The sequence below is a fragment of the Orcinus orca genome, chromosome 8 (genome assembly GCF_937001465.1).
Source record: "Orcinus orca chromosome 8, mOrcOrc1.1, whole genome shotgun sequence".
NCBI lineage: Eukaryota > Metazoa > Chordata > Mammalia > Artiodactyla > Delphinidae > Orcinus > Orcinus orca.
In genome coordinates this window covers 11,428,654-11,493,636 of record NC_064566.1, presented here as the reverse complement: position 1 = coordinate 11,493,636, position 64,983 = coordinate 11,428,654, and the positions used below count along the sequence as shown (strand labels likewise).

Here is a 64,983-nt window from a genome sequence, read left to right as displayed (position 1 = left end):
GCAAAACCAGACTTTCAGAAAAAATGTGGTGGTGTCATCTGAGTCAATGAAGGGAGCAATAGGGACTTCTCCAACCCAGGAAGAGAAACGGACATGCCTTGGTATGTGCTGGCAAAGCAACTGGTGGGTTATCACCTGTTATCACCTGGGACTCAGACCATGTGCCCACAGAAATGGAGGAGTCTTGTTGGCTACACATCAGGATATTAGAGTATTGGTAGCTCCTTGCAGCTTTTGGTGGAGAACAATAAAAATAGAAGAAAATACTGGTCCAGACAGCCCACATGAGAAAATACAGACTCTGCATAGCTGATATTACAGAAGTTCAGATCAAAAACTTCATCGTTAGACGAAGCCTGGAGGAATTGAGAAACCTTCAACAGATCTCATTCTCCCCACCTAAACCTGTAATAAATTCTCTTATTGTAGGCAGCCAGCTGGGAGTCAATTCATAAAGATCCTCACGGACTTTGAATTCCTACATGGAACTTTCAATTCCTACATGGAACCCCTTGATTTATATCCTGGAGAAACAAGAAAAAAAGAGTCCTTGAGGAAAGCTCCTAACAGCTATTTTAACCCTCTCTGTAACCGTGTAACATGCTAACATGCCATTATGGTCATCAACTACCAGTAGTAAGAAGTAAAGATAAAAATGTAAGAAGTAAAAATGTCCTAAGAAGTAAGGACAAGAAGTAAGAAGTAAAAATGTCCTAACCTCTCTGAAAAAATCACCTTTCATCTTTTAGAAATATGATATTTTGTTTGAATGTGTTTTATGTAATGAATGACAGACAAAGAGTGTCATTCTAATATTGGGTTGTCAGGGTGGTAAAAAGGCTAACTTGCAACTGTAGTAAGGATGTGGTTAGTGAAGACACGCTTTTAAAGTTGTTTCAGGTGTAAGGAACAAGCGGAAACCTCGCATTAGGGAAGCTCTCTATGCCAGCCTCTGGTCGTTGGAAAAAGACCGTCCTGGGACTTTGTGAAAGCTACGGCACTAAAATGAAGGGTGGTTGTACTTTCTGGCCCTGTAAGGGAGGCAGGAAAGGCAAAGGAGTCACAAAAGTATCCACAGTGCCAGCTGGTAGTACTAAGAAGGTAATTTAATACCTTTTATTTTTTCTGAAGCATATAATACAAGAAAAATTAAATAATAATTTCTGTTCTTTGAGTGCTTCCTACACACCAGGAGAGATTTAGTGACATCTGTATAAGGTGGGTGGGCTTTAGGCAAATGACTGTGTGTAACTTTGCATCCTCCCCACCCCACCTTCTGCTTGTGTTATTGCTTCAGCAGAATGGGGACAGTCACATAATCTCTGTGCTTTATGGAGCCCTTCTGAGCATAAAATGGATGGGACATTGCTCTGAAAGGTGCTCAGCAAATACTAAAGCCTCTACCAATTTTTCTTTCTTTGCTTTTTTCTCTACTAGGAGGGATGTGAAAGAAAGTGAAGGAGCAGCTTTGGGCAGAGTGTAGTGGGGTGAGGGGATCGATAATAAATAGAATAAGTAAATTCCATGTTATCGGGCTTCCCTGGTGGCGCAGTGCTTGAGAGTCCGCCTGCCGATGCAGGGGACGCGGGTTCGTGCCCCGGTCCGGGAAGATCCCACATGCCGCGGAGCGGCTGGGCCCGTGAGCCGTGGCCGCTGAACCTGCGCGTCCGGAGCCTGTGCTCCGCAACGGGAGAGGCCGCAACGGTGAGAGGCCCGCGTACCGCAAAAAAAAAAAAAAAAAAATTTCATGTTATTTTAGAAGGTCATAATTCCTCTGGAGAAAAATAAGGCAGGGCAAGGAGAATGAAGAGTTTGCAATCTGAAGTGTCAAAGTTCAGTTCAAATGTCACTTCCTTGAAAATTATCTCCCCAGAATTTCTATCCTGGTGTGGAGATGATTGATTACAGATATGACCTACCTCTCACGGTAACCTATACAATTCTTGAAGGCAGGAAATATGTGTGTGTATGTATGTATATGTGGATATGTGTATGCATCTATGTGTGTATGTGTGTGTGTGTATGTGTGATTGTGCTGGCACGTGGGTGTGTAAGTTTCAGCCCTGGTCTCTGGAGCGCCTTCCACAGTGAAAAATGACAAAAAGCCTAAATGCGCAGGAGGTCGCTACCTGTCCCCTTCCTGGTCCCACCTTTATCAAAGGAGTTTCTTGCTGACATTGCTCCTTTCTTTTCTTGCCTGGACATTTGGAGACTCATAAAAAATGCTTGTGCATCAGATGCTAAGAATAATTGCCACAATTCCTCAGCTGCAGAGAACTGGCAAAAGTCATGCCAACCTGCAGACTGTGCCAATCAATGGCTTCTTCGGGCAACGCTACTGTCCTAGTTCTTTTTCCCCTGAGGTTTCTCTTGTGTTAAAGATTAAAGGAAGAAACTTGACGAAGCACCTGACCCCTGGAGGGCAAACTGTGGCCACAATGGGCCTTGTCTTTCCCTAGGTGAATAGGTTCCCTTACACCATCTCTGGGTTAAGTGTATGGGGGGAGCCCTGTATCTACAAAACTTCTTTCTCCCAGGTCACGGCCAGGGAGGGTGGCAGAGCCTATGATTCATGACATTATCCCCACTGAGGAAACCGGATCCTGGAAGACTGGTGACTCCTCAAGGCACAAGTCAGAACTAGAATTTAGGCTCCTTCAGCCATTGTTAGTGATGACCCAACAGGGCAAATGCTTTTAGAAATGAGGATAGAAGAGAGACCTGTTCTATTCTTACATTAAAGGTGCCATTATCATGTAAGGAGCCTCAGTATGAGCAATAACCTCTCCTTGGGGACCCAGGTCAGCCGTTGATTGGATACAACTGTGTTGGAGCAGAACTTACTAGCAGAGTCTTGTGCTAGAGCGAGAAGCCCACAGACAGAAAACATTCCCCCACCCTGCCTGGGCTTGTGTGTGGGACGGACATACAGTAACCACATGCAGGAATTTGTGGAAAGGGAAGGAGGAAGAAAAGATAATCGTGAAATTAGAGTCTCTCCAGCTTCTTGTCTTCAGGTGGCTAAGTCATGATTATCTGCATCTATTGATCGATCTATCAGTCTATCTATAGATCTATCTATATATATTTTTTGGTGGGAGGGGTATAGAAAAACAGCTGAGGAAGTGGAAACTCAGAGAGGTTAAGAGAATTACCCAGGATCACACAGCTAGTCAAGGATGATGGTGGGGATGGGACAGGGGACGGGGGAATAGGACCCAGGCGTCTGGTTGCCCTGGGTAGTGCTGTTTTTCTACACCCTCAGCCTGAGATTGCAATCAGTGAAAGAGCAGAAGGTCATGAGCAAACAAAGAACAATGAACAAGGAGGAAAAGAGACTGTTCATGGAAAGGTGAAGTGGGTTTCAGGTGATGAAACGGATTAGGTTGGTCTGGTCCACACCCAGTGCCGCTGAATCAAATTTTTTTCCCTTGTCATGTGCATAATGGTTCCATTTAACATTAATCTTGCTGCCCAGCTGCTTCCAGCAATATCAAACTTTCCCTCTGTGGCCCAGCACCAGAAGTCTGCCACGGCTCTCCTTAATTAATTAGCAAAATTACCCAGCCTCATCCCTTGTCACTCTGAATTATAAAATAGTTCCTTTTTTGTAAGCCTGTTTCTTCTGCTAAACTCTGAACTTATTGCTGACCCCAGAACACACCAGGGATGATTTTACCTCAGGACCTTTGCACTTTCTGTTCCCTCTGCTAGAATGCTATTCCTCCGGATATCTGTATAACTTGCCCCCATGATTCCTTCAAATCTTTGCTCACATATCACCTTCTGATGAGCCCTTCCCTGCTCACAGTATTTAAAATTACAAACAGCCTCCGTAACATCCTTTTCTGCTGTATTTTTCTGCATCACACTCATCACCATCTGACGTAATATGTTTTCCCTCACTCCACAGTTGTGTCAGTTCACGAGGGCAGGGTTCTCTCCTGTGTCCTCAGTGCCTAAAACAGTCCCTGGCATATTGTAAGTACCCAGTAAATATTTGTGGACTAAATGACCAGTGGATTTGTCACAGTTCCGGGCATCTAACAGAAGCTCAATGTCTATGGAATGAAAGACAACAAACTTTGTTTCTGCCAAGGGTTCTATTTAAAACTTTCCTGATCATTTCCTACTACCTCCTGTGGTTTCATGACTCCACGATCCCTTTTGTGAAAGGTCTGCTTGGGCTGGTTATTTGCTCCTGTGACGCCCTCTCAGCTCTCTTTTGAAATATGCTAACTGCTTATTAATGTCTGTTTTTTTTTCCCAACGGACCTTAACTGTTTCAATAGGGCAGAACCCGTGTGAGCCTTGCTCATACTGCTGTTTCCTGCGCTTCCCATGCACTGCTAACTCTTGGTAGACAGTAAATGAGTATTTGTTGACTGAAGGGGCCAGGTATTGTTAGCAGTGCCAAGGAGAGATTAAAATATGTTCCTTGACCTCAGGCAGCTGAGTGAGTCATGTTTTAGGGAAATTCCCTCCCCTCAAGTGCCTCAGTACATAGATCTTTAAGGAAATTCCTTCATCTGAAGATTCAACATTTACAAAATTAGACCCCTCCTCGGGTTCCAGGATTGAGCATGGAGATTCTGCAGTTTATTCAGCACAGGAAAATTACGAAACGTTACCCAGATTTCTCTATACTTAAGAATCCTTCTCTTCAAGTCTCTCAACTTGCAGGAAAGAGGCAGTGATGGTGAGTTACCAAAAGGCCTGCTTGGGTTAACCAAATAACAATAAAAATAATAGTAATAATAATAATAGTTAATACTAAAATATGAAATTCATTAATATTCATTAGTTAATAATAAAAATACTAAATTTATTTATCCAAATAGATGAGATCTGATTCAACGTATTAGGTACAGAGTCTAAGATTCTCAAATATTTTTGTTAGCATTTTATTGATTCCCATGATTTTTGTTTTAAGTTACTCTCTCTTCTTTTTTTAACATCTTTATTGGAGTATAATTGCTTTACAATGGTGTGTTAGTTTCTGCTGTATAACAAAGTGAATCAGCTATACATACACATATATCCCCATATCTCTTCCCTCTTGCGTCTCCTTCCCTCCCACCCTCCCTATCCCACACCTCTAGGTGGTCACAAAGCACCCAGCTGATCTCCCTGTGCTATGCAGCTGCTTCCCACTAGCTTTCTATTTTACATTTCGTAATGTATATATGTCAATGTCATTCTCTCACTTTGTCTCAGCTTACCCTTCCCCCTCCCGGTGTCCTCAGGTCCATTCTCTATGCCTGCATCTTTATTCCCATCTTGCCCCTAGGTTCTTCAGAACCATTTTTTTTTAATTCCATATATATGTGTTAGCATATGGTATTTGTTTTTCTCTTTTTGACTTACTACACTCTGTATGACAAACTCTAAGTCCAGCCACCTCACTACAAATAACTCAATTTGGTTTCTTTTTATGGCTGTGTAATATTCCATTGTATATATGTGCCACATCTTCTTTATCCATTCATCTGTCGATGGACACTTAGGTTGCTTCCATGTCCTGGCTATTATTAATAGAGCTGCAGTGAACATTACGGTATATGAATCTTTTTGAATTATGGTTTTCTCAGGGTATATGCCCAGTAGTGGGATTGCTGGGTCGTGTGGTAGATCTATTTTTAGATTTTTAAGGAACCTCCATACTGTTCTCCATAGTGGCTGTATCAATTTACATTCCCACCAACAGTGTAGGAGGGTTCCCTTTTCTCCACACTCTCTCCAGCATATATTGTTTGTAGATTTTTTAATGATGGACATTCTGACTGGTGTGAGGTGATATAAGGTACTCTCTTTCTTTTAAGGACTTTACTGGGTTGCTTATTACAAAAAATATATTTTGTTGTAATAAAATGAAAAGATACATAAATATATGAAGTAAAAAGGGGAGAGTGGTTTCCTCTTTTCCCTCTGCCTCCCAAACTCAACACCCAGAGGTAACTTGTTACTTTTGTATGAATCTTTATGCTCATTAAAAATTTACTTACTTATTTTAAATGATATTTCATGTCATTTTCTGAAACTTACTAGTTGGCTTTATGTTATGAAAATCCTTGTAACTTGTTAATTGCAGTGTGCTTTCTTCTCATTCAAAAGCTGTATAGGGAGACAAGCAAAAGCTAAGAGAATTCAGCACCACCAGATCAACTTTACAACAAATGCTGAAGGAAATTCTCTAGGCACGAAAACAAAAGAGAAGGAAAAGACCTACCATAACAAACCCAAAACAGTTAAGAAAATAGTGATAGGAACATACATATCGATAACTACTTTAAATGTAAATGATTTAAATGCTCCCACCAAAAGACATAGACTGGCTGAAAGGATACAAAAACAAGACCTGTATATATGCTGCCTACAAGAGACCCACGTCAGACCTAGGGACACATACAGACTGAAAGTGAGGGGATGGAAAAAGATATTCCATGTAAATGGAAACCAAAAGAAAGATGGAGTAGCAGTTCTCATATCAGACAAAATAGACTTTAAAATAAAGAGTATTAGAAGAGACAAAGAAGGACACTACATAATGATCAAAAGATCAATCCAAGAATAAGATAGAACAATTGTAAATATTTCTATACCCAACATAGGAGCACCTCAATACATAAGGCAAATGCTAACAGCCATAAAAGGGGAAACTGACAGTAGCACAGTCATAGTAGGGGACTTTAACACTTCACTTTCACCAATGGACAAATAATCCAAAATGAAAATAAATAAGGAAACACAAGCTTTAAATGATACATTAAACAAGATGGACTTAGTTGAAATTTATAGGCCATTCCATCCAAAAACAACAGAATACACTTTCTTCTCAAGTGCTCATGGAACATTCTCCAGGATAGATCATATCTTGGGTCAAAAACCAAGCCTTGGTAAATTTAAGAAAATTGAAATCATATCAAGTATCTTTTCTGACCACAACGCTATGAGACTAGATATCAATTACAGGAAAAAATCTGTAAAAAATACAAACAGATGGAGGCTAAACAATACACTACTAAATAACCAAGAGATCACTGAAGAAATCAAAGAGGAAATAAAAAATACCTAGAAACAAATGACAACGAAAACACAACCACCCAAAACCTATAGGATACAGCAAAAGCAGTTCTAAGAGGGAAGTCTATAGCAATGCAATCCTACCTCAAGAAAAAAGAAACATCTCAAACCTAACCTTACACCTAAAGCAACTAGAGAAAGAAGAACAAAAAAACCCCAAAATTAGCAGAAGGAAAGAAATCATAAAGATCAGATCAGAAATAAATGAAAAGGAAATGAAGGAAACAATAGCAAAGATCAATAAAACTGAAAGCTGGTTCTTTGAGAAGATAAACAAAATTGATAAACCACTAGCTAGACTCATCAAGAAAAAAAGGGAGAAGATGCAAATCAATAGAATTAGAAGTGAAAAAGAAGTAACAACTGACACTGCAGAAATGTAAAGGATCATGAGAGACTACTACAAGCAACTGTATGCCAATAAAATGGAAAACCTGGAAGAAATGGACAATTTCTTAGAAAAGCACAACCTTCCATGACTGATCCAGGAAGAACAGAAAATATAAACAGACTAATCACAAGCACTGAAATTGAAACTGTGATTAAAAATCTTCCAACAAACAAAAGCCAAACAAAACTTGTGATGGCTTCACAAGCAAATTCTATCAAACATTTAGAGAAGAGCTAACACCTATCCTTCTCAAGCTCTTCCAAATATAGCACAGGGAGGAATACTCCCAAACTCATTTACGAGACCACCATCACTCTGATACCAAAACCAGATAAAGATGTCACAAAAAGAAGAAAACTACAGACCAATATCACTGATGAACATAGATGCAAAAATCCTCAACAAAATTCTAGCAAACAGAATCCAATAACACATTAAAAGGATCATACACCCTGATCAAGTGGGGTTTATCCTAGGAATAGAAGGGTTCTACAATATACACAAATCATCAATGTGATACACCATATTAACAAATTGAAGGAAAAAAAACCATATGATCATCTCAATACATGCAGAAAAAGCTTTCAACAAAATTCAACACTGATTTATGATAAAAACTGTCCAGAAAGTACACGTAGAGGGAACTTACTTCAACATAATAAAGGCCATATATGACAAATTCACAGCCAACATCATCCTCAATGGTGAAAAACTGAAACCATTTCCACTAAGATCAAGAACAAGACAAATTCTCCCACTCTCACCACTCTTATTCAACATAGTTTTGGAAGTTTTAGCCACAGCAATCAGAGAAGAAAAAGAAATAAAAGGAATCCAAACTGGAAAAGAAGTAAAACTGTCACTGTTTGCAGATGACATGATACTATACATAGAGAATCCTAAAGATGCTATCAGAAAACTACTAAAGCTAATCAATGAACTTGGTAAAGTAGCAAGATACAAAATTAATGCACAGAAATCTCTTACATTCCTGTACACTAATGATGAAAAATCTGAAAGAGAAATTAAGGAAACACTCCCATTTGCCTTTGCAACCAAAAGAATAAAATACCTTGGAATAAACCAACCAAAGAAGACAAAAGACCTGTATGCAGAAAACTATAAGACACTGATGAAAGAAATTAAAGATGATACAAATAGATGGAGAGATATACCATGTTCTTGGATTGGAAGAATCAACATTGTGAAAGTGACTATACTCCCCAAAGCAATCTACAGATTCAATGCAATCCATAGCAAACTACCAATGGCATTTTTCACAGAAGTAGAATAAAAAATTTCACAATTTGTATGGAAACACAAAAGACCCCAAACAGCCAAAGCAATCTTGAGAAAGAAAACTGGATCTGGAGGAGTCAGGCTCCCTCACTTCAGACTATATTACAAAGCTACAGTAATCAAGACAGTATGGTACTGGCACAAAAACAGAAATATAGATCAGTGGAACAGGATAGAAAGCCCAGAGATAAACCCACGCACAATGGTCACCTTATCTTTTTTTAAAATTAATTTATTTTATATTATTATTTGTTTTTGGCTGCACTGGGTCTTTGTTGCTTTCTCTAGTTGCGGTGAGCAGGGGCTACTCTTCATTGTGGTGTGCAGGCTTCTCATTGCAGTGGCTTCTCTTGTTGCGGAGCATGGGCTCTAGGCACGTGGGCTTCAGTAGTCGTGGCACATGGGCTCAGTAGTTGTGGTGCATGGGCTTAGTTGCTCCATGACAGGCGGGATCATCCTGGGCCATGGCTCAAACCTGTTTCCCCTGCATTTGCAGGCAGATTCTTAACTCTGCGCCACCAGGGAAGCTCTGGTCACCTTATCTTTGATAAAGGAGGCAAGAATATACAATGGAGAAAAGACAGTCTCTTCAATAAGTGTTGCTGGGAAAACTGCACAGCTACAGGTAAAAGAATGAAATTAGAACACTCCCTAACACCATACACAAAAAAACCCTCAAAATGGATTAAAGACCTAAATGTAAGGACAGACACTATAAAACTCTTAGAGGAAAACATAGGCAGAACACTCTATGACATAAATCACAGCAAGATCCTTTTTGACCCACTTCCTAGAGAAATAGAAATAAAAACAAAAATAAACAAATGGGACTTAATGAAACATAAAATCTTTTACACAGTAAAGGAAATCATAAACAAGAAGAAAAGACAACCCTCAGAATGGGAGAAAATATTTGCAAATGAAGCAATTGACAAAGGATTAATCTCCAAAATATACCAGCAGCTCATGCAGCTCATTATCAAAAAAACAAACAACCTAATCCAAAAATGGGCAGAAGACCTAAATAGACATTTCTCCAAGGAAGACATACAGATTGCCAAGAAACACATGAAAGGATGCTCAACATCACTAATCATTAGAGAAATGCAAATCAAAACTACAATGAGGTATCACCTCACACATTAGTCAGATTGGCCATCATCAAAAAATCTAGAAACAATAAATGCTGGAGAGGGTGTGGAGAAAAGGGAACCCTCTTGCATTGTTGGTGGGAATGTAAATTGGTACAGCTACTATGGAGAACAGTATGGAGGTTCCTTAAAAATCTAAAAATAGAACTACCATATGACCCTGCAATCCCACTACTGGACGTATACCGAGAAAACCATAATTCAAAAAGAGTCATGTACCACAATGTTCATTGCAGCTCTATTTACAATAGCCAGGACATTGAAGCAACCTAAGTGTCCATCGACAGATGAATGGATAAAGAAGATGTGGTACATATATACAATGGAATATTACTCAGTCATAAAAGGAAACCAAATTGAGTTATTTGTAGTGAGGTGGATGGACCTAGAAACTGTCATACAGAGTGAAGCAAGAAAGAGGAAAACAAATACCATATGCTAACATATATATGGAAGTTACCAGGGGTAACTACTATCTTGCATTTGTTGTTAACATTCCCATACCTGCTTTTCTATTTTTACTACATATTTATATCTTTATAATAACCCACAGTTTCTTTGTATTTATTTTAAAACTTCACATCTAAGCTGCCCTAATGTTCACATCTCTAACAATTTGTTCAATATAATGGTTTTGAGATTTAGCCATATTGATATACATAACTCCTGGCCATATTTATTTTTTGTCCGTGTGATACGTACGAACTGTTCTTTCTCATAATTTAAAATTACCTCTACAAACTGTGTTTTTCTCATTTCTCAGTCCTAATGGCATTTATTTGTTTTGTTTTCTGTCTGTTTTTTATTCGAAAGCCTGGCAGTGTTTTCTGTTGTACTGATCATTTGAAAGAGCCAGCTCCTGGTTTTATTTATCGGGTCCATTAAAAAATTTGTCTTACATATTAATACTCTCTACTTTTGCTGTATTTATTTATTTATTTATTTATTTTTAACTTTCTTCTAGATTCTTTTGGCTGTGTGTGCATATGTATGTGTGTGTGTGTGTGTGTGTGTGTGTGTGTGTGTGTGTTAGTATTTGCTTGCAACATGCTTCATTTATTTTAATTGCCCACATAGTCTAATAAATGTATTTACAAATAGAGTTTTTCCCTTTTACCATTGTTGGTACAATTCACAGGTTTTAGTATATACTTATCAGTGTCAGTTATTTCTAAATAGTTTGAAGATGAGTCCCACTTTATCTTGAGTGTAAATAAACAGGCTATTTCAATGTGTCAGAATGGTTGATATTCTTTTTGGCTGGACTTTTGTTAATTTCTGTGGTCCTTACCTTGTGGTCAGAGAATGTGTCTTGTATGATTAATTCATATTTGAATGACAGTTTGGTTGGGAATTGAGTTCTAGACTCAAAATGATTTTATGTGAAATTTGTAGACATTTTTCTTTTCTTTGACGTCTGGTATTCATTAGAGTAGATGCAAAATTTGATGACGGTCTACTTCTTGGTCCCATATAGATCACTTGTCTTTTTTTTTTTTTTATCCTCCATTAGTGTGTAATGTATTCATTTTATCCTTGCATCTAGAAGCATATCTAATTTTCAATGTTGGTGTCAAGATCTTGGTGAGCTCTTCGGATCTGAAAGCTTAAGATACTTTTTCAAGCAAAAGGAAATTTCCTTCTGTTATTCTTTAAATTTTATCATTCTCTTTGTTTATTTGTCTTGAGCTTTTATTAAACAGATATTTATTTTTTGTGTGTGTCTCTTAACTTGGGTTTATGATTCTTGTCCCTGCTGCTGGCATTTCTAATAGTTTTATAATTTACAGTTTCAATACCAGGGTGCAACAAAAATAACTTCTTAATATTTCATTATAAATGAACTCATTTTTTCCACCAAAGGCAAAAGAAAGATGAATTCTTTCCAATCGAAGGCAACTCAGTCACTTTCAGTTGTAAACATGGCCCATTCAGGATTTAAACTCAGTCAATTCAAAATTCTCTCTCCTCTTTATTACCTTCTTCCCATCTGCCAGGGATCCAAGTTCCCAGGGCTTTTATGTATCATCCTGGCACCGTGGGTAGGATATTTAGTACAACGAATTCCTCTGTTCTCACTTTCTTCTGTGCAGAGGGAGCTGGTGCTTCCTGGTTCTTATTGTCATGTGATTGTATCCACTGCGGCCCGCCCGTGGCCCAGCCTTGGCTTCTCTCTTAAGAGATGTATATTTCGTATTCTCTTTGTATGGTTCTAAAGTGCCTTTGGTTTTCTAACAGTTGTTTCATAATTGATGAATACATCATCAGTTTTTTTATACTGAAGTGTCAGGATTCTGTGAAGTCACTCTTGGTCCCTCTGCCTCCGTCAACCATTGACCATTGCTGACATGTTTTTCTGCTGCGATGTTGGATATAGAAAAATCCCTAGAAGTCTTGCCATTACCCTAGGAAGCGAGGCACAGGTATCTTCTCTTCCAGATTCTTCTACAAAATGAGGTGGTGGCTTTTATCACCTATAGTGACCCTCTCTGGGACTCATCTGGGGTTGGAGGGTATTGGGGCCTGGGGCCCTTCTTAAGATCCAGACAACATCTATAATCTAATCAGGATATACTCTGAGTTTATTCTCCTTTGCTTACTGATAATATCTTTGTTTTGTGCTGGTCTCAGCCTATTGATAGTAATGCTATCCCGAGAAATGCCTGGGGGCCCAGTGAACTATAATAGTGGGAATTTGAAACATAATAGTGGGAATTTAAAGCATGGGAAGATAGAAAAAAGAGAGGAAAAAACATTGGCCCAAATGGCCACATCAACATTTAGGATCTCTAAAACAAAGGAGGCTCATGAGGTGGGGGGCAATGTATTTATTCCAGATAGCCTTCATTGAAGCTGATGCATCTTTGAAGTGGATGCCTCAGCAATCAAAGCTTAAAGTGAGATACTTGCATTACAAAAAGAAAAGCCAACTGTCAGAGCTTACGTTACAGTCTTTTTTCCCTTTTAAGTAAGAAAATGACTATCATAGTGTGAATTGTAGGCACATGGTATAAACCCTCTGCTTCCTGACTTCCAGGATTGCTCTTTACATTAAAAGATTCATCTTGAGAAACTCCAAGGAAAACATCTTATTTTTAACACAGTCTTTCTTACAATTAAAAGCTTTAATGTCAAGACTATTTTTTCTTTAATGTATTAAAAAAATCTATTTTTAGACATTCAATTGGTTCCTTTAGTTCAGGATGTATCAGGTCCACTCCTGAAGGGAAAGTGCATGACAAGTAATCACTGCTTCCTGAATCATGGAGGTAAAACAGGGCTATAAGGAAAACAAGGTATTGGATGGTGGTGCTAACCTGAAAAAAATAGACTGCCAGATATTTCTCCAGCAAAGGTGGATTTATTTGGGATCAGCAGAGAATTGCAATTCGGGGTCTGCAACCATGGTGAGTGTGTGCAAGTTCCCACATGATGAAGAGAATGCTTTTATAGAGGGGAAGAGGGAGTTGGGAGGGTTATAGTAAACAAAAAGTCCATGACTTTTCATTGGCTGAGTCCTTGTTAGGAAAGAAGAGGGGTCTTTATTCTTCCCGTTGGGCTCTGCTATTGTTACAGGATGTGAGGGCTCCCCCTTCTGGTCTCCCAACTCTATTTAATTGAAGTTTCTGTTTGTTAATTTTTTTCCTTTCCCCCTTTTGATCAAGGTCTTTCTCTGAAAATATCACTGATCAAGAGTAAGGTTTTCTAGTTTCAGAGGCTTCCTCCCCCCCCGCCCCCCCAATGTCAAGAAAGATCTTTCCTGGGTGTAGTATCTCATGTTGGAGGGAAAATGCACAAATTGGAAATCTATTAAGGTCACATTTGAGTAACAGGAAGGGGTAGGAGGGAGAACTCTCAGGTACTTTTTTTTTTGATAAACTTATTTATTTATATTTTTGGCTGCATTCGGTCTTCGTTGTTGTGAGTGGGCTTTCTCTAGTTGTGGTGAGTGAGAGCTACTCTTCGTTGCAGTGCGAGGGCTTCTCATTGCTGTGGCTTCTCTTGTTGTGGATCACGGGCTCTAGCCAGGTGGGCTTCAGTAGTTGTGGCTCATGGGCTCTAGAGCACAGGCTCAGTAGTTGTGGCACACAGTCTTAGTTGCTCGGCGGTATGTGGGATTTTCCCGGACCAGGGCTCGAACCCGTGTCCCCTGCATTGGCAGGCGGATTCTTAACCACTACGCCACCAGGGAAGCCCTCTCAGGTACTTTTTATCTGAAGTTTATGTGTTATCAAGATCATAGACATGGGAGATCATCTGAAGCATTATGTCATCATCAAAGTTTTGGCGAGAAACTTCCAACAGTCCTGGTCTAGATATCATGGGAAAGCTGTCTCATCAGATGTTGTCTGCTTCAATTCCAGGAAATCTTTACTTTTAGGTCACCAGATGATATGCAGATCCAGTCAGTGTTTGGTGCTTTCTTTAGGTATGTCACATGAATCCCGGGGTCAGTTTCTTGGAGCTTAGTGACACAAGAGTTGGTTAGCAGTGTCTGATAGGGGCCTTTCCAATGAGGTTGAAGAGAATTCTTCTGGAGGTGTCTTCTACAGTAGGCAAAATCTCCAGGTTGCAAGGTACGATGCTTAAGGTCTTTTTCTCCCAAGGTCGCATTGTAAAAAATTGCTCTACCAAAACATAGGTATCTTTAATAGAAGCAATTAGGCCTTTGCCATAATAGACTATCTCTCCATCTATCTGTTGTGGGTAAGTACATTGGACATCCCATGGCTATCTCAAAGGGTGAGAGTTTATGAGTTCCTAAAGGGGTAGATATAAGATTTAGAAGGACCAACAGCAACGCTTTGGGCCAAGGAATTTGGAGGGCCTCTACAAATTTTGCCAACTGAGTCTTAATAATGCCATTTGTGTGTTCACCTAAACCAGAGGATTGAGAGCGGTGAAGTGAAAATGTTGTAAAACTGGCCAAACAGCACAGACTTTTAAGGCACTTGGCTACTATCGTGGGTTCCTCAATCACTGTGAAATTCAAGAGGAGTTCACCATGTAGAGATGACCTTTTCCAAAAAGAACTTTAGCCACAGAAGAGACAGTAGCTTGTCTGCAATGAAAAGCTTCTGTTCAGTGTGAAAACATGCCGACCATGTCTAAAACATATTTATATCTATTACTCAGAGGAAGTTGTGTGAAATCCATTTGCCAGAGCTTGAATGGTCTGTTAGGAGGTTAAAAAAGTCCAGGAGCAGTATGAACAGGCTTCCTGTGTTGTACTTTGGACAAGTGAGACAAGTGAGGTAAGCACTATGGGGGCTTTGCTAATATTTCCCCACTGATACTGATTCATGAAGACTATCGTTTTGTCAGTAGGCCAGTGGTTTAATACGTGTACAGTGGTGAGGATTGGGAACTTTAGAGTGTCTGGTAGGGCTTGGTTGTTATTTGGTTTAAGCCACAGCTTTCTCTTTTTATCAAACCAACAATTGTTAAATTTCCAGTTTTGTTTTTCCTTTTTTGAGGCCAATTTTTGAGCATCTCTAGCCAGTTTTTCTAAGTTATCATTCGGGACAATAACTCTTTGGACCATGATGGAGTTTGGCCCCTATTGGTCGCTTTAAGGGCAGCATTCCTTGCTGAAATAGCAGCTCACTTCCAGAGAGTCGAGTTTAGAATGCCCCAGAATCTTAATGATAGCTAAAGTGGCAGGTAAAAACATTACATTCAATAATTCCTGAACATAGGGGCCAATTTTAATTTTATTTCCACTGGAAGTAAGGAAGCCGTGTTGCTTCCACAACATTCCAAAATCATGAGCTACTCCGAAAGTATATTTACTGTCAATAAAAATATTGGCAGTTTTGTCCTTGGCTAAAGTACAGGTCTGTATAAGAGCATATAGTTTGGTGTGCTGGGCTGAAGTAGCCATAGATAAAGATGCTGCTTCAACAATATCAAAAGGAGTTGTAACAGCATATCCAGCACAATATTTGCTGTTGTCACCTTTGAAATAAGAACCATCAGTGAACCATGGGAAGTCAGTGTTACTCCATGGAATTTCCTGTAACTCATCATGAGGAGGTGGTCCGTCAGTGTTAGGCCATCACAGATATTGTACTCTGTCAGTGTCAAAGGGGAGCAGAGTAGTCAGGTTAAGATTATGAAAACATAAAGGAATTATGTGAGGGGCAGTTAATGAAAGGACTTCATAGGAGGTGAGATGGATGGCTGAAAATTGTTGGGTGTGGTGAGAATTCAGGAAAGATTCTACTGCATGAGGTGCAAAAATGGTTAACAGAGAACCCACATGATTTTCTCAGTGGCCTCAACCGGAAGGGCAGTGGCCTTAGTGGCTCTAAGGGAAGGGTCATATCCCTGGCCCCTGGGTCCAGTTGCTGGCTATAATGCCCTAGGGGTCAAGGATGGTCCCTGTTTTCTTGGGTGAGTACTCCAAGGGCATTTCCTTCCTTTTCATATTAAGAAAAAGGAAAAAGGAAATCTGAAAATTGGGATGCCCAAGGGCAGGTGGGTTCATCAAACTTTCCTTTAAGGCCTTAAGACCTTGAAGCCTATATCATTCAGTTCTTCTCATAAAATTGAGTCAGGGTTGTTTTTATTGAATAAAACACATAGAGGTTTGGCCATAAAAGAGAAATTGTAATCCAATTTCAGCAATAACAAACCAGCTGAGAAAACTTCAGAGTTAGTGTTTAGTTTTGGGTTTTGGGAAACTTGGGACACCATGAAGTCTATCTGGATCTAGATGTAGCCCTTGTTCTGATATCAGATGCCCTAAATGTTGAACTTGGGTTCGGGCAAACTGCAATTTTTCTTTGGCGACCTTCTGTCCCCTTAAAACTAAGTGCATACTGACTTCCTGTGAGGATGCCTGGTAAGGAGAGCAGGGAAGCAAATCATCCACATATTGTAACAAAGTAGAACCTCTAGGGACATTTACATCATCCAAATCAGCCTTCAGGATTTGCAAAAATAAGAAGGACTCTCAGTATAACCCCGAGGCATTACTGTCCAGGTGAATTGGTTTTCTCCTCAAGTGAAGGCAGAAAGGTATTTTCTAGCTTCATGAACTGGAGTACTGAAGAATACACTGCATAAAACAATTACAGTAAAGAATTTACTTCCAGTGGGAATGGATGTTTGTAACATATGAGGGTAGGAAAAACAAGGTGTTGAGGGATAGCAATGTTTTTTTTTTAACTTCTCAGCTCTTTTTAAAAAAAATTTTATTGGAGTATAGTTGCTTTACAATATTGTGTTAGTTTCTACTGTACAGCAAAGCGAATCAGCTATACATATACATACATTCCCTCTTTTTTGGATTTCCTTCCCATTTAGGTCACCACAGAACACTGAGTAGAGTTCCCTGAGCTATACAGTAGGTTCTCATTAGTTATCTATTTTATACACAGTATCAATAGTGTATATATGTCAATCCCCATCTCCCAATTCATCCCACCCACCCCCTTCCCCCTTGGCATCCATACGTTTGTTCTCTATGTCTGTGTCTCTATTTCTGTTTTGTAAATAAGATCGTCTATACCAATTTTTCCAGATTCCACATATTTACATTAATATATGATATTTTTTTTTCTCTTTCTGACTTACTTCACTCTGTATAACTGTCTCTAGGTCCATCCAAGTCTCTGCAAATGACCCAATTTCATTCCTTTTTATGACTGAGTAATATTCCATTGACAATGTTGTTTATTGCTTTAAGGTCCTGGACAAACCTGGAGGTTTGTCCAGGACCAAAACTCAGCCCTTAGGCTTTCTCACCAGTAAAATGCAAGTGTTAACAGGGACTAGTACAAGGGATAAAGAGGCTTCAAGCCTTGGGATCTTCTATTATGGGATTTATGCCTTGAAGCGCTCCTTTACTTGTAGGGTGTGGTTAATTCTGGGAAGACTGAGGGGTCTGTTTGAATTTTGATGGGAGGCGTGCTATGAATTTTGCCAACATCAGTTGGAGATTTTGCTCTTAAGGAAAGCGGTAGCTGATTTAATAGGGACAAATGATCAGTGTTTACAGAATCAGCTCTAGTGTTGTCAGAAACACAACAAATAAAAGATGTCAAAGTATCATTTAATTCACCTGGTTGGTTACTTTGATGACTACTGTCAAATTCTAGAATTATTTTACCCCTTTGGGAGAAAGGAATTCTGGCATGATACTTCTTTAAGAAGTCTCGGCCTAATAAATGGACAGAGGTGGAGGAACTAAGGGGAAGATGGTGGGTATCACTCAAAGGGCCTAAACAAAAGTGGATAGGTTCAGAGACAGGAACATTTTGAGGTTCATTGAAGATCTCCACTATTCGAGGCAGGGGCTGCTTTACAACAGCTGGTTTGAGCACTGAGAGTGTGCCTTTGGTGTCAGTTAGGATCGGAAGAGATTCATCTCCAATCTGGAGAAATGTTTCTCCAAGACACTTAAGAGGGAGGATTGGGAAGAGCCCCTGTAGTCCCTGGAGCCTCATCATGGAGATCTGGGAGAACATCAGAAAGGCTGGTGAGAGGGCTGAAGGTGCCTAAGACTTAAATTTGTACCATTCTTTTTCCAGTGTCCTGACTCTATGCAACAGCAGAAACTAAGAGAGTTTTGGTTTCATTTAGGAGCCTTCATACACTGGAGTTGAAGATTAAGAATTTTATTGGTCTTCTATTGAGATGACTCATCTAGAATATGAGAGAGCTGGTTTACCAGATTAACTAAATCTGGAGTGGATATAGTTTCCCATTCCATCCTGGTCCTTTTGACTAGAAGGGGAAGGTCCTGGTTCAGCCCATTAATAGACATAGAGTTAAACGTTACTCAGGTGGAATCAACATCTGAAGGAAGACCAGAACTTTCTTTAAATATAATCTGAAGTTAATTGTAATAACCATGAAAAGGTTCATCAGATTTCTTGTGAACGCAAGCCTGAATTTTGTTCCAATCAACAGGCTTCGGAAAAGCCCAGGAATTGCTTGACAAAGCCCCCTAGCGATTGACTAAGCCTGTTCATATAATAAGTTAGTGGGCTGGTCTCCCAGGTGAAATTCTAGAGACTTTTTAGGATTTTCCCTATTAGCAGTTTTCATCCAATGTTGAGCCTGGCCTTTACCGACAAGCATATGAACTAGCAGATATGAGTCAGAGAAATGAGGTTGATTCGTCTGAATGACTATATTAAGTTCCGGGAAAGAGGCATCATTCTTCTTCCTGCTGGGCTCTGCTGTCATCACAGGGCATGAGAGCTCCCCTTTCTGGTCTCTCAACTCTATTTAACTGAGGTTTCTGTTTATTCAATTTTTACAGTGGGAATTGATGTAAAATCCAGTGCTTAAAATCCCAAAATATTACTTGAGTGAACCTAGGACCTCATCTTTGGAAACATTAGTTAGATTTTCAGATGTGTTTACGATTATTTTGTGGCCACTGTTGACCTCTGCTTTTCGCCACCATCACGACTCTCAGGAGGTTTAGCAGAAGCTGGTGATGGCGGATTTTAGAGGGTTTGACAAATGCAATTCTATCTATGCATTTCACCTTCTTCATCTCCCTCAATTATAAATTGATCTTATTTTCTGTGACCTCCCATTGCTATTGGCACAGACCTGGGAGATAGCTTCCTCTAGCAGCTGCTGCTATATATAATTTTTCTCTATATGATTTCTGTTACGATATATGATTTGCTTTCTATATGATTCTGACCAGACTAGCTGTGATCCTGTTCACTTAGCTGTTCATTGACAAGTCCATCTAAACATCTGCAAATCAGGTCACCAGGCAAAGACCTGCTCTACCTTTGCCTCTTACGTAACTACAGTAGGGCTGAGCTTTGCGACTTGAGCTTTATTTTATGTACGTAACGATTTAGGAAAGTCTCTGGAAGGGGAAAAGGCTGGGACCAAGTTCTACACCATTGTAAGCTCCGGGCTGCACTTTCTGATTTTATAGCCTGGGGAACAAGGACATGAAGGAGGCCCTGAGGAAACCTCTTAATAAAGCCAAGTTGTACTAATTATCTTCATAGTTCTGCAAAATGCTCATCAAACACCTCCTCTGTTGTACGAATCATCTGGGCTATCGTTATCATTTGCAAGTGGTTGCAGCACAGGAGACATGGAACCAGCCCCCCAGAGGTAGAGTATCTTCCAGTAAGGAGTTTCCCATAAAGCCTGCCTCCAGGGAAAGCAATGAAAGACAGAGGCAGAATGTCAACAAAGAAATTCCGTATTTTAATGGGAAGAAATACTGATAAAGATTTTAAATTAAATTGTGTAATGTTAACAGCAGGGAAGACTGACATCAGCAGTAACATTAACACTGAGCTAGCATAGAGAGAGCAAAATGGGATAGGGAGATGATGAGATGACCATTGCATAATGAATTTACGAGAACTACCAACCAAAGATTGCTTTATCATCTATGAGGATATTTCCTTATATGATTAGAAATGTTACATTTTGTCTGAGTGCTTTATAATTTTGTTTTTAAGCGAGAAGTTACATGTAAAGCGCTTTGCATGGTACTTCATGGTCCCTCAGGGATGTTGGCTATTTCTGTGGCTTCACAATTATTATTAGTGAGATTTACCCTCATTAAAACCCAGATGGAAAGTTTACTACTATCTTAAAGTAACCAGTTCGTGGGAACTCTGCAATGTCATTGAATGTGTAAAGATTCAGACAGGAAGTAGGAAGAAAGGTTGAATTTGGGAAGAGGTCTGGGAAACACTCTTCTGATAGTGAAGATCAGATACCTTACTGAAGAGTGGCTTTATGTCTCTCACTCACGTCACTTTCATTTGATTTGCTCCATAACTTTATGAAGTTGGTACTACTATTCCCAATTTACAGACGAGGTAGTTGAATCACACTGAGATTATGCATATTTCCCAAGATCACACAGGTAGAACGTGAAGGAGCCAGGATTCCAACCCGGACGGTCTGATACCACGATCCATATTTTTAACCAAAATTTACCATGTCCTCTCTCTGGTAAACTCTAAGTGGTTAGAGAATACCAAATGAAAGAGAAAAGGCTAAAATAGAAGCTATCTATATTTAGGATTAAAGTACTTCGGGGTATGAGAAAGATCTAAGGGTCATGACATTTTCTAAGAGCCCTGAGGGACACCCACCCGGGGTGCCCTATCTCCACCAAGGAGAAGGTTCATGGCCTAACAAGGCACATTTCATACCCCAGGGTAGGGGGACATGGCAATATTTGCCCGGTAGGATCTCAGAATTCCTAGGGACCAGTGCCTGCCATGCGCCTACCATCCTTCCTTTCTCCTAATGGGTGTGTTTACCGTGGTTATCCTGCACGGTTCACCAATGTATATTGGGTGTCTGTAGGGCCGGCAGATAACTTGTCTTTTTAGTTCATAATTCTTTAGACCAAGGGGAGCTGCATCTGGGCTGATAGAGATCACAAGATCCTAAACTTCGATCCCAACGATGTACAGCTGACCCTTGCACAACACAGGTTTGAATTGCAGGGGTCCACTTATATGTAACTATTTTTCAGTACATACTACAGTACTACAGGATCCACGTTTGGCTGAATTCATGACTGTGGGACCATGAGTATGGAATCACTAATACAGAGAGCCAACTACGGGACTTGAGTGTTTGCGGATTTTGGTATTCGGGGCAGGTCCTCGAAGCAATCCCCCACGGATACCAAGGCATGACTTGTACTTTGTAGAGGCTTGTGTGGGTGGGTGATCTCAGGTGGTGATGAATGTATTTTGCATGTGGTTCGGTGGTAGGACTTGAGTATTTATGGATGACAGGGAAAAGTGTTCTGAAAACTCCTCTTCCACTGTGAATAGAATATACTCCCCTGCTCGAGATTGTTGAGCTTGACCATGTGACTTTCTTTGGCTGACAGACATGCAGACCAGATGTAAGCAAAGACTTGAATGTATTTTGATAATGGAACTTTGCTCACTTGGGCCTCTGCCACTGTTAGAAGAACATGTCTTCAGTAGCTTGCTGACCCAAAGATGGTGAGAGACATGTGAAACAAATCAGGAACCAAGCTGCAGCTTGGCTAAGCTAGCCCAGCCCAGCCTTGATAAACCAAATCCTGGAACCTATGAATGTGAGAGCAAATGCTTATTCTTGTGTGTCACTGAATTTGTGGGTGTTTGTACACAAGAGTAGCCTAGTAAACATTCCATTGTCAAATACTTTTGAGAATTGCTGCACAATACGTACTTCATTTTGGAGATTTATAAAGTATATTATCACACGAAAGCCTCCAAGAAATTATTTAGTAAAGACAGTTTTCATTATTTAACCCAGTTTCTAAGGCATCTTTGAGCACTAAATCATTATTTTGTATGTTAAAAGTAAAAAAAAAAAAAAAAAAAAGTTAAATGCTAGCTGTAGTTTGACCTAATTTTTTTCTATTGAAGAGAGACATTTCCTTTTGTTGAGGAAAACATCTTAAAGGGCATCTGGATTATGGAATTTAAGAACCTCTAATGTATGGTCTAAATGGAAGGTATTTGGGTATTAAAGATTCAGATTATCATGCATAACAATATACAAAGAATTTTGAGCCTTCTCCCAGTAGATTGGACTAGATAGGGATTTGGAAGATTGAGGAATTGGGAGAAGAGAAATACAAATAAAAGATGATCTCAGCAGAGAAAGATACGGGTCCTATAGTAGCAGGCAGCTTAAGGTGGAAGCCAGGAACAGCCAGAGACAAATTCCTTGTGATGGAAATGGCTGGGGAATTTGTAGCACAATGACATCAATTATTCAATTCTAATTTTCTCCCTAATCTGTGAAGTATTATGAACCTCTTAAGTTCTCTACAATATTTTTATTAAAAGTCAGCTACCCAAACAAACGCACTGTGTTAATTTTGCTTTAGAGAGTGAAGGATAAAGACAAAAGGCCACGCTTCATGCTTGGCATGATGTGGTACTGGAAAGGGTGAGAAGTAATGGGAAGTGGGCACGAGTGTAAATAACGCTTTAACGGAAACAGGAAAACAGAGCCACGCACACGCAGGAGTGAGCCCTTGATTGTCCTTGGAAATTCTGGGGTGGGTTCTAGACTTTCTCCTGCACAAAGGATGCACAGAAGGTGAGGGGTGTGGCAGAGATTTCAGCCCAAATATTTGTTTGCACAAATATCTGTGCGCTTCCCTACATCCTCTAGGTTATGTAGGCAGTAATGTTGAACCCCTGTGACTGGGTTCAGGTCACTGTGATGTAGGTGGGAGGGAGGCAGACCAGGCCTGGTCCTTAGTGGCATCCTGCTTGATCTTTCCCTGTCCTCCCCTGCACTAGCAGTCTTGAAGTTCAGCTGTACAAAATGGCTTAGCTGCAAGACAGAGGAGGACTACCTATCCCACACTGGCGTTTCCATGGGTAAATTTAAATTTATTGTGTTAAGTCACTGTGGTTTTAAGGTCATTTGTTAATACAGCATAGCCCAGAGGACTCACCTCGTCCTCGTCCAGTGAGCTCTGGGCGTGGATGTGGATGTATGTGTGGTCATAAAAATATGTCCTCTTGGGCTGTAGGGCCTGTGGCATAGGCAGAGTCCATTAGCAACCAGGACCGACACAATTTCTAGTCCACTCACCAGGTAACTACATGACCTTGGGCCTTTGTTTGCCGTGTTTCCTCATCAGTACAGAGGAGGAATTTGTTATCTCTCTCAATCCCACAGGGGTCTTGTGAAGATGAAGAGAGTACTTGGAAATAGTTAAAGTTATTCTGCAAGTATTAGATCTTATTAGGTTGACTTTCCTACATTTTCTTTTCCTAACTGGAGGGTAGAGAGGAAAGAAATGGAATGTCCATTAAAAGGCACTTGTTAAGCCTGTGCCCTGGAAGCTGTTGGTCTCACCCTCCTTTTCAAGCGTAGGGTACCAGCGCTATGCTGTACTGTAACGGAGACTGAGGCAAAAGGAAAATCAGTAATACTGGTGCTCTTTATTTAAAATTTTGATATATATATATATTTATTCTGTACCTGTATTTTCATTCAATTTGTTTTATTTTATTATTATTATTATTATTTTAACATCTTTATTGGGGTATAATTGCTTTACAATGGTGTGTTAGTTTCTGCTGTATAACAAAGTGAATCAGCTATACATATACATATATCCCCATATCCCCTCCCTCTTGCGTCTCCCTCCCACCCTCCCTATCCCACCCCTCTAGGTGGTCACAAAGCACCGAGCTGATCTCCCTGTGCTATGCGGCTGCTTCCCACCAGCTATCTATTTTACGTTTGGTAGTGTATATACGTCCATGCCACTCTCTCAATTCATCCCAGCTTACCCTTCCCCCTCCTTGTGTCCTCAAGTCCATTCTCTACGTCTTTATTCTTGTCCTGCCCCTAGGTAAGTCAGAAAGAGAAAAACAAATACCGTATGCTAACACATATATATGGAATCTAAAAAAAAAAAAAAATTCTTCTGAAAATTTTGATATTTTATTCATCATAGAGATTTTGGCGTTGATTTTTATTTTTGATAATATTATATGATTATTTACCTTGTTTACTAAAGGTTTTGGTGCCACCTTAACTTTTGAATCCGAGGTGAGTGCCTCACTCACCTCGTCCTAGTCCTGGACTTGCCTAATACCATCCTGTACTGTGGCCAAAGCCCACGCATTGCCCCAGGAGTAGTCCCCGGGCTTTCCTGTCCCTGTGAATTCGCTCACGCTGCTCCCCCTTCCTGAAGAGCTTTGCCCATCATTCTCCCACCCCTCACTTCCATCCAAACTGCCTGCCAAAGTCCATGTCCGCTGGGAAGCCTTCCCTGATCTACCCCATCTATAAGTAATCTTGCCTTACTCTGACTCCCCATGGCACCTGGACTACACCTCACTTATGAGCTTAGTACCTGTTATCTGTAGGATGAATTATTATGTGATCTGCTAGTTTGCATAGTCCTTGTAGACTGGCATTGTGTTTTCTCTTTTACAGGGATTTGTTTCGTTTTGTGTCTCCTGCTCTTCATTTAGAACGCTTAGCACCGTGATGAATCAGTGACCGATATGGTCTCATTTTCTCTTGGTTTGCATAATTGTCCAAGAAAACAATTATTCTATAATTATTCTGTTCTTCCCCATCTTCCTTATTTCCTTTTCTGAATTGAGCCATCTTGACATTCAATGGCTTAACAAAATGCTTCTGAATTTGGGGCTAAAGCAATACTGCTGTGTTAAAGACGCAGAGAGATGGCAAAGGCCATGCCAACAAAAAGGATATGCCAGCTTCTCCTCTGAGCAACATCTCAGGCTTTTGTTTTCCCTGTGATTTCATTTGCTTTTAAGGCGGGGGGAGAAGGGTGGGGAGGGGAGAGGAGACAGTGAAACACCTGACTTCCAGAGAGGGCAAACTTAGAAGACATGATGTGTCTTGTTGAGGTCTCTGTGTAGAGTCTCCACTGTGTCCTTCTGAGCAATGTGATAAAGCCTTGCGTTCACAAAGCACCCTTATTCCTTCCAGGATGTGGCCACACGGAGGAAGGCACAGTTTCTGGCATTGTTCTGACAGAGAAGTTAAAGCCAGAGACATCTCACTCATCGAGGGACTGTGTAGAACTGGGACTTAGGCTTTTTAGACCCCACTTAGTGGGTGTGTTGAAAGGCTTTGGGAGCTGGGACTGAGACCAGGAGTCTTGTTAAGAATCCGAGTAACAGTTGCCTTTCCTTAGAGACCACATCAGCCATTGACTGGGGACTTCAGACTTTCAGAGACTATTGGTATCTTCGCCAAAAGGGATTGGCATTGGAGTCCAGAGCCCATACGACGAGGCTTTTCTCCAATCTCTGCTCTCCTAGCCTGGAACTGAACAAAAACCAGAGTGACGAATGCATGTGAACCAGGTTTAGCAAGTCATGGAAACAGAAAGATTAAGGGAAGAGAGAGAAGAAAGTGTTTGACTGACCAGAACTGGCAAGGGACTTGAGGGTGATATAGGCAGGGACTGGCATTCAGGCAGCTGTGACATTACTGTCCCCAAGTTGATTCACTAATGTGTGTGTGTATGTAGATTGTAGGGGGAGGGAGAAGGACACCAATGCCTGGAGAGATTAAGTAACTTGCTCAGTGTCGTAACTGAGCAGATTTGGGAGGACAATATCCACCCAGACCTCCTGCTACCCAGCCCAGTTTTCTCTCCCCAGACCCTTAGGATACTTCTCCAAGCAGTGGAAAAGAAACGATTTTTTAGAGACAAGGGAAAAATAGTGGACAAAGGGCGAAGAGGACTGGCCAGGTAAAGGTAACGTGGAATTCAGGTGAGAAAACTGTCCTGGTCCTCTTGGTTCATGCTCAGTTCAGGTCACCAGATCCAATGACTTTTATTTACCATTTTCTCCAACATGTCAGTGCAACACTGGCCTAGCTGTCAAAGTCTAATGCTTTAAAGATGATCAAATATCTTCTCTACCCCCCTGCACTGCAACTCTGCCAAAGGACTTTCTATCCATTAGCACAAGAGTCCCCATCTGCCTTCGGATATGAATAGACTGCAGTGCTGGTATTCATGCGTCTACTTAAAGGCAGACATTTTCTGGGTCCTCTTAGACTATTGGAATAGACATGTGATGTATGTAAAATCCTGTTTTAAGGTAAATAGTGCTTCTGTGTACAGTTTTGTTCTTCATGGCAGTTCCACCATTTACTAGCTGTGCAATCTTGGACACAAGATTGAGCTACTTAAAGTCTGTCTCAGTTGCCTCATCTGTGAAATGGGGGAAAAAAGTTCCTACCTCAAAAAGTGAATGTGGGAATTAAATGACTTAATATATAAATCATTAGAATAGTGTCTGTATATATGTTCTCTGTTATTAAAGAAAATATCTGTTCTTTTAAAATGGATTTGTGGTAAACTAAGAGGATCTAATTAAGACAACAGCTTTCTGTCAAGTAAGCGCACTGTTACGTTGAGAATTGGAGGGTAAGTCCAAGGATGGCTTATGGTCTCTGTGAATATTCATCAATTTTATTGGGTTTTTAAGACTTCAGACAGCTTCTGTTTTTAAATATTTTCATAAAAATAAGCATAATCCGGGGCTTCCCTGGTGGCGCAGTGGTTGAGAGTCCACCTGCCGATGCAGGGGACGCGGGTTCGTGCCCTGGTCCAGGAAGATCCCACATGCCGCGGAGCGGCTGGGCCCGTGAGCCATCGCCGCTGAGCCTGCGCATCCGGAGCCCGTGCTCCGCAACGGGAGAGGCCACAACAGTGAGCGGCCTGCGTACCGCAAAAAAACAAAACAAACATAATCCCTTGAAGATTTGCACAATGCCTTTCTCTTTGCAATATGCTTTATATCTCATTTGATAACTTTATTCCCCCAAAACATATTGAGGCTTTACAGTGTGCTGAGCTCCAGAGGCACATACCCTGACCAGGGAAGACAGACTCAAGGGAGACTTCTTGTGGGACGTAGGATCTGAGCTGAGGTCTGAAGGTGGTATAGGAGTTGGGCAGGACCCTGAGGATGGGAAAGACAAGGTGTTTCAGCAGAAGGGGTGGCCTGCGGAAAGCACAGAGATGTGAATGAATGTGGGGCATTAGAAAAGCTGTAAACAATTCAGGTGGCTGGAGAGAAGCGTGGCTGAAGGTGCAAGCAGTGAGGTATAAGAAAGGGACACGAGGAAGTAAGTGGGGGAGACCCCCCCGGAGGCCTTTCCCCAATACACTGAGGAGTCTAAAGAATATCCTATCCTTGATGGGGCGCCATGACTGGATTTTTAACAGGGGGATGAGAAAGTCTTAGAAATATCTCTCTGGTCACAGTGAGGAGAACAAACGTATGGACACCAAGGGGCAAAGCAGGGGCGGGGCGGGGGCGGGGTTGGTGGTGGGATGAATTGGGAGATTGGGATTGACGTATATATCCTAATATGTATAAAATAGGTAACTAATAAGAACCTGCTGTATAAAAAAATAAATAAAATTTTAAAACCTCACAATAAAAAGCACATATAAACAACAACAACAAAAATAAAATGTTAAAAAAAAAGTTGGCAAGAAGCAAGTCTGAGGACAGCGGGAGCTGTTAGCTATATGGCTCTTGTTTTGATCCAGGCAAGAGATGAAGAGGGTTTGAAATAAGGGAGGAGGTATGGTCATAGAGAAAAAGGGACAGGGCTTCCCTGGTGGCGCAGTGGTTGAGAGTCCGCCTGCCGATGCAGGGGACACGGCTTCGTGCCCCGGTCCGGGAAGATCCCACATTCCGCAGGGTGGCTGGGCCCGTGAGCCATGGCTGCTGAGCCTGCGCGTCCGGAGCCTGTGCTTCGCAACGGGAGAGGCCACAGCAGTGAGAGGCCTGCGTACCGCAAAAAAAAAAAAAAAAAAAAAAAGGGACAGAGTCCTGAGATGGATATTTCCATGGTAGACAGGACCCCATGTATCAGCCCCTATTGGAGCGATAGGGAAAGTTTGGTTCTGTGGTTATCTGACTGCAGGGGCTCACACAGCTAGTTAGCCATAAAAAGTGGGAGAAAAAGCACTCCTATTCTGAAAATGTTTCCCCACATCAGTTTTCTTGACATGTCACAGAAGTCCCTTAGAAGTAGGAGTTAAGACCAGGCATCTCTGAAGCCCCACGTAGCCCCTGGCATGTTTTGTCCATAGCACTTGTTCAATACATGTAACCTAGAAATACAGTTAATTCCTACTTATAGTTCCCTAACTTGCTCTCATCCTAGCCTTCTCAGGTGCCTCTCGCTTCATGGTAGAGAAGAACCTCACGTTGGTGACCAAATTCCTCCTCATGGCATTCATTGACTGTCCTGAATGGGCACTACCTCTCTTCCTCCTGTTTCTATTTATCTGTCTCATCACCCCTTTGGGCATGATTATCCTGATCCGCGTGGATCTCCGACTCCACAGCCCCACGTACTTCCTTCTGAGTCACCTCTCGTTCATGGACATCTGCTACTCGTTTGTCACTGTGCCTCTGATGATGGCTGTGTTGCTGGAGCACAGGGCCACTTTATCCTACACACTCTGTGCTGTCCAGTTCTTTCTCTTCACCTTCTTTGGCTCCATTGACTGCTACCTCCCGGCCCTCATGGCCTATGACCGCTATGTGGCCGTGTGCTGACTCCTGCTTTATGTCACTATCATGAGGAGGAAGGCCCGTTTGGGTTGTGTGTGTGTGTGTGTGTTGGGGGGGGCTTACGTTGCTGGTGTCTTCAGCGCCTTGGTGTGGAAGGTCTCAGCTTTCACACTCTCCTTTTGTGGAACCAATGAGATTGACTTCATTTTATGTGACCTCCCTCCTCTCTTAAAGATAACCTGTGGGGACAGCTACACTCAGGAAGTGGTAATTATTGTGTTTGCCATTTTTGTCATCCCTGCCTGCATGGTGGTGATTTTGGTGTCCTACCTGCCCATCATCTTGGCCGTTATGAGGATTCCCTCTGCAGGAGGCCGGGCCAAGACTTTCTGGACCTGTGCCTCTCACCTCACTGCAGTGTCACTCTTCTTTGGGACCCTCATCTTCATGTATCTGAGACATGACTCTGGCCAGTCCTCGGAGGAGGACTGGGTGGTGTCTGTGTTTTACATAACAGTGATCCCCATGTTGAACCTTCTCAACTACAGCCTGAGGAGCAAGGAAGTGAAGGAGGCTCTGAGGAAAATTCTCAACAGAGCCAGGTTGTCTTAGCCATCCAACCTTGTTCAACCTTGGAAATTCCTGAGAATCATCTCCTCTGCAGTGCCAGCATTCTGGGAACTCATTATTTATAGCACGCTCAATGTTTAGATGAATACGTCATGGCATAAGGCATTAAAAAAGAACCAGAACTTTTAGTTCCAGGGACAGAAAGCAAGGAGAGAAAGAGGCAGCCTGAGAAGACATTGGAGTGAGATTTCTAACTCTCAGGACAAGTGACAAAAGAATCTGAAGTTAATCCTGTGTAATTCAGATGTGGCACGCCTTACTACAAGACTACATTTTTTTTTTGCAAATTTTCTATGAAAGATTTCCATCATACAGAAATGTTGAAAATAATGCATAATGAACTCCCTATACCCAATACTTAGATGTTTTTGTTTTATCACATATTTATAATCAATCTATTCATTTATACATCCATCAGTTCATCCACAAATCCACCTTATTTTTTTTTTTAAATAGGTAGAAGTTTGTTTTTGTTTTTTTTTTTTAATTTTATTTAATTTTGGCTGCACTGGGTCTCCGTTGAGATACGCGGGCTTCTCATTGAGGTGGCTTCTCTTGCTGCAGTACGCGGGCTTCAGTAGTTGTGGCATACAAGCTCAGTAGTTGTGGCTCGCAGACTCAGTAGTTGTGGCTCACAGGCTCAGTTGCTCCAGCGGCATGTGGGATCTTCCCAGACCAGGGTTCGAACCCGTGTCCCCTGCATTGCAAGGCGGATTCTTAACCACTGCGCCACCAGAGAAGCCCCCACCTTATTTTTTGACGTATTTCAAAGTAAGTTGCAGACATCAGTATTAGTACTCTTCTACACTACATAATGTAGAATGATGTCATCAATTAGGATTCAGTATTTAGATTATGTTTATTTTTTCAAATGTTTTAAAATTGAACTATAGTTGATTTGCAATATCGTGTTAGTGTCAGGTGTACAGCATAGTGATTCAGTATTTTTGTAGATTATACTGCAGTATAGTTTATTACAAGATTAAATGGCTGTAATTCTCTGTACTATACAGTATATCCTTGGTGCTTACTGTTTTATACATAGTAGTTTTTTTGTTTTCTTTTTCTTTTTTAACATCTTTATTGGAGTATAATTGCTTTACAATGGTGTGTTAGTTTCTGCTTTATAACAGAGTGAATCAGCTATACATATACATATATCCCCCTATCTCCTCCCTCTTGTGTCTCCCTCCCACCCTCCCTATCCCACCCCTCTAGGTGGTCACAAAGCACCGAACTGATCTCCCTGAGCTATATACATAGTAGTTTGAATATGTTAATCTCATACTCCTAATTTGTCCCTCCTCCTTTGGTAAACATAGGTTTGTTTTCTATGTCTGTGAGTCTGCTTCTGTTTTGCATATACATTCATTTGTATTATTTTTTCAGATCCCACATATAAGTGACATCACACTGTATTTGTCTTTCTCTGTCTGACTTATTTCACTAAGCGTAATAGGTCCATCCATGTTGCTGCAAATGGCAGTGTTTCTTTTTTATGGCTAAGTAATATTCCATTATATATAATTATGTGCCTATATATATATATATATATGAATATCTTCTTAATCCAACTATCTTTTTATGGGCACTTGGGCTGCTTCCATGTCTTGGCTATTATAAACAGTGCTGCTATGAACACTGGGGTGCATGCTTCTTTCTGAGAGTTTCTGTTTTTTCTGGATACATATACCCAGGAGTGGAATTGCTGGATCATATGTTGGCTGTATTTTTAGTTTTTTGAGGAACCTCCATATTGTTTTCCATAATGGCTGCACCAACTGTGTACAAGGGTTTCCTTTTCTCCACATCCTCTCCAACATTTGTTATTTGTAGACTTTTTAATGACAGCCATTCTGACAGATGTGAGGTGATAGCTCATTGTTGAAATGACAAAATGATTTAAAGACCTAAGTGTAAGAACGGAATGATTTAAAGACCTAAGTGTAAGAACGGAATGATTTAAAGACCTAAGTGTAAGAACGGAAACCATGAAACTCCAAGAAGAGAACATAGACAGAACACTCTTTGACATAAAGCACAGAAGTATCTCCTTGGATCAGTCTCCTAAGGCAAAAGAAATAAAAGCAAATATAAACAAATGGGACTTAATTACACTGAAAAACTTTTGCACAGCAAAGGAAACCATTGACAAAAATGAAAAGACAACCTATAGAATGGGAGAAAATAGTTGCAAATGATATTATGGATAAGGGGTTAATATCTAAAATATACAAAGCTCATATAACTCCATGTCAAAAAAACAACCCAATCAAAAAATGGGCAAAAAATCTGAATAGGCATTTTTTCAAAGAAGATATACAGATGGCTAACAGGCACAAGAAAAGATGCACAATATCACTAATTATTAGAGAAATGCAGGTTATGTTTATTTTTAATGATTAAATTAAGGTAGTAGTTTGATGGTCCAGTTAATAAAGCTGACCCTGCTCAAAGTATTCTTCAAACTCCTGTAGTAGTTTCCAGGGTCGCCTCACGTGAATCTCTACGTGCTCACAATAATATGTCTGTCAAATGCTGTCACCACCGGAAATATGTCCTGTTCTTTCTTCTTCCCCACATGTTCCATCTGTCACATCCTTTGCCTCAGAATCCACTTAGTGATTTATACCATTTCCTCTGCCCATAATGGTATTTGCAGAATCTGTATCATAGCCGTCAACTCTTTATGTTCTTAAAGCTTTTGACCTTGGGGAGGCAGAGCATTGCTGTGTTCCATGCAGGAGTGGGCAGGAGGGAATCCTAGTCTGCACTGGGTCCCTGGGCTCTGCAACAGCTCAGCCTGCATCCAAAGCTTCCCAGGAGTCCACTGGGTCTTGCTCTTCACTTCTCTGACTGTAGGTACCTCAATCAAATCCAAGGTACTGGGAGGGAACAGGCCCCACCTACTCGTCATTTTCTGTTTTTCCTCTGATCGTTATTCTTAGAACTCAAACTCCTTTTCTGCCTGTCCCTTGGATTACCAGAAAAACAAGATCCCAGGAGTATGAATAATATAAACCATCATGGGAGGGCATAAAGGTGGTGACAGTATCTCACAAACAGAGGATGATTCCAAACTCAGCCAGCCAAAAATGATGTGTCACACCTGGAATTCCAGTAACAGAATTTTAAATCAGAAGAAGCAGATAAGCGAAACATGGAAATTCAGGGTGAAGGCAGCCAAAGAATATTAAATTTAAGATCACTTATAATAAAGTAAAACATTTAGACCTTCGAAGACATGATATTTATTCTAGAAGACAGGATGCTTTAACATGCATATTATAATTTTCATAAGAAATGTTTGATCCCTTTAATGATGGTTGGTCTGGTTATTAAAACCCCAGCTGAAAATGTATAGATCCTCTAAAAGGGGGATGGTTAATAAATAGTTCCTGTGTCAATTGTGTTACAGGAAAAATGTGGTGGGAAAAATTAAGCTAGTAGTTAGAAAGCTAGGGATTAGTTAAAAAGTTTCCTACTGATTGAAAAAGACAATATAGGGTCTGTTTGAATAAGAGTAGTATACTGCAGAGTTATTTGCTCTCTTGGAATCTGCCAGAAGGTGGAGAGAACACAACGAATTGACAGGGACTACTGAGAGAATGGGCTGTCAGGTCTAAGGAGACAGTTTAATGCCTCTTCCTGATTAAATGCTAAGCAGACAGTTAAAGACTTTTATTTAAGAAGGAAGGGCTAATTGAAAAGCCTCTAGGTACTGTGGCCACGAAGCCCCAACATTGCATATGAGACTCGATATACTTTTTACCCTATAGAAAGAACTTAGGAAATCTTCCAAGGAATATATTCCTTTTGGTACAAAATAGGAATGAGGCAAGACTAGGAACCAGCCTCATCAGACCCTGGTGGCAGGATGTAGGATGGGGCTTTGAGAGTTTGAAATTAAAGAGAAATCTTCAAAGATATTAGACACCTTGTTAGGAAGATAAATTGTCTTTCCCTGGAGACTTAACTCAGGAACCAATTATGGCATGATGCTGGGACAGAGAATACAAAAAGCACCACCAGGAAGGTCTAGTGCAGGATCAGAAACTCAGGGAGAGAGGCTGGTCCACAAGCCCTGCTCTCTTGGGCTGAGTCTGCAAAAAGTCCTGGGCAATTCTAACATCAGGGATGTATTGTTCTGTCAAGGGTGAGAGGAACTCCATGAAGTGAGAAGACATAGTGTTTCTGGAAGCAACCCCCTATCAACCAAGTTGCTATGATTGTGGACTCACGCTGCAATGTTGTTTATTTAAAGGGAGCAAAGACAACGTAATTGAAGTTCAGAGAAGAAAAGTGACTTGCCCAGGGTCACACATCTACTGTGAGTGAGCTACGGCCTAGGTCTCCTCTGGATCGGCAGGTCACTGGCAGAGGAAACACTAAACAAGGGAAGAAGACACTAGTGAAGTGGAATTCAGGTGAGGATGGTTCGTGTCCCGCTAATGCTTCCGAATTTAATTTCTCTTCTTTGTTATTATTTCTAATGGGTCAGCTTAGTATTGGCCTGGCTGCTGGCGTATCAGGTAATCAAATATGACCAAAGCCCTCCTTTACAGCTCTTTTCTAGAACTCTGTTAAGAACCTTCAACTCCATTAACCCAGATTCCTCCAACAGTGCTTAGACAACACCAGACTGCGGAAATACTTCTGCTTTCAGATTTGGGTGCTGTTTATTATCAAACTGCTGCTTTTATTAAGGACTATGAGAACAGCCAAACAATGCTTACGGAGCTTTGTGAGGGGCTAAAAGGAGCTTATGTTCGCTCTCTTGATTCCAAGGTTAATGCGAGTACTTACAAAAACCAAAAAACAAACAGAAAACCCTTCATAAGCCAGCCAACTCGAACTAGGATAACAGCTATTTGTTAAATATGCATGTTGTTAGATTGAAAATAGAAATATTCCTGTAAGCAGAGCCCATTGCTGATTGCTAATGGATTTTTTTTTTTGGTTTGTGCTTTTTTTGTTCATAGAATATAAATTACCCTTCCTTAAAATGTTCATTTAAAACTTTAAATAGCCACCATATATACATAGAGTGCTTTTAGCTTTCCAATGCACTTTTGCATCTGTTTTAATCTATGCATTAACCTTATCTTATAAGCAGGACAGATATTATGATCCCCTTTTGGCAGAAGAGGAAATTGAGGTTCAGAGAGGTTAAGTGCCTTGTGGAAGATCAAACAGCTAATTGGGGACAGAGTTGCAAATACAAGAGCTGACATAAGTTAGAGAATCACTTGCTCTCCATTCTTAGTATAATGGAAGCATTCATCACTTTTTATCTTATATTGTGTTGAGCTCTATATTCGTCCATTTCCACATTAGGCTGCGAAGTTTGTTGAAGTCGAACGCCTACCTATCAGACACTCAGTTTAAAGTCTTTTATTTTAAAATGACTCAATCTTTTGTTTTCTATTTTGTTTTAAAATTTTTATTGTAGTATAATTGCTTTACAATGTTGTGTTGGTTTCTAAATAAGTAAATAAGAGAAAACAAAAGAACAGAAAACCTAAGAGCCTTAAGTTCCTGAGGAGGGTGAATACCACAAAATAAGAACAAGGGGAGAGTAGGCAAAAACAAGATATTGAGGGAGACTAGATACACTTTTGCCTAAGGGTACCCTGACTAAATTGTGGGAGAAATTGTGTTCGGTTTCCATGGTAAAACACGTTAAGTATCCTTATTAAATTGTCATAATGAAATTATTGGTTAAAAATATAAAATGAATTGAACTTGTCTTCAGGGATCCGGTTATCGGGCGCTTTCGTCTCAGCTTTCACAGGTCAACCGCTGAATGGAAGGCTGGGAGGAATTACACCGTAGTGACAGAGTTCTTCCTTACTGTGTTCGCTGAACATCCCGAGGGATGTTTTGTTATTATTCCTGACTTATAGGTAGATGAGTCATCTGAGACTTCGAGTTAATTGTGCCAAGGTCATCAAGCAAATGCTACAGTGGGGCTCCCACCCCAGCCAAGCCTGAGCTTTTCATTACCATGCACACAGTCTCCAGCTATGATCTACTGCCCACCCTATATAATCACTCAATCTGGAATTTATTCTTATTGCACTGTTCTTTTTTTGCACTGTTCTCCTCTCTTTCTGTCTTTTTGGGTTTCTATATACTCACTCTGCTGGGGAACTTGGGAACGATCTTCCTGACCCGCAAAGATCGCCGTCTCCACACCCCCATACTTCTTCCTCAGCCACCTTTCCTTCGTGGACATCAGCTAGTCCTCCGCCATCGTCCCCCAGATGCTGGCAGTGCTGCTGGAACGCGGCAGAGTCATCTCCAAAGCGCGCTGTGCCGCCCAGCTCTTCCTCTTCACCTTCTTTTCTTCCCTTGACTGCTACCTCTTGGCGGTCATGGCCTGTGACCGCTACGTGGCCGTGCACCGACCGCTGCTTTATGTCACCACCATGACCGAGAAGGCCTGCTTGGGTTTGGTAGCTGGGGCTTATGTTGCTGGTTTTTCCAGCACCTTTATTTGAACGGTCACTGCTTTCACTCTTTTCTTTTGTGGAAACAATGAGATCAACTTTATTTTCTGTGACCAACCCCCTCTGTTAAAACTCGCTTGTGGGGAAAGCTACACCCAGGAGGTGGGGATTATTGTGTTTGCAGTTTTTGTCATGCCTGCTTGTATATTGGTCATCTTGGTTTCCTACCTGTTTGTCATCATGGCCATCATGCAGGTCTGCTCTGCCTGGGGCCAGGCCAAGACCTTCTCTACCTGCTCCTCCCACCTCACTGCTGTTGCTCTCTTCTTTGGGACCCTCATCTTTATGTACCTGTGAGATAATTCAGGCCAGTCATCGGAGGCAGGCCAAGTGGTGTCTGTGCTCTACACAGTGGTGACCCCAATATTGAACCTGTCATCTACAGCCTGAGCAATAAGGAGGTCAAGGAGTCTGTTGTGAAAGCCCTGAGCTGATCAAAGGCTTCTGGAAGCCCCTAGACGGACTCTCATCAAATATGTCATTCCTTAGTTTCTCCATCCTTTCTGTCTTTCCTCAAATATCACCTACTTGGGAAGACTTTCCCAGAAAACCTTATTAATATTGCACCTAAACTTCCCACCTCCACTTTCTGATTTACTATATCATGTAATACTTGTCATGATCTGATATACTATGTTTTACATATTTGATATTATCTAGTCCTAACAGCTAGAAAGTAAACTACATGAAAAGAAGCACTTTTATCTGTGAGATTCATTTCTGTACACCCAGTGCTTAGCAAAGCACCTAACACGCAGAAGGCTCTCAAGAAATATTTGTTGAATGAATGAATGAATCTTAGGTTCCAATGTCGACCTTTAAGTTCCAGCTACTTCAGTCCTCAGTTTTCTTATCTGCCAAGTGAGTTCACGTAATTTATAGGACTATATTTTTGAGGATTCAGTGCATGAATGGACAGGGACCATGTCGGTCTTATTCACTAGCATCTGTGGAATGTAAGGCATTGCCTGGCACAGTTGATGAGTGAAACAAATCAAAAAGCTATCTACCAATGCACCTACTGTTTTGATCCAAAGGGATTTTCTGAATCCCATCGTTTATGTTTTCATTTTTTCTCTTCTTATTGTTTCTGTGGGTTCTGAATAATAATACCTTAATTAGTGATGATGATGATGATAGATAGCAACTAAGATTTACTAGGCAGTTATCACCTTCCAGGAATTGTAATGTTTGCTCCAGGAATAACCTGATTTAATTCTCACCACAACACTGTGAGGCGTTTTGTTATTATTCCTGACTTATAGGTAGATGAGGCATCTGAGACTTCGAGTTAATTGTGCCAAGGTCATCAAGCAAATGCTACAGTGGGGCTCCCACCCCAGCCAAGCCTGAGCTTTTCAATACCATGCACACAGTCTCCAGCTCTGATCTACTGCCCACCCTATATAATCACTCAATCTGGAATTTATTCTTATTGCACTGTTCTTTTTCCTTTTACCTAGTAAAGAAAGGATAAAAGTCCAATCTGTAGAGGTAGAAGGAAGTCAACAACATTTATTTTATAGCCCCGATGTGCTAGCACTGTGTAATGTGGCAGCATGTGTCAATGTGTGTGTGCGTGCATGTAGTTGTGTATGAGAAAATGAAGTGCATAGATTAAACAGATAGCAGCTCTGAACTCTAGGAACTTTCATTTTAAGGACATACAACAAAAATTTTAGAAAAGAGTTGTATAGACATGTTTAGGAAAAGATATTGGGAAAAATTGCACTGGCGGCCAAGATTCACACATCAGCCTTTGTTCGTGTTTTGGCACAAATCCCTTAAAAACTGCAGAGTGGGGTGAAGCAACTCCACAGAGTGCATCTTGGAGGTCATTTTTCAGATATTAACTGCCATGCAATGTTCCCTGACACATCAGCTTCTGTAGTAGGTGCTAAGAGACACTTGTATTGTAGAAAGAGCTCAGAATTTGGCACTAAAGTGTCCAGTCTGTCACTTCTTAGCTTATTATCGCTTCAGATTAGTTAGGGCCTATCAGCCTGCTTCCTCAACTACTGAGCATTTACTCTGGGCCAGATTTTCTGTGTATTTCATTTGTTCTCACAACAACTTGGGGCACGTGGAGGATGGGCAGGTGCTGGGTGAAGTTCTATAGACATAAACATTAATTCATAAATAGTGTTATTAAGGTGATTGTCCCAGGTTCCACAGCCCATGTGCACCAATGGGTAGAGGGACCCACAGCTGATCAGTGGACAACTTCATGTCAGAACTGTCTGGAGCAGTCTCTCTTGGGCCAAGATTAGAATTGGATCCAGATTCCTCCAGAAGTAAAGAGCTCACCAATAGTTTTTAAGTGTAACTCAAACTAGTGTACACTTAAATGCACACTTAAACTAATGCTAGACACTATGCTAAAAGCTTCGCATGAATCATTTATTTTAGTCCTCCAGACAAGTTTAATAGAAAGTAATTATTATTGACCTCATTTAGCAAAAGGAAGAAGTAAGACCCAAAAAGCTTAAGTAACTTGCCCAAGTTATCTATCAGGAAAGTGGCAGAGCAGGGAGGATCTGATCTCAAGTCTCCTAAGTATGTACTCTTAAATGATATCCACTCTTCTGTATTTTTCCCTCTCTTTCTCCCAGGCCCCTCAGCTGCAATTTGCTTCGGAGGTGTCTGAATTTCAGTTGCATTCTTGGTCTCCATGTTTGGTAGGTCTGGGCTGGCACGGATGCGTCTTATGGCCTGACATAGATGTGAAGTTCATGGAACTCACCTTTGCCCTCTTGTAGGGCAATAAGGAGGATCTGGGGGAATTTGCAGCTCCCTCAGAAAGAGCAGGATTGGCTCAAATCAACTATTGCTCTCTGAAGCCCTTCTGAGCACCTCTGGAGTCTAAGCTTCCTCTGATAAGTTGTTCTTCGGTATGGGGTCTCCAAGCAGTCACCAAACTTGTCTTCATGTTTTCTTTTTCAATCTTCAGGGATTGCCTAAGAATTCAAGATTCCTTTCCAAACACTGATCATTGTTATTTCCTACCATTTAATAGCACTTTAAAATATAATTTATTATTTTGTTCTACTTATCATCTACTTATCTATCATCTATCATCACCATCAACATCATCTATCAATTATCTATCTATCTATCTATCTATCTATCACCTATCTATCTATTGTCTGCATCTAACTATTCATCTGTCTGTCTCATATTACTCAAAGGATGTGCCTGAAATGCCTCCTGATATGCTAAAACTTTTAAAAAACAGCTTCATTGAGGTGTAATTGACATGCAATAAACTGCACAGAATTAAAATGTACAATTTGATAAGTTTTGATACGTGAATACACCCAGGAAACCATCACCACAATGAAGATAATGAACATATGATCACTCCCCAAAGTTTCTTTTACCCCATCGTACTTTCTCCTATGTGCCCCTTCCCACCACCCACACCTTCACAAACCCAGGCAACCACTTATCTGCTTTTTTCACTATACATTAGTTAGAATGTCTTAGAATTTTATGTAAATTTCATACAAATGGAATTATGTGTGACTTCTTTCACTTAGCATGATTATTTTGAACTTCACTAATGTTGTTGTGGATGGCAATAGCTTACTCCTTATTATTGCTGAGTACTCTTCCGTTGTATGGATATACTATAGTTTGATTATTCATTCACCTATTGATATACATTTTGGTTGTTTCTAGTTTTTGGCTCTTTTAAATAAAGTTGCTATGAACATTCATGGAAAGTCTTTGTATGGATACATACTTTCAATTCTCTTAGGTAACTAAGTGGAGAATGGTTGGATCATAAGGTGTGTATGATTAAATTTTCATGAAATATCCAAACTGTTTTCCAAAGTGGTTGTATCACTTAACACTTCTACATCCTCCACATCCTTGCCAACACTTGGTATGGCCATTCTTAATAATGCTAACCTTCTAATGAGGATGTAGTGATACCTCATTGTGGTATTAGTTTACATTTCTCTGATGAGAAATGATGTTGATGTTTAATTTTTTTAATGTGGTCAATAGCCATTAGTAAATCTTCTTTGGTGAAATATCTTTTCAAATCTTTTGCCCATATTTAAGTGCACTTTTCATTTTCTTATGATTAACATTTGAGAGCTCTTTATATTTCTGGATACAAGTCCTTTATCAGATATGTGATTTGCAAATATTTCCCCCCATTTTCTACATGTTAGTTTTGTTATTCTTAACAGTGTCCTTCAGAGAGTAAACACTTTTAATTTTGATGAAATCCCATTTATCAATTTTGCCATTTATGATTGTGCTTTTGGTATCAAATTTAAGAAATCTTTGTCTGTCTCCATGGTCACAAAGATTTTCTCCTGTCTTCTAGAAGTTTATCATTTTTTTTTATTTATGTGTAGGATCCATTTTGAGTTGACTTTTGTATATGAAAAAGGTATGGGTCAAAGTAAACACTTTTGCATATGGACATCCAGGTGTTCCAGCACCATTTGTTGAAAAGACTATCTTTTCTCCACTGAGTTGTCTCTCACCTCTGTTGAAAATCTATTTTCCGTTTATGGGTGGGCCTGTCTCTTCTGTTCCAATGATGTATTTGTCTATTTTTACTCCAATACCACACTATCTCGAATACTAATAAGTCAGAAATCAGGTAGGGCTAGTCCTTCAGCTTCATCCATTTTCATAATCATTTTAACTACTTTAGGCCCTCTGAGTTTCCATATGATTTTTAAAACAATTTGTCAATTTATACAAAAATGTCTATTGTAATTTTGATTGGGATTGCATGGAATCTGATTGATCAATTTGGGAACAACTTACATAATACCAATATTGATTCTTCTGATCCATGAGGTTGATGTATCTCTCCTTTTATTTTGATCTTCTTTAATTTCTGTGTCTTGTACTTTTCAGGGTATAGATTTTTCAAATCTTTTGTCAGATTTATTCTTAAATATTCCATTATTTTTGATGCAATAGTAATGGTATTGATTTTTAAATTTCAGTTTCCAACTGCTCCTTGCTTGTGTATAGAAATACAATTACTTTTTTATATTAAGCTGGCAACCTTGCTACTCTTACTTATTAGTTCTAGTAGCTTTTTTGTAGATTCCATTGAATTTTCTACTTAGAAAATCATATAAATAAAAATAGCTTTATTTTTTCCTTTCTAATTTGAGTGACTTTATTTCATTTTCTTGCCTCACTGCACCGGCTAGAAACTTTAATACGATGTTTCTTTGTTTTTTATTCCAAATTTGCTACCATCAGTTCTCCTTGGGCACTGCTTTCTGAGCCTGTGGCATATTATTTTATTTTATATATCTTTGTTATTTTTATTTATTTAATTTTTCCAGTTTTATTGAGATGTAATTGACATATGACATAAGTTTAAAGTGTGCAAAATAGTGATTTGATATATGTGTTTATTGTGAAATGATCACTACAATTAGTTAACATCACCTCACATAGGTGAGAACTGTGAGAACTTTTTCCTTGTGATGAGAACTTTTAAGATTTACTCTTTTAGCAACTTTCAAGTATACAAGACAGCGTTGTTAACAATGGTCATCATGTACATTACATCCCTAGAACTTATTTATCTTACAGCTGGAGGTCTGTGCCTTTTGACCACCTCCACCCACCCTTCATCCCCCACTCCCAGTTCCCTCACCCTCCATCCCTTGTCTCTGGCAACCACAAATTTCTATTTCTATGAGTTTGAGTTTTTCAGATTCTACATATAAGTGACATCATACAGCATTTGTCTTTCTCTGGCTGACTTATTTCACTTCCAATAAAAAGTTGAAGAGAAGTGATGAGAATGAAAATCCCTGTCCTGTTCTTGTCCTTAGGGGAAACTTTTCAGTTTCTCACCTTTCATTATGTAAATTTTTCACAGATGACTTTTACCAGGTTAAGGGAGTTCTCTTTGATTCCTAGTTTGTTGAGAGTTTTGATTTTTTTTTCCCCTAAAATCAGGGATGAACAATGGATTTTGTCCAAAATCAATTTCTGCATCCACTAGGATGAGCACACAGTCTTATTTTTTGTTTATTAATATGGAGAACTACATTGACTGCTTTTGAAATGTTAAACAATTCTTGTGTTTCTAAGATAAACTGTACTTGATCACAGTGTAGTATTCTTTTTTTAATATTATTATTTTTATTTTTTTAACATTATTATTGGAGTATAATTGCTTTACAATGGTGTGTTAATTTCTGCTTTATAACAAAGTGAATCAGTTATACATATATATATATATATCCCCATATCTCTTCCCTCTTGCGTCTCCCTCCCTCCCACCCTCCCTATCCCACCCCTCTAGCTGGTCACAAAGCACCAAGCTGATCTCCCTGTGCTATGCGGCTGCTTCCCACTAGCTATCTATTTTACATTTGGTAGTGTACATATGTCCATATATACACTCCCGCTCTCTCACTTTGTCCCAGCTTACCCTTCCCACTCCCCATGTCCTCAAGTCCATTCTCTAGTAGGTCTGCGTCTTTATTCCCGTTTTGCCCTTAGGTTCTTCATGACCATTTTTTTTTTTTTTTAAGATTCCATATATATGTGTTAGGTATTTGTTTTTCTATTTCTGATTTACTTCACTCTGTATGACAGACTCTAGGTCCATCCACCTCACTACAAATAACTCAATTTTGTTTCTTCTTATGGCTGGGTAATATTCCATTGTATATATGTGCCACATCTTCTTTATCCATTCATCTGTCGATGGACACTTAGGTTGTTTCCATGTCATGGCTATTGTAAACAGAGCTGCAATGAACATTGTGGTACATGACTCTTTTTGAATTAGGGTTTTCTCAGAGTATATGCCCAGTAGAGGGGTTGGTGGGTTGTGTGATAGTTCTACTTTTAGTTTTTTAAGGCACCTCCATACTGTTTTCCATAGTGGCTATATCGATTGACATTCCCACCAACAGTGCAAGAGGGTTCCCTTTTCTTCACACCCTTTCCAGCATTTATTGTTTGTAGATTTTTAAATTATGGCCATTCTGACCAGTGTGAGGTGATAGAGATGGTAAACATTTTGAGAGTTCCTTCTCTGTTTCCTCTCTAGTGCCTAGTAGAGGGGAAACACTCAGTAAATACCTTGAGAATTGAGTTTAACTCCTGAACTAGGGATTATGGCTCCAAAGAGATGCCATATCTAGTGGAAGGGGGTAGGCTACAGCTTTCTGTACCACTTAAATGAATGTCTGTGTTGGAAGGGAATCTGGGGACCCAGTAATTCAGCGTTCAGGGCTTTTAGCTCCAAATTAAAGACATAAACTCTGGATTTTTAATATTGAAAAGAAATATATTGAAATGATATTGGGTGGTTCACAGATACACTGGGAAGGCTGGAAATATAGACTCTGAAATAGGAGAAAGGGAGGATGCATAGCCAGAGACAGAACTGAAATTAATAGACTCTCTCTTCTAATGATTGCCTGTGCCTCATGACATAGTACAGCCATTTCTCACCCAAAACAAGAACACTCACCCCCTCCTCAACAGGAAGTGACTTAACCTATGGACAAACTGTATAAATATTCATGACTAATATTTAAAATAACTAGGTAATGGAGAAGAAACAAAAGGCAAGTTATTCTGTCTATCTATCTATCTAGTCACAGCTAGGAAAGAAATGTGGGTGGAACCAGAACCCTTTCTTCTATAGTTTGTCCATGAGGCATATTTATGAGTTCCTTCCTATACTACTGTTATGGTCTAAATATTTGTGTCCCCTTAAAATCCATATGTTGAAACTTGACCCCAGGTGATGGTATTAGGAAGTACGGTCTTGGAAGGTGATTAGGTCATGGTAACAGACCCTCATGAATGGGATTAGTGTCCTTATAAATGAGGCCCGAAAGAGCTCCCTTGCCCCTTCTGCTATGTGAGGATGCAGTGAGAAAATGGCTGTCTATGAGCCAGGAGGCACTCTCTCACCAGACACTGAATTGCTAGTGTCTTGATCTTGGACTTCTAGCCTCCAGTACAGTAAACAATAAATTTCTGTTGTTCATAAGCCACCCGATTTATGGTATTTTGTTATAGCAGCCCAAAGGGACTATGATAATTATTATCTTAGCATAGGTCTTCTTGTTTCTAGAGACTGAAACAAGAATTTATATGTCTTAACATTTTATTTGGAAGATGGAATCCCAGGGATGTAAGGAGGAGGACAATGGAGGGAACAGAGGCTAGGTTAGATGCAGAAGAGTGCAATGAAATGCATCACTGCAAGTGTGATTGTTCCCAACAAGCACAGAAGAGACAGAGAAGATTACTCATCAGATATATTCGCCCAGCATGTCGGACTCCTCTGGCAGGAAAAATCATAGCTAGGAGGGCCAGTCCAGGGAGAGAAAAAAGGGATACTTCTATGTCCCATTCCTTTTCATCTCCTGCTTCCTATTAGCCAAGGTTCATCCATGGGGACTTGACCCTTTCGAACTTCCAGGTTGCATCATCTGGCCCCTTGGTGGCCACACAGGAAATCAGGAACCATATTCCACAATACGGCTATATCTGAAACCAGAAGATGAGGGAAACTCTGTGTGGGCAGGTTTGGCATATAGGTTTAATGAGGGTCTCAGCCAGCTGAGAGAGCTTGGAAAGAGGTAGCAGAGTTCCCGAGGTGAACTATGTCATTAGAAAGAAGAAGGTAATATAAGGTTTGTGTCCGATGCAATCCACCTCTCGTGCTACTCATATCTACTCATGCCCTCTCATTACCTCTAGATTCTATAGTATAATTTTTGCAAGAGAATGAAAATACTTTGAGAAGGGAAGTACAAGACCAGTCAGTCTAGAGCAGTTTCTCATCCTTTTATTCATTATTGCCCGAGAACCCCCTTAAGGGGGCTTATAGATCTTTTATCCTCAATTCTCTCCACCTCCCATGAAATCAAATGCTATGAAATAAGATTTTGTCAGGTATTGTTGAGCTTTGGAGAGGCACAAACCATTAAAATGTCTTAGATTTTTTTCACCTCGAAGTACTAATGTTTTCCCACTTCTGGGCAGCATCATCCCTGTTGAAACCCCTCCAAGTTGGCCAGTCCTGCCCTCCTGGAAAACTAAGGCAAGAATGTCATTGGAAAGCATCACAGTCCTCATGGCCCATTAGCTGGTGCTGAGGCTCTGATCGTATTCTTCCTCTCCCTCCACCGTCACTCATTAGATTCCCTCACTCTTGGCTCATGCTGTGGCTGATTTAGGTTGGTCTCTGTGGAACCCAGAACTTTTGCCCTGAAGGGTATAATTCTTAGTGGCCCTGACCTTTGGGTTGTGGTGGCTGTAATTGCTTATTACAGTCATTCCTTCAGAGTTCGGAATTACCCTGGTTCAAGGTTTCCAGAATAGGAAGCCCATCTTCCCTGCTGTGCTGTGAACTTGTGGAGGTTAGAACCTGAGTATTAACCCTATCTAAAGAGAAGGACTTGGAAAAATCGTCAGGGCCTCTAAATGAATTTTATCTGCTCCAAATTTATTAATGAAACATTACTTAGGCTTTGCTTTGTATTCTGTTCTAGCCAAGTATTATGGGGAAGTCATGAGGGCTAACACTCAGGATTTTTCCTCCAAAAGTCCACGACTGACTTGAGATATAAGATGTGAACAAAAAGCAAGAGTCTTTAGTTGCCAATGGCAGGTGGAGACAAATATAATGGTTCCCATCAGATATCAAGCATGGGAGGGAAAATGCTGCAGGAATTCAGGGAAGAGAAAGCTTTCTGTGGACTAAAGTAATAAGTAAATATTTCTTGAAATAAGTGAACTAGAGCTATGCTTTAAAAATGGGTAGGGTTTATACAGGTAGAAAGACACAGAGGAGGGTTTTGAACCAAGTGCATGGTACGAGCAAAGGCCAGGTGGTAGGACCAGGCATGGCATATTCTGGTTCAGTAAAGAGACTAAAGAGACCAGCACTACTAAGACTGAGGTTTATAAAAAGAAGTAAGAAATAAAGTTGCAGAGCTGTAGCTTGGGGCCTGCTCCTGACAGGCTTTTAAAGTCAGGATAAGGTGTTTGGATTTGCATTTACCAATTCCTTACCAAACACTTCGTAGTCATTCATAAATTATACAGTGTCGCGTAATTCCATGAGTGAAGTCATAAAATCTATAGCTGGAGGGCACCACATACGTCAATGAGAACATCACTCATTGTGCAAATAAGTAAACTGACACCCCAGAAGGATGGGTCTCTTGTCAACATCAGTTGATTAATTTTGGCAGAACCAAAATGAGAATCCACACGAAGTGGTTCCTAGTCCAGTGCTCTCTTGTCGATTCTCTTTCAATGTGATGTGGTAGAAAGAGTAGGGACTTTGAAATGAGACAGACCTGGATTTGAATTCCAGCTTTGCTACTTGACAGGTGTGTGACCTTGGGCATGTCACTTAGCATCTTAGAGCTCCCATTTCCATATCAGTAAACTGGAGATGAGGTTTGCGAAACACCTATCTTGGCATCTGGAACATAGTGAGCAGCTCAACAGGTGTTAGTTTCTCCTCCTCTGTTTACTTCAGAGGAGTCAGCATTCTAGGAATTATAATGAAAGAGTTCCATAATCCCAGCCTCTTTTCTGAGCTAGTTTGAGATAAACACTGATAAAATAACCAAGGGGTCAGATAACAAAGTATCTCCAGAAAGGCCTGGCTAGAACACAGGTATATTAGGCTCTGGAGCAGTGAGGGATGCGAATGGAGAAGCATCAGAATATGGGGGTCAGTCACAGAAACCATCCAACGATAAGTGCCCAATTTTACGCGTCAAGCACAAAATACCATGAAAAAGGAGTGTGAAGAAGACGTTAAAACCAAGCTCACAATGGACAAAGAAATGAGACAAACAAATTGTGGTAGATTCATACAATGGATTGCTACTCAGGAATTAAAAAGAACAAATTGCTGAAATACACAACCACTTGTATGAATCTCAAAAACGTTATGTTAAGTGAAGGAAGCCATACTCAAAGGAATATGCACTGTATGAGTTCATCCATATGAAATTACTGGTTGGGCAAAGCTAATCTATGATGATAGAAGTCAGAATCGTGGTGGACTGGGCAGGGAGAGGAATTGATTGGTGAGGAAGACAGGAGAATTTTCGGGGATAATGAAAATATTTCATTATTGAGTACAATTTCCCAAATACATCAAACTGAACCAGTTGAGATCTATGCATTTTATCGTACTTTACTTACATTTCCATTCTAATATGTAACAAAAACAAGACAAGCTCACCAGTTTTTCCTTTTTGCTTCAAGTGGAATTTAAATCTATTACAGTAAGTCCCCTACATATGAACCTTCAAGTCGCGAACGTTCAAAAATGAGAACGTGCGTTCAGGCGTGAGTGAAATGGCAGCTTGCCCTCTGTCTCCTGTTGCTGACGATCCTTCAGCTCTACCACCTCCCACCCCGCCTCCCTCCTCCAGTCAGTAACTCTTCTGGCCTGTTCACTTGATGCCAGCCCCTGTATGCCAGCTGTTGTACTGTACTACTGAACTTTTCAAGGTACTGTACTGTAAGATTAACAATGTTTTATTTGTGTTTGTTTTTTATGTATTATTTGTGTGAAAAGTATTATAAACCTATTACAGTACACTACTATGTAGCTGATTGTGTTAGTTGGGTACTTAGGCTAACTTTGTTGGACTTAAGAACAAATTGGACTTACGAATGCTCTCTCGGAACTGAACTCGTTCGTAAGTAAGGGACTTACTGTATCACATTAGAGTCAATGGAAAATCTTTTCTTGCCTTGTCTTTCCTCCCAGATAAGCAGAGGTTGAGATGTTGAATCTTTGCTATGATGACTCTGGAAGCAGAAGCTGGGAGGCAGAGAAGAATCAAGGATGCTCTTACACGTGATCACATCCAGAGTGAAGTTATCATCCCCCAGATAGTCTAATAAAAAGTAATACAAAGCAGCCACATAGCACAGGGAGGTCGGTTCGGTGCTTTGCGACCTCCTAGAGGGGTGGGATAGGGAGGGTGGGAGGGAGGGAGACGCAAGAAGGAAGAGATATGGGGATATATGTATATGTATAGCTGATTCACTTGGTTATAAAGCAGAAACTAACACACCATTATAAAGCAATTATACTCCAATAAAGATGTTAAAAAGAAAAAAGTAATACACATTAGACATGAGAGAAGAGACCAGAAAAGTCATAGTTTCTCAGTAATAAGAAGACCCAGACAAGCCAGTGGGAGACCCTTGTGTATAGCCACAAGGACTCTTTGCTGGAGGCTTGTGGCCTCATATGTGAGTGTGGAAGAAGTTGTCAGTGTAGACATTTTGGAGCTAAGGTTCCTAAGAAGAGCTCTTTGGCCATGGAAAAAAATAAATATTCTTCTTGGAAAACACAGGACTTGCCAAAACTTATCTCAAGGAAGACCTTAGCATATCTTTACACCATGGTCTTCTTGCAAATATTATTCTCCTCTACTCTAGGGAAAAAAAGACTTATAATTGTGTGTTTATTTTCCCAGTGGTCTGTAAACTTCTTGAAAGCAGGTATCTTGTGTTTTTGTCTCTAAATTGCAAACATATAAACCGATACCTGGCAAATAATATGGTTCCGTCTTCATCCCCACGTCACTATTCCTCAGTAGTCTCCTAAATCTCCTAAATCCCAACTGAAGGAATTGTATGATGGCATAAAAGAGTCTTTCTAAAATAGTTTCATAAAGATCACCAAGTGTGTGGTCCTTCTTTGAAGACTGCTACACAAAATTGTGTCCCATCTCTGTTGAGTATCCTATTTTTCCCAATGCTATGAGTGCCATACTTTGCCCTTCTCATGAGAGCTAGACTGGAACCAAAAAGAGGCAACTAGGACAATCCTCAGACTGGAGCTGAGAGAGGCCATCATGTTTCAAACTTGTACTGATGTTCACTAGAATCTGTGATTTTACGATGTGGTTTTTGAAGTCATCTCTGAGAGAGAGAGAGAGAGAGAGAGAGAGAGAGCGATCATCGTTATGAAAATACCGGTTGAGATTCTTGATGGTGTGGTACTGCAGGTTATTTTTGATCCACCCAATATGCATAAAACGAACAGTCTGTCCAGGATGTGTGGTTGCATGATAATCGCTCTCATTCAACGATTTCCTAATCTAGCCATCTCTCCATCTACATGCATTAGTTGTGCTTAGACAGCACAGACATGCAGGAACACACACTTCCTATATGGTTTTCTTAGTCTTCAATATGTGGGAATGGGATATTGGAATTCCTGGGAATTTTTAGGAAAGCATGAAATTATAAGTCATTCTTAAAATATTTTCAGCATTCTTTATATTCTTTACTCATTAGTGTAGGTATCTAAAATTTGTTTAATAATTATAAATTTTAGATGTATTAGTATATACTGTGTATTGTAGACTACAGCAAATAGCCAAACACTGGAAAATGCCCCATGAACATTACTGGGTAGTAATTGAATAACTAAACATTCAGATCTCCCAATAAGATTAACAACATTATACAGAATCACATGTCAAAACTGCCAGTTTAAGGACTTATTTGTTTCTAAAATTTATTATTTCTTGGAACATCACTCATCGGATTTGTATAAAGTATCCTATGCATATAAGCTTATGAATATTTATTTTATTTGCAAGAATGACTCACTGTTAACAGCAAACAGGGCCATGAACACACACATGGGAATAGCTACCAGCAAGACTGACTGATTAGCTTGTGATTGAGTCTCTACCAGTGCTTCTAGTTCTGGTTCCACAAATGTAGACTTAACTTCTGACTCTGTATGTCACGTTTCCTGGTTCCTACTTTCTCCTTGACATGAGTGGATTCCTCTGAACAAGTAACCTGTCTATGTTGATCATTACGCTTTGTTTATTTATTTTTAAATTAAATTAAAATTTATTTTTTAAAAAATTAACGTGTCGCTTATTTACAACATTGTTTTAGGTATACAACATAGTGATTCAATATTGTTGTAGATTATACTCTATTTAAAATTATTGTAAAATATTGGCTATTTCCCCTATGCTGTATAATATATCCTTGGATCTTATTTTATACATAAACTGTACATATTTTGTACCTCTTAATTCTCTATCCCTGTGTTGCCCCTCCCCACTTCCCTCTCCCCACTGGTAACCACTAGTTTGTTCTCTGTAGAACTTTTGTAGACTTTTTGTTATTTGTAGACTTTTTGATGATAGCCATTCTGACAGGTGTGAGGTGATATCTCATTGCACAGTTTGATTTGCATTTCCCTTATAATTAGTGATGTCGAGTGATAGTTATGCTTTAATTCTTGCAGGAGAATTATAATACTTTTCTCAACTTTCCTGTTTTCTCAACTACCTTTTCTCAGAGTTTGGATTTAAAAATAAATACCTTTTTTGCGGGAGAAATGCTGGGAAGGAATTTCCACATAGAAGCACTACTCCTGCTGCTGTGACTAACCCTTCTCTTCACCCAACAGTTAAACTGTAAGAAAAGAGTTGAAGAAATCCACTGTATCAACATACCAGTGACATTTTTGTCATATATTCTGGTCATAAGGTGCTTATTGATTCTTAGTGGAAACATATGTGTACTTAATTACACTATGGATGGGCTGTAATTTAATAAAATTATGGACTGTATTTTAATAAAATTCTAATGAGAGAGGCATTGGTAGAGAAGGCCAGTGTAGGGAAAGGTTACTTCCTGGGCAAGCACTTTTCTGTAAGTCACTTGATACCAAGGACAGACCAAACCCAAAAGGCTGCATGAAAAGGATGAGCAGGGCTTTGAAAGAAGGAGTGGAAATTTGAAAGTAGCGGTGAGGATGGAGGAGAGGAAAAGTAGAGGAAACCGAAAATAGTTTTGCAAGTTCTGACTTCCATTTATGCTACCAGGACTCTACCTTGTTACCAGGGAGTGGAGGGTGGTGGGGGAGGGGGAAACATCATTTTCTCAAGGGAAGCATCATCGATTGACATTTCAGTCCCATGGTGTGACTTATAGTGTACTGATATTCCACTCAATGTTCTAATTCTAGAATCTAACACCTTCATGCAAAGACTCTTATTTTAAGGGAATAATTTTTTTTATAAGAAGGAGGAGCTCATTACGTTCCACTTAAATATGTTCAGAAAGGTAATTGGGGGAGCTCAGTAATTCAGTTGAAAGGATTGATCAACACTTCAGGGCCTTCTTTCCAACAAGGTAACATTTCACCCTCTTCTTTCTGAATTCCAAGTTAAATTTCTGTATGATTTGTGACACTGAAAAAAAAATGAAAAGAGGCAACTAAATGCAGTTGCAAACTTTCCTTTTGTTGGCAAGCCAGACAATGCTTAGCACAGTGTGTACATTTAATTGATTCATTATGTTCTGATGTGACTTGGCCTGAGTTTGTTCATAAGCAACCCGCCAACCAGAGAGCTTTGTTTCTCTTCTCCAACATTTAGTTGGAAGCAAAGGCATTTCCAATATTGTTAAATCCATGGCTGTTCCTGGAATAAGTAACACTTTTTAGTTCTCCTTATCCTCATGTTAAATCAGCTTAAAAGTTTTAAAGCATCAAAAGTAGTTTTGAAGAGAAAAAGAAGTAACCAAAACAAAAAGTATAAATCTAGGAAAAATATGAAAAGTGAAGGAGGAACATGCTGTATGATGGAACGTTCACTTGCCAAATAAATCTACGTGAGCCACAGATGCCGCTTAGAAATGATTATGTTCCCAGTTATAAGAGTAACACAGTCTTATGTTAAAAATCATGAAAAATGCATAAATGGATAAAGAAGAAAAAGATTATCCCTAATTCTACAAATCACAGATAAAAACTGTTAACTTTTTGGTATAGTTCTACTCATTATTATGCATACGTTTTTTACAAAATTGGGCTTCTATTGTAAACAAAGATTTGTACCTTGTTTTTAATCAGTTATAAATGCCCCTTATTATAAAGTATTGATTTAAATACAATTTAAACATACTGTACTTACGTGTCCAATATTTGAAACTACATTTAAATAACTTTTCATTTTATAAATGTAAGAAACAGCCTTATGTTTTTATTTTTGTTTGACTCTCTGTTCATTATTTGAGGTTACAATTTTAGAATAAGGATTATTGAATCAAAGAATAGAAACCTTTTCTGGGCCTTTGGCATACTTAGTCATTTAGCATTCAAAAGGTATAGCCAAATATAGATTTAAAAATTTAACAACTAACATTCTCTTTAAACACATGCATTAAATCAAATAATGTACACATGCTGTTTTTCTCTGCTAACTATGCTAATAAGTTCTTTCCTGTTTTGCTAGTTCTTCTTATCTTGAGTCACAGGTGTGTAGGACCAAGTGGTGAGCAGAAAAACTGTGAGAACATCTTGGCCAAAGGCAGACAACCACAATAGCCACGAATCATGAAAATGTCAAGAATCGTGGTGCCAGCTCAGCGACACCTTGATCACATAGTCCTGCGACCCCCACCTTCAAAATTCTCCTGAAGTAGACCTGCCCTCTTTCAGAGAGCAGGACGGTAGTTTTTAAGATGCTAGTTGGCTACTCTCCTCATTTGCTGGCAAATTAATACATTTCTCTTTCCTTTATCCTCACAACCTTGTCTTCATTACTCTCATTCAGCTCTGGGCACAGGGACCAAATTTTCAGTTACAAAGGGTTATATCAATTTCTTAGAACAGTTTTAATATCCACTGCAGACACTCACACTCTTGTAAAAATTAAGAAACAAAAATCTCAATTAAGATAGAGTCAGGGGCTTCCCTGGTGGCGCAGTGGTTGAGAGTCCGCCTGCCGATGCAGGGGAGACGGGTTCGTGCCCCGGTCTGGGAAGATCCCGCATGCCGCAGAGCGGCTGGGCCCGTGAGCCATGGCCGCTGAGCCTGCGCGTCTGGAGCCTGTGCTCCGCAACGGGAGAAGCCACAACAGTGAGAGGCCCGCGTACCAACCAAAAAAAACAAACAAAAAAAGATAATGAAAAAGTTTGAAATATTACAAGAATTACCAAACTGTGACGCAGAAGCATGAAGTGAGCAAATGTCGTTGGAAAAATGGTGCCTAAAGACTTGCTTGATGCAAGGTTGCCACAAACCTTCAATTTGTTAAAAAAAAAAAAAAAAAGATGCAATATCTGTGAAGCACAATAAAGTGAAGCCTGATAAAATAAGGTATGCTTGCATACCATTCTAAATACAGTTAAAACAATTCCTCAGCAAAAACTCTAGGTTGCTGGGTGATTAATCAGAACATATAATTCAAGATTGAGGAAGTTGTAATATAATAACCTGATTTGAGAAATCAAAGAGTAAAATATGTATTTAACACTAAATGGTTAGTGCAAATATTGTTAAAAGCAAACAAATTCTAAGAATAATTATTGAAAACATACATAATATAAAATGCAAAACATTAAAATAGCTATGCATATTTAAAACCACAAATTATACAACTGGGAAATTGGTGGGGAAGGATGGGAGAAATGAAAGTATACTAATTTCCTCCATCTATGGAAGGAAGAATTCAAGAGCTATTTCATGTAGACGTGACTAATTAGAGAAACCTCTATTCAAACATGTAATTCTGAATAATAATCATCAGTAGAATATACACACAACATATCCACTCCAAACGACCTGATTTTAAAAAGTAAATATACCAATTAAAAAAAGTAAATATTGTGCAGAGAGAAAAAAGCTGAAAACAAAGGAAAATGTGATTAAGCATATAAGATAAAATAGCTTAACATAAGCTGAGCAAAGTAAATATTTCACTTCTGAAAATAAGTTTAGGTGAGGTTTATGTTTTATTAAAGGAGTCTCACATTTACATGAAAAAATTCAACCAAGTTTACATATATTGACATAAAAAGGCTAGCATCACTTTTATTTAGCATTGTGTTTTATGACATAGCCAATGCAAGATGACAGAAAAAGGATGCAGAAGATTTGATTGTTTAATTTAAGACATAACAGAACAAATTGAAAAATTGAGATGAATAAGATATTCATAATTGTGGTTAGTTCCAAATGGAATGTAGTAGGGAGTCTCAACTAATTCTTACTTAACTGATGTGTCAGATTAACCAATGCTCATCATCCCCTCTGTACCATATACTAGATTATGCCCATGAAGTACTGAACACAAAAGACCTATGGCTTATTCTCTGATATGTTTGAACATTCCTACAACCACAAATTGAATTGTATGTCTATAAGTCAGTTGGATTTCACCCAAGCCTACTTAGACCATTTGGATTCATTTTTGTAATGATGTAATTTTATTACATTAAAATGCCAATATTTTTATTTTTTTAATTCATTTTTCATTCTTTTGGCCATGCAGCATGTGGGGTCTTAGTTCCCTGACCAGAGATTGAACCCATGCCGCCTGCATTGGAAGCACAGAGTCTTAACCACTGGACCGCCAGGGAAGTCCTGACATTCAAATATTTTAAAAAGTGGAAGAAAACTAGAAGATAGTGTAGATAAATATTTTTCAGATCTCAGAGTACAACCAAGTGACTTAAAACCAAATGAGCAGAGAACATAAAAATATTGATATTTTGACAGAATAAAAATTTAAAATTTCTGTGTGTCAAAAGTACAATAAGCAAACTGAATAGAAAATGAAATTTTATAACCCAGAAAAAAATCATCATCAGAAAAACAGGCAATTCAAAAAAGAAGAATTCAGGGGCTTCCCTGGTGGCGCAGTGGTTGAGAGTCCGCCTGCCGATGCAGGGGACACGGGTTCGTGCCCCGGTCCAGGAAGATCCTACATGCCGCAGAGCGGCTGGGCCCGTGAGCCATGGCCGCTGAGCCTGCGTGTCCGGAGCCTGTGCTCCGCAACGGGAGAGGCCACAACAGCGAGAGGCCCGCGTACTGCAAAAAAAGAACAAAAAACAAAAAAGAAGAATTCAAAGGCAAACAAAAATATAAAAATTCAATTTCATTATTATTCAAATAAATATAAATTTAAATAAAATTGGATACTATTTTCTGCTTAGAAACCAACAGTTTTAGAAAAAAGATAATACCTAGTTGTGAAAGTTGTGAAGAGGAATATATTCCCAAATATTGCTACTGGAAGTATAAAGTGCTATAAAGATGTGTGGAGTGCAATCTGGTAATATATAATAAAAGACTTGAAGAAATGCATTCACTTTGATTCAGCAATAATGTATTAAGGAATTTTTTATAAACTAACCATGTGTATGTGCATAAAATTGTCGACAGGAGTGTTCATTAAAGTTTTCAATATAATGGTGAAAAATTGTAAATATCAATAATGAGAAAATGCTTAAATTCACTGTGGTTTATCCATGTGATGGAACACTGCAATCATTTGAAAATGATGTTGAAAATGATCTTAGTAAGATTGGGAAGCTCATGCAAAAACATTATAAACAAGTGTTAAATCATGATTCCATTTAAAAAATAATTTCTGTTCATAAAAAATAAAAGAACATACCTTAAAATGTTAACAATGAGTATACCAGGTTGGTGGGATTTTAGTTTATGGCTTCTATATTTACAAATTTTACAAATTTGTATATTTACAAATTTTACAATGAATATACCCAATTTTGCAATCATATAATACATTTAAAAATTTCCTTTGTCTTTTGTTATTTTAACATAATGTTGGGAAGGAAGAATGGTAGAGTGTTAATCGCATGGATTTTTGTAGTCAGTTAGATCTGGGTGTGAAAACTACCCTTATGTGCGAATTTAATTTTTACTTAATTCTGTTACTTGATGAGCCTTGATTCACTAATGTGTGATTGGAGATGTGAATACGGAGCATTATGAGGACTTTATGAAAATTAAATGTTTCAAATATAAAATGTGCCTGGATATAACACTGGACATAACAGGTGTCCAGTGAACATAACTGCCTTCCCTTCTCTTTTCTCATGGTGGTGAGTTTCCCCTGGATATTTACGCTTTCTTATCTTTTCCAGAGTGGACAGTGAGGCCCCTTTAGAGTTGTATCCTCCCAGGCCTTGCAGTTGCTCTGCTAAACCTTGAAAATCAGAAGAAGAGTGAAAGAGAAAAGGAAGAAGAATAAAATAAAATGGATGAGACATTTCAGTAAAATAATGTGATCATATACCATCAAAGCCAAGTAAGATAGACGTTGGCTCAGGAAAACATTTAAAGAAGAATCTATCTTATTAAGATTTGAATATCCAATGAGCAAGATTTGGTGCAAGACATACTTAATCTGTGGATAATGGAAGATATATAGTTTTGGAGCCTGATATCTGCCAGGACAAGTTATACTAGGGCAATTTCAAGGGAAAAACCTAGCACATATATTCAGGGTGAGGCTATAATCTATTAAAAAATAAAACGCGTCAAATTTTATACTTACATATTAGGGTTTTCCCTTTCAATGGTCACTTTCAAAGGTTTTGCACTTACTCTGATGGTGTTTCTTTCAAACCATTTTAGGATTGCCTCTGGGGGTTATTTTAAAAGACTGCACATTTTCTTGAATATCATTAGTTGTGACGTATGTTCACACTTGGAGAATGCATTTGCTTTTTTTTCTTAATAGCAAAATATTTGAGGTACGGTGAGATAAAATATAGTAAATTAACCAGGTGGCCCCATTTTGCACTATAGAGTTTGATCAGAACAGGAGTTGGTGAAGATAATACTGTTGTGAGTAGAAACATATGTTTTTCTTCAGCTCTTTTTTGAAATATAAGAATAAATATTATCATTGCTATTAGGTGTACCATTCAAGATATGTGGCAAAATCTTTGTGAAAACTTTCCTCATGTTCAAGTTTTCAACCATAAGTAACTGATTTTGTTATTCCAATTCATCTGTTTTGGCCACTGACCTTGAAGTAATCTCTCCATTGGCACAAATGAAAAATCTGACCATTTCAACATTTTCATCTGGTTTATGTGTGAGAGGTTGATTGGATCTAAAAAAGTTCTTGATAGACGTCATCCCGGTGCCAGCTCTTTACTTCATGTCCCAAAGAGCTCTGTGCAGATACATCTGAGTCTTTATCATCCTATCGTATTTCACGAGGCATTCAAAACTTCATTTCTTTATTACTTAACAATCCATGGAAATCCATAAAGCTGCATTTATTCTTCTCAGTCTTCTACTACTCTTCCCAAAACTGTTTTCAGAGAATCTTGCAACCCTGTTATCTTTGCTACTCACAGAATTCACTTTATTTCTGGGTGCCCACATTCCCTCCTTGTGGAACACTCAACTCCTGGCAATGCCATTTTGATAAACGTCTCAATCGGGGCTATTTTTAAGCACCACAAGGGCAAGAATGCCTGTCTTGTTCACCAGTATATCTCTATCACAATTAATTTGATTTGAACTAGATTGAATTATTTTGTAGTTAAATCTCATGTCCTTTAAACTTCCTTTCAAAGCCAATATCCAGTGGCACCTTCTATAACCCAGTTATGCAGCCATTGCTTTAGCCCTACATAGATTGGGGCTTTCTCAGTCCAATGGTTATTTTGCCTAGACTTGTCTGCTGTGTGCAGAAAAGGAGGGCTTCGATGGGGTAGATTCACTTGATTAATGGATGATGGAAAGCATAGCAATTAAACTACTGATGTGCTTGTAGAAACAGTTAGTTTGATAATATTGGGAAACTCATCTAGTTAACTGTTATCCTCAATGACTGTTGAAGCAGTATTACAAGGTGTAAGGTATGCTTGTTGCTAATCCACAAACACTGTGCATATAAAACCAAAGCACTTGTGGAAATGTCAGGGACCCATGAAACCATAGCAAAGCCCAGTCATAGGTCCAATGTGTGCTCATTTATAAAGCATATATAAAGTTGAATCTCTATACCTGGGAACTGTAAGGGAATTTAAGAGGCACCTAGTCCTACATATATCCTACATGCAAAAACCAAGGTCCATTGAGATTAATCCTTATTCAGAGGCTAGTTATGAGCATATCTGGGGCCAGAATCTATGTTCTATTTGATTAGTTACCAGAGTGTAAAGTGTACACACAGGCCTTGAGTCTATCTCACGTTTCATCTACAGCAAAGGCTATGTAACTTATTTAAGAGAGTGCAAACATCCATGCAGAAAGGGCACAATATGATTCTGACAGTGATGCTAAAAACATGCCCAAGCTCAGTCTGATACTATGCTCACAAGAGAAACGACATCTTTTGTAGAATAATTTGAAAACTCTTTAAAACTCCTGTTCCAAACGATTTCCCCTAATGTGACCACTGTGCCATTCCCAAGTTAATTATGCCTTTGTTTTTAGTTCCCCCCCACACCAGCTTTATTGAGGAAAAATTGATAAATGTAATTGTATATATTTAAGGTGTACAATATGATGATTTGGTATCTATATATACATTTGGAAATGATTACCAAGATCAAGATAATTAAGAGACATTTGACCTCTCAACAAGAGTGTGGGTTCTGGATCTGACATTTAATAGTTTTAGAACCATGGACAAAGTAACTTAATCTCTACGAATCTCAGATTTTTAGCTACAAAGGGTATGATATAGTTACCCTACAGAGTTATCTTGAGAATTAACAGTGAGATGAATCAAGCCTGACTTCTAGTAGGTGTACTTTTTCCATTCTCCTTATTGCACTTTCTGCCCCAGCTCTACTGAACCACTTTCATTTCCTTCCCATGGTCCCTCTTGCTCTGGGGACTTGGCATTATCTATTTCTTCCTCCTTGGACACTCTTCTCCTTCTGCTCATTAGCTACATCTTCTCCTTCAGAGCTCAGTTCAGGTGTCATCTTCCCTAGAAAGCTTTCCTTGATCCTCATCTTTCCCCAACTCTAGTGATAGGTACTCCTTCTCTGAACTTCCAAAAAAACCTTCTCACCTCAACCATAAGGCCACTGTACCTTTTTTTTTTTTAATTAATTTATTTATTTTGGGCTGTACTGGGTCTTCGTTTCTGTGCGAGGGCTTTCTCTAGTTGTGGCAAGCGGGGGCCACTCTTCATCGCGATGTGCGGGCCTCTCACTATTGTGGCCTCTCTTGTTGCGGAGCACAGGCTCCAGACGCGCAGGCTCAGTAGTTGTGGCTCACGGGCCTAGTTGCTCCGCGGCACGTGGGATCTTCCCAGACCAGGGCTTGAACCCGTGTCCCCTGCATTAGCAGTCAGATTCTCAACCACTGTGCCACGAGGGAAGCCCCAAGGCCACTGTACCTTATCAATAAATAAATCAAGCAGACAAACATTTATTGAGTATGTTATGAACTCAAGTCTTGGGCTTAGCTATGAGGAGGCGTGTAACGAAATTCTGACATGATTGCCAACTTCAGCCTCGTAACAGAACTTGACATGTAAGAAAAGAATCTAAACATCCTCTGAGGAACTAATTCCTAAATTGTGTTCCTTCGAACAGATTTCTTCATGGCACCTCAGAAATGAAAAAGTTCAAGGTCAAATTAGAAAACATTCACACTTTTCCTCAAGATTCTCTGTGCGTATTAGCACAATGAAGTTCTGTGAGGTCCTGTTGTAAAGCAAACAGCTTAATTTTACCTAAAAAAATTTCCAACTCTATTTCACCATGGAATATCTTTTTTTCCCCACATAGCACCATTAAGTGCTTATGATTTAATTCTACTTGAAAAATGTGAGGTCCATGCCATACACTTGAAGAAAGTCCTGTGGAGAGAATGTTGAAAGAAAAGAAAAAAGACACAAGTTTTATCCTAGCTTCATACTTTTAACTTACAGGATGTTGGGTAATTCAACCCTTTTCTGTATTTGTAAAAGTGGATAGTAGTACTTACCCTGATAAGTCATTTGTTTTCCACAGTTTATATATATATATATATACATATATATATACACACACACACACACACACACACACACACACACACACACACACATATACAGATGAATATTCTTCTCCAATTGTAAAGCACTATAGAAATTTGTGTTTTATTATTATTTTTAGAAATAAAATCAAAATCAGGGCTTCCCTGGTGGCACAGTGGTTGAGAGTCCGCCTGCCGATGCAGGGGACACGGGTTCGTGCCCCGGTCCGGGAAGATCCCACACGCCGCGGAGCGGCTGGGCCCGTGAGCCATGGCCGCTGAGCCTGCGCGTCCGGAGCCTGTGCTCCGCCAACGGGAGAGGCCACAACAGTGACAGGCCCACGTACCGCAAAAAAAAACAAAACAAAAAATCAAAATCAAATCAATCAAAGAAATTATGTCTCTTGAGATGCTCCCTTACTGCTTTGAAATTTGCTTCATTCCATCAGGTTAACTTTTTTGCTGAGATGTTAAAAGTTCTTGCTATAGAAGATAGAAGAGCTCTTCCAGAGAACTCATTAACACTATTTATCCTCTTCTTAAAGCATAAAATGGAATGAGGCTCCATGAACCTCGTGCTGTGCAGTAGCTTCTGGAGAAGACAGGTAGACAGGTGTGATACCTCCATAATATCTAGGTGAGAATGGAGAAAAGTGTCCTTGGCACGTTAATATTCAGGAGAAGAGACACCTCTCAGAAATTTTTGACAAGAGCGGAGCAGGCTGAAAGCAACATCCTTTGGAAGGATGATATGAACAACCCTAAGTCGAGTCCTGAGTGAGAAGACCTGTCTCCTCCTTAATGATAGAAAATAGAGTCTGACACATCCACTCGGAGTCCAGTCTTGCCTGATTTAGTGCAATTACTTGGTGTCCTTCATGAAATCTCTCTAAAATTAATGGGTCCCGGGCTTCCCTGGTGGCACAGTGGTTGAGAGTCCGCCTGCCGATGCGGGGGACACGGGTTCGTGCCCTGGTCCGGGAAGATCCCACATGCCGCGGAGCGGCTGGGCCCGTGAGCCATGGCCGCTGAGCCTGCGCGTCCGGAGCCTGTGCTCCGCAGCGGGAGGAGCCGCAGCCGTGGGAGGCCCGCGTACTGAAAAAAAAAAAATTAATGGGTCCCCTCAGAGGAGGAATTTCCCCAGTGGTTCCCCTTAAACTGAAGCCAACCAGAGAAAATATTTGAGAAAAATTTCTCGAGTTGATCAATTAAGCAAGATTAATGGGCACCACAGACAATTATTACATGGGAATTCCAGATGGGTATCCTCATTCCTTTTTGATCCCCAGCAGGGAACTTACTGATGTTGTGTTCCAGACAATCTCCCAGTGAGCATTATTGAAGGCACGCATTCATTTCAGTTTGAGATCACAGACCATGTGCAATGCACTAATTCAGCACTAGCCTAGGCATCTGGGGATCTGGAATCTAATCATGGCTCTGCCACGTGGTAGGTGTTGACCTCAGACAAGCAGTGGAGCTCTTATGTGGGCTTCTTTATCTGTGATATGAGGTGCTGTGCATTAAATGGACTCCACAGATCTCTTCCCTAATATTGAACATTTGGGATGTTTTTTATTTTTATTTTCTTACAACTTTAGATGAATATACAGCTAATTTAGATGATTTGAGGCAGCAGTTAGGCAGTGATCTAAGAGACGACAAGGCAGCCAGGAGAAGGGAAGGGAAAGCGTTTTAGGGCAGAGGAAACAGCAGGTGAAATGGTCTTCTCTGAAGGCAAAATAAGCATGTCAAATTTATCCATAAAGTCCAAAATATCGAAAATCCATGGAGTGAATACAGCTTGCTTTCTATATTCACGACAACAGTCAACTAAAGGACTCTGTGCTGGTTCTTAAAATTGAAGGGTGGTTAAGTGCATGTGGAGGCTATATTCAGACTTATTTTCCTTTTTTCTCACTCATTTATATATATCTGTTCAGATGACCTCATCCCTACAAGCATATGTTACGCTCCTGCAATGACAGCATAGAGTATTTCCATCAGACAGTAGGTTATAAATGTTTTTAAATGTAGTGTTTACAGTTATACGTTTTCGTGACTACCTAATATGAATGGTGTTGATGTTCCAAAATTTATTAAACTATTCCCTAATACTGAACGTTTATTTTTATTTTCTTACAACTTTAGATGAATATGCAGCTAATTTAGACTATTTGATTTAGTCATCTACACTGTGCTTTTAAAAATGTGCACTTCCTTATTGCTCTTTGCTTAATTTACTTGGATATTTTTCTATGATTTGTTATATATTGTGTACTTAAATTTTGTTAAGAGAATAGATAGCGCGTTAAGTATTCTTACCACAATAAAATTTTTAAAAGTGCAGAAAGAGTATTTTTAAAACATAAAAGCTCTAAAGAAATCAACTTTGAAAAGTTTAGGTCATATACTTGCCAACTATAGTTGGCATCTCATTAACTCAATAATAGTAAATACAATATAAATGATCTTTACAGACTTATCTCCCTTTCATGGGAACTCCTTGATAAAACCCCAGTTTCTTGAGTCCAGTAGAATTAGCCATGACAAGTTCAAAACTATATAATCAAGCATAGCGCACAGTAAATGCAATGACAAATAAGTCCAGGCTTAATAGCATGAAACTTGCTGTGGTCAGTGATTTCAAGGCAGTGGAAATAGCTCATAACCTTGCTAATTTTTTTGAGTGATTTGTCTATGCAAGGCAATTGTAATTATTTAAAATATATTAAAAACCATGGTACCAAATGAGATTAAGATATGAGTGAAGATACAAAGAAGAAGAGGACCAAGGATTGAGCCCCAGGACACACCAACATTTGGGTGTCAGGATGATAAGAATCAAGCCAAGGAGACTGAGAAGGATGAAAGTGAGGACAGAGAGGTTTAAATACCATCCATATGCTGACCATTTGTAAATGTGTGTCTGCGGCCACAGCCTTTCTTCTGATCTAGATATCCAAAATATATTTCAAATTCAACATATCCAAAACGTAATTCTTGATTTTCACCATTAAATTTTATATTCTTACAGGATTCCCAATTTTGGTAAATGGCATCTCATTATTCTGCTTTTGTAGGTAAAAAAATTGAAATTATCCTTGACTCTTTTCCTTCACTCACACCTGACATCCAGTCCATATAAAATTTTGTTGGCTTTACCTTCAAAATACATTCAAAATACGATTACTTGCCTAGATTGTCACAATAGAGGCCTAACAAGACACTGGTTCTTGGTTTCCTCTAAAATAGTATATTTTCTACTCTGCAGGCAGAGTGATTCACTTAAAATGTAAGCCTGATAATGCTACTTCTCTGCTCAAATACCCTCAGTGGCTTTGCATCTTAAAGCAAAATAAAAGCTCTGACTATGGCCTGTTAATCTCTCCATGATTTTGATTTTAGGTAATTTCTTATCTCCTCTCCTACCATACCACCCGCTGTTGCTCTATACTTCACTGGGTGTCTCGAGTAACTCAGCCTCCTTGCTGTTCTGTGAAGAGGAATTGATTAAATGCGTGGAGTAAGATGCCATATTACTTGGGTTTGATCCCTGGCGATCCCTGTTACATTTTTTTTTTTTTTTTTTACCCTGGGTAGTTGTTTAACTTCCCTGTGCATCAGTTTCCTTATCTGTAAATTGGGGACAATAATGATATTCCCCTCCTAAGGTTTTGGTAAGGATAACTGAATCAAACTATGTAAGTGATCAGTAGGTGTAGACTGTGGTCATCATAATCATTATTACCATCACCACCATTACCATCATCATCATCATTATCCTCCTCCATCATCTGTCACTTCACCATAACCATCTCTCTCCTCCGCTTCCTCCTCAGCAGTAGCAGCATTGAGCATGCCAGTCAAACTTAATGTCCAACTGAATGAATGAATGAATGAATGTCCAAACTCTCTGTCCAACTTAATGAATCCGCACTTGCTCTTTGTTCTGCCTGATATGCTCTTCTGACAGATTTACATATGCCTTGCATTTACACCACCTTCAAGTCTCTGCTCAATATTGCCTCATACAAGAAGGATTCTCATGTAGCTTTGTGTGAAGTAACAACCCTGTCACTCTTCATCCCTCTTATTTTGCCCCATTTTTCTCCATATTGCGTAATAGCAATTGATGTATTTCATTACTAATTATTACCTATTTATTTTCTGTGTCTGGGCCTTTGTTTACCTTAATCCTATATTCTCAGAGTCTAGAACAATGTCTGCATTGCATTAAATGTTTATTTGAATAATTTATGAATCCTCCTTTTCTCTTAAACTCTCTCATGTGTTTCAATATCCTTATGTCTCTGGCTCTATGCTGTGTGATTCCTCAACCCTGGTTTCAATTTACTCATTCTCATTTTGACTTGTTTTGTCAAATATTAATGCCACCTATAAAAAATTCTAAAAATAAAATTGACTGTTTTTTTGATTCCACCTTTTTTTTTACTTGTTCTTTCCTATATTGGTCTATTTCTAATCATAATTACGATTTTCATTTCATAGATTCCTGTTCTTGCTATATAGATGCTATTTCTTCCTTATTACAAATTTATTATAAATTATAATCTCTTTCACTTGTTTACAATTCTTGTTACCTTTTTCATTATTAACATTTTCTTTGCTTTCATTTATTGTAAAATATTGACACTTTTGTGGCAATGGATTTCTAAAAATGCTTTGTAATTTTGCCTGGTTGCTCACCTAATGCAGGAATTTTTAAAAATATTGTTGTTTCTGCTTTGATCTATCATTTTCACTGAGTTGTTTTGTTGTTGTCTTAATCCATCTTCCTGAGGTTCATGGTTCAGAATATGTCTTATATTAAGGGATCGTAGTTTTTGCCCTGGGAAATATCTTGGTTTGCAGGCCCTAAACCACTAGGTGGTCTGGCTTAGTTACTGTGTATATGAATCTCTTGCCTGTCAAGGGAAAATGTATTGTTTCTGGAAACAAGCACTCTTTATGTTCAGGAAGGATCATCCAGATCTTATGTTTGTGTACGTAGACCGGTACTAGTACTCCACCACTAACGGATATGGCTGATCATTTCTAAATATGGCCTCCGATAATTCCTCCCAATGTA

General features: G+C 39.5%; 2 protein-coding genes across 2 annotated transcripts; both read left to right on the top strand.

Annotated features, from left to right (window-relative positions):
- Positions 1 to 28,616: 28,616 nt before the first annotated feature.
- LOC101285749 (olfactory receptor 9Q1) lies at positions 28,617 to 29,558 on the top strand. The gene is given in 1 exon segment (XM_012538300.1): positions 28,617 to 29,558. A coding segment is annotated over 1 exon segment (942 nt).
- A 4,016-nt stretch (positions 29,559 to 33,574) lies between these two features.
- On the top strand, positions 33,575 to 36,522 carry LOC101271322 (olfactory receptor 9Q2). Its single transcript, XM_049713425.1, is given in 5 exon segments — positions 33,575 to 33,732; positions 35,332 to 35,466; positions 35,685 to 35,777; positions 35,779 to 36,455; positions 36,458 to 36,522. Coding segments are annotated over 5 exon segments (1,128 nt in total).
- Positions 36,523 to 64,983: the final 28,461 nt, after the last annotated feature.